Here is a 72,089-nt window from a genome sequence, read left to right as displayed (position 1 = left end):
AAAGACTAACCAAATGTAGTAGAAATGTGGACTGGTAAATACTGAAATGTCCACAGCTCTGGAAAAACATGTTTTCCAACCAGCATCCCTAAGTATCACCCCATCCCCAGGTATAGGGCATCTAGAGCACCAAAATTACCAGCAACTCTCATCTTTCCTGGCCTCCTCCTTACTTCACTTTTGATACAAAAGCACATACTTGGCCTCATCTAACTATTTAAAAAGCCATTTTCAGGTCCATGTCAGTGGCTCAGTTGAGATACTGCAAGATAGCATGCTTTTTCCTAAAGTCAGAACAAGTTATCAAATAAGTTCGGGGTAAGTCCTGAACCGCAGAGGGAAAGTGTGCTCATCCAGGCAGAGTTACCTAAATGAAAATGCTGGCCAGAAGCCCTCAAGACCCTGCACAGGCCTTCAGAAAAGCGGCAGGATTGCTGTGGGGCTCTTACACCTGGAACAGCTCTCCTAAGAGCTCCCCTCCAGTGAGGCAAGCATGATGAAAAGATTGCTATAATTCATTCCTTTTTTTGAGTAAAGCAAACACATTAAAATAAGTGCTATATAATTCACAACAAAACAAAATTGCTGGAACAGAGATGCATGTGGACGTGGTATGTGAGCAAGAAATTTGCCAAATAATGAATTTAATTTTATGTCCCAATAAAAGCTTTTGTTTTCTTTTCAAAAAGCAGGCTATTTCCCTAGAGATTTCCGAAAGACTATCTCAGCTAAGCTTCCTTAGTTTAGTAACAAGTTAATGTTGTGTTTCTTGGTTTATTGAGTTTTTTTGAAGGCGCAGCTGTCAATCATGTATTGCTAAATGAACTGCATGTTTAAAAGTAATTTACACCAAAAACCAGAAAGTCTTGATTACTTGGAGGAGGAATGGATACTACTGCTATATCTGTCACTATCAATGTTTGAATAACTAAGTTTAATGTCTTAAATTATTAGGTTAGATTCATTAGTTTTATAAGAAGTTCAAAGCATACAACGTATTCCCCAAAGTGGGTCTTACTTATGGATATTATTTCATTTTCCTTCTGTTTTCCTGCAGAAAAATTCTTCTAAGTTCATTATAGAAAGTTATACACCATTTAATAATTTTCTGTACCTGAAAGGTGATGTTAATGTGACAATTTTTGTAAATATTTCTAAAATGCCTAGAATTATACTATTATACTGTATAAATACATCATTATGAATGGTATATGGTAATAAAAAGGTTAATTTGAGATTGGGTTTGTCCACAAGTAACAGAGGATCTAACAGTGCTGGCTTCTTTGTCTGCAGCGATGTGGGAGAAGCAGCCCATGGCTGGTCTGGAGGCTCAACACCCTCGTCAAGACCAGGCCCCGTGAGCAGTCCTGCCCCGCCGTTCTCAGGGTGAGGCTCCTGTGCTGGGATCACAGGATGCCTGCTGTGCTCTCACTGTGTCCAGGGTCCAAGGAGGGGGGAAGAAGACAGACAGCAGGGGAGGGACAGAGGCCAAAGGCACAAGCCAGGGTTGTCAATCACCAAAAAGATCTTTTTGCTGTAAGCCCCACCCAGGGACTTCTGATGTCATCCAAACACCCAGAATTGGGTCATATGTCCCTCATTAGCTATTACGGTGTCTGTGGATTGGATACTTTTCAGTAGGCATTGACATACAAGGGTGCTATTGGCAAGGAAGTAGAGGAGAATGGACATTGAGTAAGCAATTAGCTGTTTCTGCCACGATGTTGTGATTTTACTGACTTTTATTGCTTGTGGTAGAACCTTACATTGCATGGACTGGTTCTAGATTTCTTCTATTTCATGTACACGGGAAGGATCCTTCCATACTCCCTTGAAGTCAGGCACAACCAGTGCCTGCCTGCAGCTAGTGAAGGGTGAGCAGAAGCTATGTGTGTAGCTCCCAGCTGAAGCACTCAGCTGCAGTGCTTGACTGAGCCCTGTTTGCCCCGCCACGGCAATCATGGAAGGAAGTGTCAAAATGGAGCAGTCTTAGAGTGATAAATACAAGCAGAGCTCTCCCACAACCCACACTAGACGGAGCACTTGGGCAGGAAGTAAACCCTGGTCTTTTAGCCCCCAGGACTTCGGGCTTGTTTGTTAGCATCAAACCTGGCCTATCCTGACTGGTACAAATTGGTAGTAATTAGTCCAGTGTCCTCAATTAAATGTATGTATATGTTTGTTTAATAAATAAGTGGGAATACATTACAATGTAGTATATATTTAAAAGTCGATAACATTTCTTTAAATCTAAAGAGTTGAAAAATAAGTGATCCACCCCTTTTTCACAGTTTGGATCCTGGGACAACAGTGGTTTAGATGCAGAGATAAGTGTAGGAGGAAGCTCTGAGGAGTTAAAGTGGCTCTCTGAGGAGGATATGGAAGAAGGTGAGGACCCTTACTAAGGGAGGTCTCTGTTGATGGGGAGCAGTCATCCACCATGGAGAAGCTGGGCCCTCCTACATCCTAATAAGCCCTAATAAACTGATTTTTACTGTTTGTTTGAAAAAATTTTAGACTTACAAAAATGTCACACCAATAGTCCAAAGGATCCTCCCTCAACTTCACTCAGAGCACTCTCTTCTGCTTTTCCTCCGGCTGATCTGGAAACGTCTCTGCTTTCCTGGCAAGCTCATCCTTCTTTATGTACAGTTGGAATGTTAGAGCTCCTCAAGGCGGCCCCCAGGCCCCCTTCTCTGCGCCATCTGCACTCTCTCCTCTGAAGAACTCCAGTGCACCCGGGGCTTCAGTTACTGCACAGCATGGTGGTGACTCACAGATGCATACCTTACGCCAGACCACTCCTCACGTTTCCACATTCTTGTCTGCATGTTGTCCTTGCTATATCTAGTAATACCCATTGTATACTTGGCATTGGCTTTTCTCTGGCTCAAATGAACCTCACAGTAAAGTCCCAAACAGAACTCGTTCTTTGCCCACCTACCCACACCTGGCCTTCCTGTCTCCTGGTGTTTTCTGTTTCACTGAATGTTACTAGTGTGCACCCAGGGCTGTAAGCCATAGATCTCTCAGTCCTGCTCAGCACCTCTCCAACTCATCTTTTGGATCCTATGACGAATGTCCCTTTTCTGGGGAAGCCCTTCCTGACCTCCCAAATAGACCTAAAACTGCCCGTGTCACCTTCACTGCACTTATGATACTTAGGATTTTATAATTATTTGTATAATCACTTAATATTTGTCTCCTCAATTAGGCCATCAGCTCGTTGAGAGAAGGACTGCTCTCTAATTTGGGGTGGGGTCCCCACCTCCTAGTTCATGAGCTCAGCACTCAGTAGGTATCTATTGAATGACTATATGATGGGCACCTTTCCAACATATGAGTTTGCTCCTGAAAGTTCTGGATTTCCTTCCTCTCCTTGGTGGGTCAGTTAAGAGAGGGAAGATAAGTTCACTTCCCTTTCGCTGTATCACCCTTAAGTATTCACAAGAGATTTCATAAGGTCAGACAAAATCAGCTTCTCAAGTTCAAGCCAGAACTTTTTTTCACATTACCAGTATTTCAGATATCGAGCTTCTCATTTGGTAAAAGACAAAGAGAACTCATCCTTCTCCAAGCCAACAGTGGACATAGCAGAGCATGAGCACCCTTGGCGAAAGTGCATCCCAGGAGGGGGCCCAGCACACGCAATGGCCGCGAGGTCAGAGCTCGCCTGATACTTGCAGGAAGAGCAAGGCCTCCAGAGCCAGGAGTGGAGTGGTGGGGAGGAGAGGCTTTTACAGCACAAGAAGCCATGCGGCTATTTGAGAGCAGCAGCAGAGGAGGTGCAGGGCTGAATGTATGTTTTAAAAGTCTCACCAAGCGACTGCATAGAGGAGACAATGCAGGGCAGACTGCAAGGGAAGAATTGGGAGAGTGCTACCACCTGTCATCTGCTACTCTCTGGCTCCCCTGATCAGATCTAGAAGGAGAGGGTTTATGGGGAAATTGGGTGGAGGAAGGAGGTCAGGGAAACAGTGCAGGGAGCAGTTCTCTGGTCAACACCAAGAGTCGTTCCCTTGCCAGGCATGGCAGGGCTTGGTCGTGGCCTGGGTTTTCAGCCATGAGAGAGGAAGGTAGTGGCCCTTGAACTGGGCTGATGGATTTGCTCCATCTCAGGCTAGAAGAGAATAATTGAGGTCAGCTATCAAAGCCTTCCTAGGAAACCTCCAAAAAGTAACCACAGCTCAGATATAAGACTGCTTAGTGGCCTAAGGGTCAACCACATGGGCCTGTGAGGAGAAAGGTGACCACAGGCCCCAAGCCATTGTCCTTTCCCATCTGTCCCAGGCTCAGACCCTGCCAGATTCTGCACATGATTCTTGGTTCAACCCCTTAGGTTCTCATGTTGTGGAAATTCCCCCAGGATTCTGAAGACCAGGTGAGTAGCCTCAATAGGAGCACAGCCCTGGGGTCCAGGAAGGGCTGGACATGATGCCCATCATGCCCCTTCCTGGCTGAGTCTGTGGGGTTGTGTGCACCTGAGCAGGTCAGTGTCCTCTGTAAGTGGGGTCAGTTACTCCACCAACCTTGATGAGCTATTGGAATTACCCAGCATGATACCTGGTATGTAATATACATGCAATAAGAATCTGCTATTCTCCTAACATTTCTGTTTCTTCTTAGGTCTTTTCATGCAAAGGGAGAGGAGGTTATGTCTGGAATTTTTACCAGGTACCCTTTTCCATGGAAACCTAAAATGTATTTTGGAATCATGTAGAGCTAGTCCCTTGTCCTAGTCTTCATTTTAAAATATCCTAGTTGCTTTTCTATATAGGTTTGTACAGATTTTCTAAAGTATCCTGAAGAATCTGAATGGTCCTGGGTTGAGTTTGGTGCTCCTGGCTGGGAAAGGGTGAGGCCCACTGCTGAGAAGTGACTGGCATCTAGCTGTGACCCCAAACAACAGTGGAAGGAAGCCGTGAGCAGGGCCTGGCCCTCTGTGACTCCATCCACCAAGGAGGGCTTGCTCACATCATCATGACAGGCTGCATATTTGGAAACCGGGAAACTCAGAATTTGGTTTTGGTCTGCTCCACTCTCAGGAAACCCAGATGACATGTGTCTGTGCACGGACATGCCCGTTTGGCTACACAGGGCAAGGTGAAGGCCAGCGAGGCCACTGGGAATAAGCAAATGAGGAGCAGTCCCCACTGCCCTCGGGTGCTCATCCTGCAGTGGGAAGTCAGCACCCCAGCAAAGCCTTCCCTGTCTTGCCAACCACTGTCTTCCCATTTCCTGGCCCTATGCAGGAAGTGCTTATTGGTGAGATTGTTGAAGATCAAACAGTCAATGTGGTTTCTACCACAACTAGCATGACGGATTTAGGGGCTGAGTCGGCTGGCTGTGACAATTTTTGTCCCCTGCATGTAGAAAGCAAAACTCTACTGATTGGTTGGGGGAACAGGGCATTAAACTCTGACAGGTTGCAAATGTCCTGGGGAAAATAACCTCCAATCCCTCTGCTCCTGCCTGGATCCCTGCTCTGGGTGCCTGGACTAATTAGCGACTGGCAGATGTCTAGAAATAGCTGCCTGGCCTGCCATGGTGACATCATGGTGGGGCATTGCTCCCCTATTCCACTGCTGAGAAAGTCTCTGTTTCATTAGGCTGCCAGAAGGATTACTTTTTAATTTTTTTAATCCCCTTTGTAAGGTTCTGGCTCCAATCAGTCTTGGAGAACACTTTTCACACTCCTTCCCACCCCCACTGCCTCAACGACTGTGCTCCAGTTAAAGTTACTGTTCCCAGAGGAATGAGGCTCACCTTCCCCAGGCGGCAGGTGCAGCCCGTGCCCCAGCCCCCACACATCAGCACCAGCAGCAACCCAGGCTACCATGGCTTTATACTCATATACTAGGGATGGAGATTTCAGTGTGGCTGCTGTGCTCTCAACTTTGTGCCTTTCAGGTGATTCTAAAGAGCTTCATCACCTCGCTGGTTCCTGGATTGTAGTTTGTATAGTATCCACAATTTGGATACTGTAAATGGTTAAGTCGGTTCAGACATTTGTAGTCTTGGGAATAATCCACTCAATAAATTGTGCAATAAAAAAACCTAAAAACCTGTGTTCATGAAACTATACAAAACAGTGAACCCTACAGTAACCTAGGGAATTTAATTAATAAGAATTCATTGGTATTGGTTCATCCATTTGTACAAATGTTTCACATTAATGCAATATGTTAGTAACAGGGAAACTGGGGTCAGGGGAGAATATGTGGAAACTCTCCATTGTGTCTGCTCCACTTTTTTAAGCCAAAAGCTGCTCCCCAAAAAGTCTGTTAATTAAAAAATGGTAACATAGGCAGGAGAGAAGTAGATGGTGGCATGTTTGAAATAAGATTAGCCCACAGTTGGGGTAATTTTTGAGGATGGGTGATGGATCTATGGGTGAGAGTTCATTATAAATTATGAAACTCATCATTTTAATACAGTTTTTTTTAAACACACTAATTCAATAATGTGTCTTTTCTCATTATAAAATAATTCACATACATTGTAGATGTTTGAAAAATATTAGAAAGTACCTATCACAAAGTCACCCAAAAATATCATCAGCATTTTCATGTGGCTATATATACAGATAACAAAATGGGGATCATACTGAGGAAGCAGCTGAGGGCCCTGACCTGCTCTTCAACTTTCTAGTGTGCTATGAACATCTTGCAATGTCTTAAAATTAACCCCCAAAGCATGGTTTTCAAATAGCCACATAACATTTCATGGTATGACTATACCATAAAGTTCAGAAATTGAATTCCCACCTGAATGGCCCTCGTCCCATCTGGCTGAGATCGTCAGAGGCGTGAGCCTGCCATGCACCCCAGTCCTGCAGCAGGGAAGCCTGACAGCAGGAAGGCCCTTTGGCCTTAGTCCCCAGCTAGGGGTGAATTTCTCACATTCAAGTTGTAAATGCACCTCTATGCTGTGTAACAGGGTAGAAAAGGCACATTTCCCCTTTGGGATATACATAACCTTGGGTGGATTTACTGTTTACAGAAAGGCAGGGGCTGGACTTGAGTATCCAGGGCCCTGACGTGTCATTGCTTTCCCTGGACCCAGAACCGAACCTGCGTGGGGTCCTGGGAGTATCCAGGAATCAAGATAATTTCTGCACCACTGAGTCACCCTGACCTTCCCTCCTGCCCAAGAAAGTACATCAGAGGGCAAGTGGGTGAAAATAATGTTACAGCAATAAAATTCACTTACAAACCAGCAAACCCTTGAACTCAACCTCACTCCCAACTGTGGCTGCAAATCACCCAGAGGATGATCTACTGGCTCCAGGTGGGCCCTATGAGCCCGAGGCTGGGCCTAGGGATGGGTCTTCTCAGATAACCATCCCCCTCATTGGGCAGAGAATCAAGGTTAAAGGTGGATTGCAATGGGATCGAGCAGCCGAGTAGATGGAATGCATCCTGGCCAGACTGTAGATAGTACATCTAATGAGACTTCTAGCTCAGATCTGGAAGAAGCAGATTCTCAGTGCACGAGCCAGTTCTTCCTGAAGCTAAGCAGATACAAGTGCCAGCCCACCAATACCTCTGCCAAATGTAATTTCTTCACAAAGCTGGAGGGGAAAGCGGGCCTAAAACTTTCAATTTGAGGAATGTGCGTTTTCTAAAAGCCAGGTTCCTTGCCAATATAGCCAGACCTTTATCTTGGACAGTTTAATCAGACAACACCAAGGAGTAAAAGCCGTGCTTCAGAGTAAACGGCACCATCAAGAAACCCACGGAGCACCTGTGTGTCTGGCTCAAGGGGAGTCTTTCAGCTCCACCCGCCTGGGAAGGATTGCTCCATCAGTCAGCCAAATTCCTGAAGATCACAGGGTCCACGGCTTTCAAGGGCATCTGTAGGGAGGTGCTTGCCCTCGTGAATGGGCCCCATGTCAAGAGTCTTGTGGACACGACTGAGGCCACGGAGTTGAGTAGTGGACGGACCAATCAGAGATTCTAGTCCTCAGTCCAGAGGGCTGGCTCCCAAGGAAGTGCAGTCAGCTGGGAAAGAGGAAAGGCTTCCATCAAGGGAAGCAGCCTTTTGTGGACCACAGGGAGCACGGAGAAACCCAGAAACACTACTCCCAGACTACAGGGGGCCACTCTGTGGACACAGATGGAGACAGATGCCGATAGAGCATCACACCGATAGCCGTCCCCCGACACTTTTAGGAAATGGATCTCCTCTTTAACACTGCAGCTGGGGCAGGTCTGTTTGACCCCCGACATGTTCAGATCTGCTTGCTCCTGAGGTCTGTGAGAACAACAACCTGTCTGACTGTGGGGCTGAGTGGACTCAAAATCTTTACCCTGTCTGAAAGAAAACCAGTAGAATGCTTCAAAGTGATGGAGACAGAGGCTGAGGGAGAAACGGTGCCTGCCAGCGTTGACTACTGAGGCTCCATGTGCAGCTTCCTCAGGCCTGCCTGGGGTTCATTCATTTGGCTCCAATAAGGCTGTGTGAGAGGGGGCATTCCTGCCCCTCATCAGGGGCTGCACATGTTAGAGACTCTAGAACATGGAATGTTCCTCTCTCAGCAAGGGATGGCTGGGAATGTGATTCCAGAGGGCACTGTGACCTCACCAGCCACAGAGGGAAGAACCCCAGATCCTGAGCATGGTCTTTGAGGAGAAGGTTCTGAGAGAGTAGGAAGTGGGCCGTGGGGGTCACCACTGTTCCCACGTCACAACAGTGAAAGCCTGCTAAGAAACACATCCCAGAAATGGGATATACTCTAGAAAACACAAAGAAGGTAAGATGGATAGAATCAAGGAATTAAGGTAAACAGGCCATGGGACGAAACCACTTAGAGTCAAGAAAATGGCATTTAGAAAGAACATAAGGACAAAAGACTAAACTTTGAAGGTTATCGATAGCTAAAATATACAAGCAAAATACGCTAAAGGAATTAGAATAGATAAAGAGCTATTAAAGACAACAAATTCAATAGATAATGAAAATGAAAACACTTATTATCCACAATAGCATGCTAGTTAAATTACGATAGATTATATGTGGTGAAATGTTAATATATCTCTGAGCATAGTGTTCCAGAAAAACCAGCAATGAACAATGCATACTATGTTCTCGGCATAATAGATGATAAAAGTAAACATAGTACAATTCCAACCTAAATATATATATACGCACACACATATATGTGTAGACAAATATCATCATGTATTTATAGAAGTGTGTGGCCATGCAAATGTGCATGCATAGATAAAAATATGAAAGAAAATATAGCAAAGTGCTAATAGTGGTTAAGTCAGATAATTACTAATTACTAATTTTTAAAAGGATCGGTCTTTTTTAAAGCCATTTACAATGATTCTGAATTACTTTTATTGCCTGAAAAGAATGTTTTCAAAACTTTTACAAAAAAATTAAAAGACGCCTTAAAAATATATCTATGAATAAAGTTTTGTGTTGTTTTAAAGTTATTCCACTAGAGACACTTAATTTTTACTTGAAGAGATGTTACAGAAGGAAAAATACTTCAAATGATATTCTTTATAGAATACGAGGATATAATGTGCATTTATTCATTAGAAGGTATTTATCCCTCATTAGTTCATGCAAGCTGTCACCCAGGCACTGGAGAGGTAACAAACCCGACAGATATTCGTCCTCCATGATCTCACATAGAAGTGGGAGCTGAGCACCACATACGCATGGACACGAAGGGAACAAGGACAGCTGGGTCTACTTGAGGGCGGAGGGCGAAGGATGAGGTTTATAAATTACCCATAGGGTACCCCATGGGGTACCATGCTTATTCCTTATTGTATACAAAATAATCAGTACACCAAACCCCCAGGACACACAATTTACCCATGTAAAAATCTTACACATGTACCCCTGGAGCCAAAAATAAAAGTTGGAAAGAAAAAAATTCTGTCTTCTAAGAGTTACACAGTAGTTGGGAGAATACACAATCAATGAAGTGTATGCCCAATGGTGAGAAGGGCAATGGAGAAAAATAGAGCAACAGGGATGGCTGGTTCTAGGAATTTGCTGTAATTTTAGATAATCAAATGGTAAAGAACAAGTCCCCGAGACGGTGACTTTTGGGAAAAGACCTGGAGTAGGTGATGGTGCCATCCCGTGGACAGCGAGTGAAGGCATCCAGGCAGGTGAGCCAGTGCGCCCCGCGGAGTAGGGGGGAGGGGAGTGGGGGCGTGACTGTGGCTGTGACTGTGAGCAAGCCGGGAGATCTGGAGGGCCAGACGCTGAGAAGAATACAGCAAAGGGCACCACTGGCCAAGGCTGCACACACGCAGATGCCCCTGCTTGCCTCTCCGAGACCCTCTTAGTACCATCGAAGTGTGCAGGTCAGGGCTCCAACCCAAACTTGAGCTAAGGGGGATGCAAGTCACCAGAGGCTTATCATTGTGTATTTCTGTAAAATATCGTAGTCACTCAAAAGTAAAACCAGCTTCAAATCACACAATCTGAAGGAACAAAATATGCTAAAAGAACTTGAACAAAGGCACTGAATGGGAAGACTGAAGCAGCTGTGAGGCTGACCGAGCACACATTGCCAGGAAGCAAGTAGGGGGCTCAGAGCCACAAGGTCTGGGATGTCGTGAAGCTCATGCTTTTCAGGGAACATCCAGGACACGGAGTTAAAGGCAGCAGGTCGTCCAACCCGATCATCACCATGAAAGTTTCCTGAAATGGATGTGTGGCAGCCTTACTGCAGCCAAGGCAGGACAGACCATTCTTTGACCAGAAGCTTCTGAGAGAGGCAGAGCTGAGTTGCCCCCGGTCTAGTCACAGGTGGCATGGCTGGCTGGGGAGGGCCAGGGCAGCTGTGGCTCTGGGCTTGGGAATCACCCTGGGGTCATGACCTTAGTTGTTTAGTTTAATGGACGGTTTTTATCCAAAGATGTGGTGCTGCCTCTGGCCGGCACATTTCATGGTTACATCTTCTCAGCAGACCCAGAGTGAAAGGGAGCTCTTCAGCAAGCACAGGACCCACTGAACTCCAAACTGCCACGCCCGGAGGCCTCCTCACTGCTGCTTCACCAGGGAAGGAGAACACGGGGGCCATTGCCCATTCCCAAGAATAACAGAGAGCTGGATGGGGGAAGTCTTCCCTGCCAACATCAGCATCCACCATGCAAGTGGAGATGCCTCCTGCCAGCTTGGCTGCTAGATTCAGCAGAGTACAACCAGATGGGCGGTGCCCTCATTGTAAATTTCCCCTGGCCTGAATGGAACATAGCTCTCTCCGGAAACTGGAGGGACTCAGGACCTAGAGAAATCTGTGGGATCATTTCCATTTTTGGTCTCCAACAGCAGGAGATTGCAGGTTTCAGCTTTTAAAATGTTCTTGTTAGCCTCTCTCCAGCCATTATTGATGGAGAGAGCTTGCTAGGTCTAAAAAATGAGAGTTCTTCGAATTACAGATTGAATCATGGATGAAACCTCTTAACAAGGGGACTATCCTCGCACATTTTTCCAGGATAAACTTTCAGCTCAGTTATACTGTCCCAGTTTCTAAGAACTATTTTAGGGACGGTCCCTGCTTCTGTGCACAGTTAACCGGTATTACCGTTCTTGTGGTCTGGGCCAGTTGAGCAACTGTGTTAACAGTGGAGCCGTTCTCTCTCTCTCTCTCTCTCTCTCTCTCTCTCTCCTTCTCTCTCTCTCTCTCTCTCTCTCTCTCTCTCTCTCTCTCTCTTTGGTTTGTTTTTTTGAGACAGTCTTGCTCTGTTGCCCAGGCTGGAGTGCAGTGGTGTGATCTCGACTTACTGCAACCTCTACTTGCCGGGTTCAAGCAATTCTCGTGCCTCAGCCTCCTGAGTAGCTGGCACCACCATGCCCAGCTCATTGTTTGTATTCTTAGTAGAGACGGAGTTTCACCATGCTGACCAGGCTGGTCTCAAACTCCTGACCTCGTGATCCACCCACCTCGGCCTCCCAAAGGGCTGGGATTACAGGCATGAGCCACGGTGCCCAGCCCTCTCTCTTTATATACAGAAACAGACGCTTTATGCCTGTGGGGGAAGAAAGGAGACAATGGCTGAGTGATGCGGAGAAGCGCAGCCTCAGTCCGCTGGCCGGGCCCTAAGCACCACACCACCACATAGCTCGGAGTTCGTGGTGAAACGTGATACTTGACACTGCTCTTGAGGTGCCTAAGGCTGGAACCTAGAGATTAGACGCAGCTTTACCAGGCAGTCACTAGAGCAAGGCAATAGAGCTGTGGTTCACGCTTCCCCCCATGAGACCCGCCAGGCCTGATTTGTCCTTTCCAGGGAGCGGTAGCAGCCGTCACAGTGCCCAGCACTTTGCCATTTACAAAGATTCTGCATTGATTATTCCCTTTGAGACTGAGACCAATGTGTGAGATTGTTAAGTGAAGACCACATCAGGATTGCTAAGTGACTTGCCAGAGGTGGTGAGAGGCAGAGTGGCAGGGCCTGAACTTCTGACCCCAAGTGGACTCTCTGGGGAGCCTCCCCTTCCCCAGCACCGCCCTGCTGTAAGTGAGCTCACACTGTAAACACAGTCCACCACTGCCATGTATAAACGCCTTCTCTAGGAATCCGAATTGATTGGGCTGAGCCTAGGTATCCTCCAAAACAAGGAGTTTCCCCATCAGACTTCCTCCTACCTGCAGAGGTGAGCTAGTCCCCTCTTCTCTGTGCTGTGTCTGTCTTCTAAGGGCCCAGCTATTGTTTCTTATTACTTTGTAATATAAGTGACTTATTTGCATGTTGAGCTTTTAGCCTGTGAATTCCTTAGGACAGCAACTACTTCTGGACCGGTGGAGAGAGCAGAGTTCTTAAGCATGTGGTCTTTGGAATAAGGCTGCCTGGGGTGGGATCCCAGTCTCACCACTTACTTGCACTTAAAAGAAAACTGCTTCACTCTCTGTGCCTTCCTTCACCCGCCTGTAAAATAGAGGTGAGAACCATATTGTCAACTCTACGATTATTGTGAAGATGAAAGCAGCTAATCATGTAAATCACTGCAACAAACATCCTAAATGTGCATGAATTGTAAAATTGATCAATTAAATGTACTATATGCAATGGAAAAATATTCTCCAGCTATTATAAGGAAAGAAACACATCTAAACCCATCATCATTTCATTCACTGTGATCATCATCATCATCATCATCATCATCATCATCATCATCCTGTTTGCATCCTGAGCTTCTACCACAGCTGGCCACACAGCAGGTGTTCCATAAAGGCATGTCAAGTGAATGAACAAATGCATGTACTTATCAAACAGACTTTTCCCTTTGAGACTGAGACCAACGTGTGAGGTCTCAGGTGGGGGAAAACAGAAATGTTACTTACCCTCATCTAGGGCAGTCACAGCTGACTGGACCATATCTAAAAACACTAGGGTCACTGCTTCCTCAAAAAAGAATGCACAGGAAATTCAATGAGTTGAATTTAGTGTTCCTAAGTTAATTTACCCAAATGAAAAGTATCGGACTCCAGGCCAAAGAGGCCCACTTATTCATTAATAAATATTACGCAAACTAAGAAACTTTGTTTCTGTCCAGGCAAAGTTGCCTGGCTGGAGCTGCTTGGAGCCCACCAGAAACCCCAAGGACGTGGATGTAGGATGTAAGAGCCTGTAAGGGAATCCAATATATCCTTCCTCTTTCTTTTTAGGATGTTTTAGAGCAAGCTAAAAGGGTAACCACCACAGAAAACTACCAGCACAGATTTTTACACAAGACTCTCTGGGGTGTATATGCAGGTTTGTGCAGTTCTTTATGTCTGGTCTGTTGTGCCATTAAAGGGAAAGGTAACAGTTTCAAGGAGCTTGTAAAGGGAAATGGGATGTTTACATTGATAAGCTGTCATTAAAAAAAATAATAAAGTCAAGTCTTTCCTGTCCAAAAAAGAAACTATCAAAAAGGAAGAGATCTTTTATAAAAATCAGAAAATGTCAGAATCTCAGATACTGGTTGCAAAGCCCTTTGGTGTGATTTAATTTTTGAAAGATTAAAGATGAATTTATATAAGTACTATAGTAACTAATACATGAGCTCAAACAGAAATGTGTCCGAATTTTTATTGCAGTCTTTTTTGTTATAGTGAAAAGTCTGAAATAGCAGAAATGCAAAGGAATAGGTAAGTTGGTGAATTAAATGTAGCATATTGACACAAGGGGGAAATATCACAGAGAAACTGTAAAATTATACATTTATATATATACATGTATGTATGTATCAAAAGGATAAATTCCAAAAACAATCTAAGAGTTAAAAAAAAAGGAAGTCCCAATATGACATAGTGACATTTACAGTGTGATAAAACTTTTACAAATTTCCAGTGACTTCCATATGGAAACCAAGTACCATAAACTTTCAATGATATGACTGACCATAGCAGTAGGCTAGTTTTTTAAAGTTCCAAACTCCTTAAAACTAAACAGAGCAAATATAAAGTGGAAAAAAATGAGTCTATGGATAACATCTTCAATAGCACTGGGTAATGGGGAGTCTTTTATGACCTGAGTAAAAGTAGTGAGCAGTAGGGCTGTGGGAGGTCAGCAGCTGTGGATCTAAGTTAGGAAATGAGGGAAAACCCAATGTACCCTTAAATTCTTAACATCAGAACAAAAGAAAATGCAAATAAGGATGCCAACAAAAACTCACATCCAGTAAGTACCATGCTGTTTTGATTACTGTAGCCTTGTAGTATAGTTTGAAGTCCGGTAGTGTGATGCCTCCTACTTTGTTCTTTCTGCTTAGAATTGACTTGGCTATGCGGGCTCTCTTTTGGTTCCATATGAAGTTTAAGGTGTTTTTTTCCAGTTCTGTGAAGAAGGTCATTGGTAGCTTGATGGGAATAGTGTTGAATTTGTAGATTACTTTGGGCAGTATGGCCATTTTCACAATGTTGATTCTTCCTAACCATGAACATGGAATGTTTCTCCATCTGTCTGTGTCCTCTCTTATTTCTTTGAGCAGTGGCTTGTAGTTCTCCTTGAAGAGGTCCTTTACGTTCCTTGTTAGTTGTATTCCTAGGTATTTTATTCTCTTTGTAGCAATTGTGAATGGCAGTTCATTCTTGATTTGGCTCTCTTTAAGTCTGTTACTGGTGTATAGGAATGCTTGTGATTTTTGCACGTTGATTTTGTATCCTGAGACTTTGCTGAAGTTGTTTATCAGTTTCAGGAGATTTTGGGCTGAGATGATGGGGTCTTCTAGATATACAATCATGTCATCTGCAAATAGAGACAATTTGATTTCCTCCTTTCCAATTTGAATACCCTTTATTTCTTTTTCTTGCCTGATTGCTCTGGCTAGAACTTCCAGTACTATATTGAATAGGAGTGGTGAGAGAGGGCATCCTTGTCTAGTGCCAGATTTCAAAGGGAATGCTTCCAGTTTTTGCCCATTCAGTATGATACTGGCTGTAGGCTTGTCATAAATAGCTTTTATTGTTTTGAGATATGTTCCTTTGATACCTAGTTTATTGAGAGTTTTTAGCATAAAGGGCTGTTGAATTTTGTCTAAGGACTTCTCTGCAACTGAGATAATTATGTGGTTTTTGTCTTTGGTTCTGTTTATGTGGTGGATTACGTTTATAGACTTGTGTATGTTGAACCAGTCTTGCATCCCTGAAAGATCATGATTGTGATGGATAAGCTTTTTGATGTGCTTTTGCAATCAGTTTGCCATTATTTTATTGAAGGTTTTCACATCTATGTTCATCATGGATATTGGCCTAAAGTTTTCTTTTTTTGTTGAGGCTCTGCCAGGTTTTCGTATCAGGATGATGTTGGTCTCATAAAATGATTTGAGAAGGAGTCCTTCTTTTTGTATTGTTTGGAATAGTTTCAGAAGGAATGGTACCAACTCCTCTTTGTATGTCTGGTAGAATTCAGCTTTGAACCCATCTGGACCTGGAATTTTTTGGTTGGTAGGCTATTAATTGCTGCCTCAACTTCAGCCCTTGTTATTGGTCTATTCAGGGTTTCAGCTTCTTCCTGGTTTAGGCTTGGGAGGGTGCAAGTGTCCATGAATTTATCCATTTCTTCCAGGTTTACTGGTTTATGTGCATAGAGTTGTTTCTAATAATCTCCGATTGTAGTTTGTATTTCTGTGGAATCAGTGGTGATATCCCCTTTATCATTTTTTATTGCATCTATTTGATTCTTCTCCCTTTTCTTTTTTATTAATTTGGCTAGTGGTCTGTCTATTTTGTTGATCTTTTCAAAAAACCAGCTCCTGGATTTATTGATTTTTTTGAAGGGATTCTTGTGTCTCTATCTCCTTCAGTTCTGCTCTGATCTTAGTTATTTCTTGACTTCTGCTAGGTTTTGAGTTGTTGTTTTTTTTTTTATCTTCCTCCTCTAGCTCTCTCAATTTTGATGATAGGGTGTCAATTTTAGATCTTTCCTTGCTTCTCATGTGAGCATTTATTGCTACAAATTTCCCTCTAGACACTGCTTTAAATGTGTCCCAGAGATTCTAGTACATTGTGTCTTCATTCTTGTTGCTTCCAAAGAACATCTTTATTTCTGCCTTCCTTTCATTGTTTATCTAGTCAACATTCAGGAGCCAGTTGTTGAGTTTCCATGAAGCTGTGTAGTTCTGAGTTAGTTTCTTAATTCTGAGTTCTAATTTGATTGCCCTGTGGTCTGAGACTGTTTGTTATGATTTCCGTTCTTTTGCATTTGCTAAGGAGTGATTTACTTCCAATTATGTGGTCAATTTTAGAGTAGATGCAATGGGGTGCTGAGAGGAATGTATATTCTGTGGATTTGGGGTGGAAATTTCTATAGATGTCTATTAGGTCCACTTGGTCCAGATCTGAGTTCAAGTCCTGAATATTCTTGTTAATTTTCTGTCTCATTGATCTGTCTAATATTGACAGTGGAGTGTTAAAGTCTCCCACTATTATTGTGTAGGAGTCTAAGTCTCTTTGTAGATCATTAAGAACTTGCTTTATGTACATGGGTGCTCCTGTATTGGGTGTGTATATATTTAGGATCATTAGCTCTTCTTGATGCATTGATCCTTTTACCATTATGTAGTGCCCTTCTTTGTCTCTTTTGACCTTTGTTGGTTTAAAGTCCATTTTATCAGAGACTAGGATTGCAACTCCTGCTTTTTTTTTTCTCCCCATTTGCTTGATAAATCTTCCTCTATTCCTTTATTTTTAGCCTACATCTGTCCTTGCATGTGAGACGGGTTTCCTGAATACAGCACACCAATGGGTCTTGACTTTTTATCCAATTTGCCAGTCTGTGTATTTTGATTGGGGCATTTAACCCATTTACATTTAAGGTTAATATTGTTATATGTGAATTTGATCCTGCCATTTTGATGCTAGCTGGATGTTTTGCCTGTTAGTTGATGCACTTTTTTTCATTGTATCAATGGTTTTTACCATTTGCCATGCTTTTGGAGTGGCTGGTACTGGTTGTTCCTTTCCTTGTTTAGTGCTTCTTTCAGGAGCTCTTGTAAGGCAGGTCTGGTGGTGATGAAATTTCTGAGCAATTGCTTGTCCATAAAGGATTTTCTTTCTCCTTCACTTATGAAGCTTTGTTTGGCTAGATAAGAAACACTAGGTTGAAAGTTCTCTTCTTTAAGGATGTTGAATATTGGCCCCCACTCTCTTCTGGCATGTAGAGTTTCTGCTGAGAGATCTGCTATGAGTCTGATGGGCTTCTCTTTGTGGGTAACCTGACATTCCTCTCTGGCTACCCTTAGCATTTTTTTCTTCATTTCAACCCTGGTGAATCTGATGATTACATGCCTTGAGGTTACTCTTCTTGAGGAATATCTTTGTGGTGTTCTCTGTATTTCCTGGACTTGATTGGTGGCCTGACTTGCTAGATTGGGGAAGTTCTTCTGGATAATATCCTGAAGAGTGTTTTTCAGCTTGGATTCATTCTCTCTGTCACATTCAGGTACAGCTATCAAACATAGATTAGGTCTTTTCACATAATCCCATGTTTCTTGGAGGCTTTGTTTATTTCTTTTCACTCTTTTTTCTCTCTTCTTGCCTTCTCATTTTATTTCATTGAGTTGATCTTCAATCTCTGATATCCTTTCTTCTGCTTGGTTGATTTGGCTATTGAAACTTGTGTATGCTTCGTGAAGTTCTCGTGTTGTGTTTTTCAGCTCCATCAAGTTGTTTATATTCTTCTCTAAGCTGTTTATTTTAGTTAGCATCTCATCTAACCTTTTTTCTAGGTTCTTAGTTTCTTTGCATTGGGTTAGCACATGTTCTTTTAGCTCTGAGAAGTTTGTTATTACCCACCTTCTGAAGCCTGTTTCTGTCAATTCACCAGATTCATTCTCCATCCGTCTTTGATCCCTAGCTGGTGAGGAGCTGTGATCCTTTGGAGGTGTAGAGGCATTCTGGTTTTTGGTGTTTTCATCCTTTTTGGGCTGGTTTCTTCCCATCTTAGTGGCTTTATCTACCTGTGGTCTTTATAGTTGGTGACTTTCAGATGCAGTCTCTGAGCAGATGTCCTGTTTACTGATGATGAGTTAATTTTTTCTATTTCTTAGTTTTCCTTCTAATAGGCCCCTCTGCTGCAGGACTGCTGGAGGTCCACTCCAGACTCTGCTTGCCTGGGGATCACCCACGGGGGCTGTAGAACAGTAAGGGTTGCTGCCAGTTTCTTCTTCTGTTATCTTTTTCCCAGAAGGATGCCTGCCAGATGTCAGCCTGAGCTCTGCTTTATGAGATATCTCTTTGGGTATACAGGAGCTGGGGAGCTGCTTGAGGAGACAGTCTGTCCATTATAGGAGCTCAAGTGTTGTGCTGGGAGTTCCATTGTTCTTTGCAGAGCTTCTGGGGAGGTATTTTTAAGTCTGCTACAGCTGAACTCATAACCACTTCTTTTCCCAGGTGCTCTGTCCTAGGAAGGTCAGCTTTATTTATAAGTTCCTGTCTTGCTGCTGCCTTTTTTCATAGATGCCCTGCCTTGCACAGAGTAGTCTAGTCACAGTCTGCCAGCAGAGGTGTTGCTGAGCTGCCGCAGGTTCTGCCCTACCGCTGTGTGGACTGCCTCAGTAGTGGTGGACTGCCTCAGTAGTGGTGGTCACCCTTCCCTACACTGAGCTGGACTGTCCTGGGTTCACTTGTGCTTGCTGCAAAACTCTCAATCCAGAGGGTTTCAGATTGCTTGTTTTATGGGGGTGGTATCCACCGAGCCAGATTGCCTGGCTCCCTGTCTCTGCCTCCTCCCTTTCAGTTGAATGGGTGGCTCTGTCTCCCAGGTGTTCCAGGCACCAGTTGAAACGGCTTCCCAGATATGTGTGGGTTTCTTCTGTGCACCAAGCCAGCTCTGGCTGAAACCACCATGCTGAAATCTCATGGCACTTTTCGGCCCAGGAATCTCCTGGTCTGTGGGCAGTAAAAATTTGTTTGGAAATGCAGTGGGCACTCACCCTCTGTGTTGTTCTTGCTGGGAACTGCACTCTGGAGCTGTTCCTATTCAGCCATCTTGGATCCTGTGATCGTAGCCAAAACAACTTTAAAAGCAAGTGACCTAATTCACAATTTGTCATAAAGTTATAATAAATGAGACAATGTACTATTGATATAAAAATACACAAATAGATCAGTGTAACATAATAGAGATACCAGGTATTGACCTACTTACATATGGACAATTGATTTGCAACCAAGATGCACAGACTATGCAATGAATAAAGATAGCTGTTTCTGAAAATGGGATTGAAGCAATTGGGTTGTCAAATGCAAAACAATAATAATATAATAGCTTTGACCCATTCCATGCACAATGTGCAAAAGGCAACTCAAAATGGATCACAGACCTAATGCTAAAGCCTGAAACTATGAAACTTCTAGAAGAAAATACAAGAGGAAAATCTCTGTGACCTTTGGTTAGACAAAGGGTTCTTACCATGATCCATAAGGGAAGAATTTTATAAATTTGACATTATCAAAATTAAGAACTTCTGCTTTTCAAAAGGCACTGTTAAAAGACTGAAAACTTAAAAGACAGACTGAGAGAAAATATTTGCAAATCAGTTTTTTAAAGAAGTTTAAAACTCTCAACACTTAATAATTAAGAAAACAAACAGCTCAGTGAACAAAGAGCAAAATATTTGAACACACACTTCACCGAAGGAGAGATGAGGGGATAGGATGATGATATTAGAAAGTAGAAGTTTATTGATTGCCTCTTGGCATTAGCTGGGAGTGAAAAGATGTCACTTGCTGACAAGCCAAGTAGAAGAAGCTTGAATATATTGAAGACCACAAAAATTATCAATAAAATAATACTGGTATCTAAAATTAAAAGCTTAGGAAGAGAGAGGAGGAATGGTGTCTGTAATAATTTCCATATTGGTCAAAGTAGGAAGCCGACAGAGAATACCTGGAGGAAAAGATAACTAAGTCTTTATATATATCATTAGTACAGAAGTAGTCACTAGAACACACACACACAAGCACAAACAAATCCTCTTAGGTACCAAGTCAGTGCTGAATAAAAGTGAGTAAAACGTGACCTGGTCAAACTGAGAACATGTTACTCCTATCAATAAATAGAAATAGGCTTAGTTCATGTATTAAAGAAAAGATTTATCAAACTGACTAATGAAGCAAAATCCAATTCTATACTGTATTAAAGTGAGCAAATAAGAAAAGGTAAAAGTTAAAAGATGAGAAAATTCATATGACGCAAATCTTGATATCAATGTAGAATTCTAGCCAAAAAGCAATAAGCAAAACAAAAACACTTTTGAATGCTAAAGGCTATAATTTGTAATGAAGATATAACTTATTAATATTTGTGTATCTGATAACACAAGTTTGCCAACCGGAAATTATGGAATACTAAAGTAGAATTCTCCACCCACATACTGAAGACTCTAGAATATAGTTCAGCTGAGCTCAGAGAAAAAAAATCATAGTATTAAGTATCTATATCAAAAAAATAAACAAGAAACAAAACTAATGTTAAAAAAACAGAATAAGAATAAAAAGCAGACATTGAGTTAGAAAACTAAAAAAACAGTAACACTAATAAATGATCAAAAAGCTATTTCTTTGGAAAAAATTCCACAAAGTACAGAAAACACTATCAAAAGAAAAAAGCACAAATATATAAACAGAATGAGACAAAGGGGGAAACATTGAAATAGAGGACTTTTTAATATTTTAAGATAATACTTTGTTAACTTATTGTAAATAAATTTGATAACCTAAATGAAATAAATAATATTTAGGAAAATATAATGTATCAAGTTTGAATCTTTAGAGATAGAAAATCGGAAGAGATCAATTACAATAGAAGGTATGGAGAAAATGGCAAGACTTCTCACCAAATAATACACCCAGCCCTGATGGTTTCACAGGGGAAAGGATTACAACTTCCAAATTCTTTTTACCAAACAAACCCAACAATGATATCGGTATCTAACTATGCAGCCATAAAAAATGATGAGTTTGTGTCCTTTGTAGGGACTTGGATGAATCTGGAAACCATCATTCTCAGCAAACTGACACAAGAACAGAAAACCAAACACCGCTTGTTCTCACTCATAGGAAGGTGTTGAACAAGGGGAACACATGGACTCAGAGAGAGGTGCATGACACGCTGGGGACAGTTGAGGGAAGTAGGGGAGGGACAGCGGGGAGTGGGGAGGGAGGGGCGGGATAACATGGGGAGAAATGCTGGATATAGTATACACCTAAAGTAAAATTGAAAAAAAAAAAAAAAAGAAATGAGAATGGAATTTAGTCTAATTTTAGAAATTTTTATTGTAAAAATTCAAACATATATAAACTGAACAGTTTTTCATTAAAAAAAAACTATAAACCGGGCCGGGCGCGGTGGCTCACGCCTATAATCCCAGCACTTTGGGAGGCCGAGGCGGGTGGATCACGAGGTCAAGAGATCGAGACCATCCTGGTCAGCATGGTGAAACCCCGTCTCTACTAAAAATACAAAAAATTAGCTGCGCATGGTGGCACGTGCCTGTAATCCCAGCTACTCAGGAGGCTGAGACAGGAGAATTGCCTGAACCCAGTAGGCGGAGGTTGCGGTGAGCCGAGATCGCGCCATTGCACTCCAGCCTGGGTAACAAGAGCGAAACTCCGTCTCAAAAAAAAAAAAAAAAACTATAAACCAAATTCACTTATAAATACTGATATACAAATATTAAAGTGTGAGCAAACAGTATATGCATGAAACAATGCATCATGACCAGGTGGGATTCGTTCCAGAAAGCAAAGAGATTTTCCAACACCTAATCACATTAATGTCTGACTCATGATATCCGTATCTCCAAGAGGAAAAGTCATGTCGTTCCCACAGGTGCTGTGCCAGGTATCAAGCTGTCGTCCCTGAGCTTCTAGCCAGCACTCATCACTTTGCTCCGCAATGCTGTGGCTGGTACCCTGCAAACCGCATCGCTGCTCCGCCCGCTGCGCCTGCTGGGCCCTGCAGTAGAGGACCAAAAGGGAGGGGGTGGAGCTCGGGGTGTCACTCTGCCTGTTTACTCCCTCTTCAGCCAGTACCATTCCATCCTCACCTCTTCACCTCAAATATGCTAGTGTGTTTGTTCCAGGAGCAGAATTTGAGTCCAGTGTGCCTTTTTTTTTTTTTTTTTTTTTTTTAAGTCTAGTCAAATGAAGCAATGGGAGTGGAGAAGGAACAAAGAAATCTGTAACTGGCTGTAATCAATGAGTTGTAAACACCACTGCACTCGGACCAGCCTCCAGTGTGCTATTTACACTTGCTCCTCCAGCCAGCCGCTGCCTCCATCAGACTTCTGGGTCCGGCTCCCGTAGCCTCTCCAGCCTCTGGCCGCAGCCTGAGCGCAGGGGGTGGGGAGCTCCGCAGAGGGCTGAGTTCCATGTGGTCCCTCCTCTCCCCTTTGTTCCCCACCGCTGACCTCTCAGATGTCTTAGCAGTCCCTTCTTGTCATTTAGTGAACAGTTATTTATGTTAAATTATTTTCATTTAAAAATGGGCATGGTTTCTGTCTCCACTTAACAAAATCTGACACTCATCTCTGATATTAAAAATATTCAATTAAGAAAGAATTGTCAGGTACTTCCCTGACATGATTTCGTAGATACCACCCTAAAGCCAGCATCTTACCAAATGGGGAGCAGAGTTTCCCCATAAGGGCACTGTGTTGGGGGTTGTAGCCAGGGCAACAGACAAGAGAAAGAACAAGCTCTTCACTTCAAATTCTGACCTGAAACAGTGGAGGAGATACTGTTACAGGGAATAGAACCAGGAGCATGATGGGAAATACAGTGTAGACCTTTTGGGTAAGAAATGAGGAGAAACATACATATAAATGTATCTTCTTATATTTGCGAAAGGAAATACTCGAAAAACAAACCAAAAACGATTTTTTTAATTGGTTACATAAAGAGGGAAGGAGAAACAAGGTAGTGAGGATAGGAATGCAAGGTAGACTTCTCAGAATACACCTACAGAGTTTTGACTTTGGAAACAAAATGTTTTACATACTAAAAAACAAAGATGAAACTCACTGCTAAATTCATATGAATTCAGTTTCCAAAACAATTCCCAAAGCAATCTGAAATGAGTGAGACTAATTATCTACCTGGTTGGTAATATAGCAGTACAAAGAAAAGACTTACTTCTGGAGACTTGAAAACATTGTTGACAGCGAAGAGTCAACAATGTGCCAGTTACCAAGCGAAGATCCTGCAGAATCCGCATCAGAAAGTGGCTCCCCAGGCTGCATGAGTCCTTCCACTCAGTTCCAAGTTTAAGTTCTCAAGAGGTGCATCTCACTGGCAGGCCATCCAACCCACCTGGAATCCCAGGCACAGTGACAACTGGAAAATAGAGTTTTTCAGTTTTCTCTGTTCTGCACCCAGGACTGCATATTGGCTGCAGATTAGAAATGAACTGAGCACTTCAATCCATAGTATCTGTCACCTGGTAAGCTCAGGCCTTTTGAACATCTTCCATTTGTTAGAACACAGGAATTTTCAAGGAAACTCATCCTGAAAATCTATAATAGGATGATACCATGTAACTAACGTGTTTTATGTCTTTAACCAGGGCCAATGTTTAGAGGCTGTGAGAAAAAACACCATGTCTAAATTAGCCACTGTGCCCTAGATAGCACCAGGGCAAGTGCGACCACACACACAATCCTACCGTGGCTGTAGTTCCAAACACACAGGGAGGGCTCTCAATTGGAAAAAAAAGGCATATACATTTTGCCTTCTAAATAATCCCAGTGGGGTGTACATTTATTATTACTAATAACATCCTCCAAATGCCATTCATTATAAATTCCCCAAAGGAATACTCCTTAAAACTTGTCTGGATAAAAAAGGAAAATAAAAGTTCAGCTTCTGGAAATAAAAACTTCCAATATTCCTAGACCCAGCTATAGTTTGGCTCCAAATCACCACAATAATTTCAGGGGTCTTAGTACCAATCTCAGCTATGATGCCCACTCAATAATCATTGTTGGCTAATGAATTTCTTTTTTTCTTTTCTTTTCTCTCTTTTTTTTTTTTTTTTTTTTTTGGCTTTGTTGCCCAGACTGGAGTGCAGTGGCATGATCTCGGCTCACTACAACCTCTGCCTCCCAGGTTCAAGCGATTATCCTGCCTCAGCCTCCCAAGTAGCTAGGATTACAGGTGCCCATCACCACTGCCAGCTACTTTTGCATTTTTAATAGAGACGGGGTTTCACCATGTTGACCAGACTTGTCTCGAACTCCCAACCTCAAGTGATCCACCAGCCTCAGCCTCCCAAAGTGCTGGAATTACAGGCAAGAGCCACTGCGCCCAGCCAGCTGATGAATTTCTTAGTTCAACTTCCTGGTCCAGCAAATGCTCTCATTGCATAATGCGTGCAGTGTTCTACAATTCCAGTCTTGCTCTACTTGTGGCTATGTACAGACAAGGTTTTTAAGCTCTCTGTGCCAAGATCTCCTCTTGTAAAACAAAGGTAGCAAGTGTTCCTCCCATTTTTTATGAGGATCAAATGAGTTACTAAAAATCAAGTGCTTTCAAGAGTGTCCAGCACATACGAAGTGCTTCACAATTGCTATTACTCTTTTCATTATGTTTATTAGTATCAGTACCCTCCAATGCCAGGAGAGAGCAAGATAGCAATGATTCTAGTTACATTCAGTATTCATAATCACAAACACTGGCAGATTACCTGCAGTCTGAGATAATATTTCTCTTTGGAAAAAAATGTAGCCTACATAGCAAAGATTATGTAGCAAATATGATAACATGATGAATCCTTTATTAATGTTTACAGGGGAAAAAGAAAGAAAATCGTTTTCTGAACAGTAGAATTTTGAACTAAGAACAGCTAGGTCTGAACATCCCTCATGGCTCAGAAGTGACAGACCACCCTGGTGGCATCCTCCTTGAACAGGTCACAGGCTGAGCATCCAAACCATACAGTCAGCAGTTTAGTGGCAAGGGAGCCTCTGCCTTCAACACAGAAATAAAATTCATGAAAATGAGGAGTGAGGGTCAGAACCTGGTGCCTAACTCTCTAGGTCCTGATGCCTCCAAATGCAGGAATTGCACAGATGAGAAGAGAGGGAAGAAAGACACAGAGTGGATCTCACTATCACTGGGCAGGAAGCAGGCTGGGGAGGACAGAGTGGAAAAAGTCTGGTCGTTTCTGCAAAATTGTATTTACGTTTGTCCACTGTGCTAGCTATAGTTCTTTTCCTGTGGCTATTTCTTAAAAGATGGAACTAAAAGGCCAATACTTAGAAAAAAACTTTAAAGGATTTAAAAATCACGGCAAAAGTTCAGATGACATAGCACATTCAGACTGATGGTGAGGAAACCTTTCCCGATAGAGACCTCAGTCTCATAGAACTTCACATCTCAGAATAATGAATGAGGAGCAAAACTCTAAGTAAAGCAAATCATTTTTGCAATTACATAGACTTTGCCAGAACAACTGTGAAGAAACTGAATCAATAATATTTGACTCTAAAAGCTTTTTTCCCTCCACCAACTACCACAAATAATTCTATAGAGGACAAGAATTTCCAGCCAAAATAACTACATATTCTTTACCACCCGGCATGCTGCCTCCTCCAGCATGTGTGGTACATTAGTAAAAGTTTCTCTGCAGAATAAAATTTCCCTCTGGGAGCTGGGTGCATAAGCTGGTGGTGGACCTAGTTTGGTCCCTTGTCAAGGAAAGCATCAGGAAACAGGCTGAGTGAGGAACCATGGGGAAGCCATGTTTGCAGGAAGCAGACAGTCTGTGAGGTAGGATATTTGAAATAAGAAAAGGAAACCATATTGTGGGTGGCTTCTATTCTTGCTGGGCTAAGAAGAAGTAAAGAAGTAGTGGCCAAAAAGTAAAAAGTGCACTATCAAAAAGAGACAAGAAAAAGAAAGACACCAACAACCGAGTAGAAAAGTGAGCAAAACAACATGGACAGTTCAGAGAAACAAAAGTGCAAATGCTTTCAAATACGGGAATGGATTTCAATCTCACTCTTAAAAGAAAGGCAGTGCTATTCTTCACTGAGCAAGTTGGCAAAATTCAAAAGCTGTGATGGCAAACTGTATGAGTGAGGAGCCCGGAGATCAACACTCTCCTGGATATGGCAAGTGGGAGTGCAGGTGTACAAGCTCAGTGGAGGGCAGGCTGGCAACAGCGCTCAGGACAGGAAGTGTTTGATTTGGGGACACCACTTCTACAAAGTAAGAAACTGAGTTTTTTTTTAATAAGTCTGAAAACAATTTAAATGTTCGCAATAGGGGACTGAATAAATTATGATGTCATCATACAGTAGAATTTATAAATGTTTGTAAAGAAGCAGGTCTATACTGATTTGGAAGGCTCTCCAAGGTACAGAATCAAGTTCAAAAGGAAAGGAAGGACCACAAAAGTACCTTGCTGTGCTACCACTTGTACACGAAAGCTCTGAACAAATACAGAGGTGCTGCAGGCCAGGAGGACACCTCTGGAAGCTGGCAGCAAGGGCTGCCTGGAGGGAGAGGAAAATAGTGAAGCAAGAAATACACAAACCCATTAAGAAGTGTGATGTGTGTCTGGTGTCTATGTAGATGTGTACACGTAAATAGAAATGTTGAGCGTTCCCACAGGCTTGAGCTGTGTTCTCTTCGTATTTTAAGATTATGGGTGACTATTATCTTCTTGTAGTGTTTCTTGAGTTCATAAATATTTCACAGTGAAATTAGAAGCTTTTTTAAAAAAATTATTTTTTTTCCTCCTAAAATTCTCTGTTATGTCCACCAAACAAAATACGGAGGCCGGGCACAGTGGCTCATGCCTGTAATCGCAGCACTTTGGGAGGCTGAGGTGGGCGGATAACCTGAGGTCAGGAGTTCAAGACCAACTTGGCCAAGATGGTAAAACCCCATCTCTATTTAAAAAAAAAAAAAAAAATAGCTAGGCGTGGTGGTGAGCACCTGTAATCCCAGCTACTTGGGAGGCTGAGGCAGGGGAAATCACTTGAACCCAGGAGGCAGAGGTTGCAGTGAGCCAAGATCACACCACTGCACTCCAGCCTGGACAACATAGCGATACTCCATCTCAAAAAAAAAAAAAAAACTTAATTAATTTAGTCAAAACAAGCCTTTTGATTGTGGCATTCTCAAGAGCACAGTGAGTTTGGAGCTGGAATTCTCAGCTCTGCCTTCGGAGGAAAGTCAGGCTCACCACAGGCCTGGGAGCCCAGCACCCAGCAGCCCCACCCTCCCTGTATTCTGCCAGGACCCATGGAGGGTGCAGAGGCAGAGGCAGGGCGGGAGATTTGGGGACAGAGTTCCACTATTGTCTCTGTCAGGTGAAGCCCTCCCAAACGGTGCTCTCGGAATTGAAGACTTGGAGCTATTTTGGTTGCATTCTTGGCCCTGAGAGACAGGTTTCCTGTTAATACTGTTTTGACTGAAATTGTTTGGGCCTCTCCAGCAGGAGACCAGATTTAGATCAAACACACAGGATCCTCCTGCTGCAACCAGAAGGGCCTGGGACACCCAGGGAAGTCCGAATCCCCGCTGTTAGAGGGTGGGAAAGGGGACTGGGGTGCTTTCTCTGCTGCCCCAGGAGGCCCTGCTGGAGTAACGCCCGCCCGCCCGGAGCCACACAAAGCCCAGGAGGCTAGGCCGGCAGCATGGAGGTCAAAGCATCCCAGGCCACCCGCCGAAGGCAGGTCCCCCGTCTGAGGCCCAGGGTCCCGGTGAGGAGGCTCACACAGTCATACTAGAGCACCAGCCCTCACACAGGGCTGTTTAGGGCCTACCACTGGTGAGCCGCCTTTTGGAGTTGATGCCGGGAATATGGAACCAAGGCCAGACCTCGGAGGCAGGGTCTGTCCTGGCCTCTCAGTCTTAACCTGGCAGATGCCCTCACACAAGCAGAAAGAGATGCTGAGGGAGAGCTTGAACATCCCAGGGCCCATGGGCACTTCATTCTCAAAGGGAAGGAAGAAAAGGGCAGGCCTGCCTGTCCAATCCGGGGGTACAGAGAGGGATCCCAGCGTATGCAGCACGGCGGAGAAGGCTGCCTGGAGACGGCTCTCGGGGGCACCATGCCCAGGCTGGAGGGGCCTCCGAGGCAGGCAGGAGGGTACCATCGGGTAACCTGAGTTCCCGGGGTAGTTGAGTGACCAGGGTCTAAGCGGAACCTACCCTTTATTCCATATTTGCATTCCATGTTCCCTTTGTGAGGCTGGGGAAGTGGCTGCAGCATCTGAATTAGAGCCTTGACCTTTTCACAGGAGCCAGTAATGGCTGCAGTGAACGCTTCAGCAGAGCCTGCCTGTCACCTGTTGACACGTGGCTTTTGGAAGAGCAGGACTTACTTGTTTCCAAAGCTTTTTCCTCCGAAGCTTTGTTTGGCCATGGACCTGGGAACTGGCATCTGCCCTCTCCTTCCTAATGTAACCTTAAGTCATCGAAGTGACTGTGGGAAAGTGGCCTGGAAAGAGGCTGTGACTCTGTTGCCAGAGGCTGGAAGCTGGTAAACAACCCCGTGAGGCCTGAGACGCAGCTCCTTTCCCTGAAACTGGAGGAATGCGGACCAAGTGTCTTCTCCCACTGTAGATGACACACTGTGGAGACATGTCTCCAAGTGTGGTAAGAGTCCCCCCACTTCAATACAGACTTAATGAAAGAAAACCATGTGTTCACAAGACAGCCTTTTCCTAACAATCCTGAGTCACTGCACCATCATTCCGAAAGTCAGAGGAGCATCCATGCTCCGCTTAAGCAGAAGACAAAAGTAAATGTGAAGAGGTAGAAAGAATTTAGAATTCAGAAAAATGGTCTTACGACATATATGTAAATGAAAATGCCTTTTTACCTGACATAACCCTTCAAGTCAGCAGTCCTCACTCGAAGCCGGGAACACGAGGCACTCACCCGAAAGCTTTGACAGTCTGCTGATGCCTGGGCCTCACCCAGACCAATTAAACCCGGATCTGGGGAGAAAGGGGGTACTCGGTATCTGTGTCTACCTCCCAGGTTATCGGAATATCCAGTTAGGATTAAGAAGCACTGGTAGATCTGAACTTTCGCTTAGGTTTACCTTGTAATAAATGGCCTTCCTGTCTGTACCTCAGGACTGAAATGAATAGGTCCATTTCAGTGGCCCACCGGGGACTAACCCAAGGCTGTCAGAGTCCCAGTTATAAATGCACATCTTTTCTGGAACCCTGCAACACAAGTAAAGGACTTGCATTTCCTCCGCCAAACTGCACTCTGCGCCCAGAATATACAGCCAGTCAGCCAGAAAGAATGAGGCACCCATGGCTGGCAGAGCAGGCGCGATGCTGGCCGGCTGCAGGCTCCACTCCATCAGCCCTGGCCACCTCCCGGCCTTCAGGCTTGGGCCCTGGTGTGTGAGCATGAGTGCCCTTCTGGAGGGCTGGAGGGCCTGGAGACACACATTCTGGGTCCAGCCCATGGCCCAGTCAAGGTCAGCCAAGGGATCCAGTTAAGTGGGTCAAGGCTCTGGATTTTGTCCCTAGTAACCCATTTAGTTTTTTTAGAGAAAAACTGTCTTTACATACACTTTGATGGTTCCACCATGAAGAGACATCCTTCCCGGGACCACTTCACTGAGTCGGAGATGCTGCCCCAGCACCGCGGCATCCTAATATGCAAAACTGGAAGCAGGTGCCTCCTGAGTATTACGGTAAGGATCAGAGAAAATGAAGTGATGGATCCTAAGATAATATTGGAGTGCAGGGGATAATTACATGATCGTTTTCCAGGAAACATATCAATAATTCTTTAAACTGATGATCAGTCAAATTGGTGTCTCAGGTACACAGATCAAAACTTAGCAAACTGTACCCTTTAAACATGTGCAGTTTTTTGTATGCCAATTATAACTTCATACAGCTGTTCAAAGAAAAAAATCTGCGTTCCAGCACTCTTGGGACATAGCTGGTCACAGCAGCGATGTTCCCCTTACTGGAATCTGTGTGTTTGCTGCCTGGATAGTCCTGGAATTTTCCCCCAGCACTATCCGTGCAGCAAACACACTTATGAGGGTGTTGACGACCACCCAGTTCCAAGGTGTAGGGGTGGGGGTGGCGGTGGGTTGTCTAAAGCCCACAAGTCCTTTGCCATAGTCATTGGTTCAGGGTTAGCCCTGTGCCCTGAGTCCATCAAGCAGACTGGGTCTCATCACTACTTGGGGATCCCAGGCAGCTTTTCTCCTCCCTCTGAGGCCACAGCATGGGGGGCAAAGCCCTGAACATTTGCCACCAGGGGAGAAGCAGCTTAAGAATTAAACCCATAGTTGGTTGAATATAAAATGGCATAGTAGCTATGGAAAATGGTCCAGTAGTTCCTCAAAATATTATATGTAGAATTCTATAAGACCCAGCAATTCCACTTCCGGATATCTACCCAAAAGAAATGAAAGCAGGGACTCGAAGAGATGTTTGTACATCCATATTTACAGCAGCCTTCTTCACAATCTCCCAGAGATAGAAGCAACCTAAACATCCATTGATGGGTGAATAGATTTTTTCCCATGTGGTCTGTCTATACCATGGAAAATTATTCAGCCTGAAAAAGGAAGGAAATTCTGACATATCCTACAACATGGATGAACCTTGAGGACATGAGGCCAAGTGACATAAGACAGACACGGAAGGAAAAATACCATATTATTCCACTTCTATGAGGTTCCTAGAGTAGTCAGTTAAGAGAGACAGAAAGTAGAATGGTGGTTGTCAGGACTGGGGGAAGGGGAAGGGCAGTTATTTGTGTAATTGGCACAGAATTTGAGTTTTATAGGGTGAGAAGAGTTCCGGAGATGGATGATAGTAATGTACAACAATAGGAATGTCCTTACCACCATTAAACTGTACCCTTAAAATGATTAAGGTGGTGATTTTATGTGATATGTATTTTACCACGACTTTTTTTAATTAAACGTTTTTAAAGAATTAAGCCCACATACAGAGGACAGCCAAGCTTGGAGAACAGCCAAGAAACAGACCTGGAGTCCCGTGATCAGCTGGCTCTGAGGCTGACATCCCACATTTCCACATTGCTTCAGCCAGTTTACTTTAGGCTTTCTGCTACCTACGGCTTAAGTCATCTTCACTGCTACCTATACCTGAAAGAAGACATTACCATGAGCTTCCAGAATACCAACCCGGTGGAACTTCCAGTCCAGTGCCTGCCTCTCATTCAGGTTAGGCAATTCGGTCCTGTGGGTGGTCAAATTCCAACCCTGACTTTCAGCATTTCTTAGCCCCCAGACCCTCCTGCACTTCACCGGTCCAGTCCCGGGGCCACCCCACAGGATTATGTCATCAGACATAATCTCCAAAGTGCAGCCTCTGTTTCTTCATCACGCTCTGACATTCTGCCTTAGTTCACAACGTGCTAAGTGCCTCAGCCATCCTCTGCAGTTCCTGACTCCCCCATCAGTTCCCGTTCTTTTTTCTAGAGTGGCTCTCCAGATCCTATAGCCTCCTCTGTCCTCCAGGATCGCCCTCCGCCCAGCACGCTCTCCGTCCCAAATTTCCAGGTCATCTCTCACTCTGTTTCTCTCACTCTCGCTCTCTCGCATTTCCAGCCTCTTGCCCACAACCTTTACACTTAGTCATGTCCCGCATCCCATGTTTAGGGAAACACGTTTCTCTACCTGCCGTTCCCTGCCAGCTGCCACCCTGTCACTCTCCTTCCCTTCACAGTCAAGCAGCTCACAATATACACCTGTGCTCCCCTCCCCACCTCCCAACATTTCCAGCCAACCCCGGTCAGGTGTCCAGCCCCAGCCACTCCAGTGGAAACATTCTGTTAAAATGGTCCTCACCCCAAATGGCTAAGTCCATGGACCTTTTCCAGGCAGCCTCCTGCCAGAATTCCCTGTCACATGTGGTGTGGTTCCCTTGGCCGCCCTGCACCCTTGGCTCCGGGGCACCCTCTAGGCCAGGCGTCCCCAAACTTTTTACACAGGGGGCCAGTTCACTGTCCCTCAGACCGCTGGAGGGCCGCCACATACTGTGCTCCTCTCACTGACCACCAATGAAAGAGGTGCCTCTGCCTGAAGTATGGCGGGGGGCCGGATAAATGGCCTCAGGGGGTCGCATGCGGCCTGCGGGCCATAGTTTGGGGACGCCTGTTCTAGGCTGTCCTCTCGCCTGACATTCTTTCTCTTTCTCTGACTCTCCCTGGGAAGTTGGGGTGCTCTACAGCACTGCCTGTGGGTCTCCTCGCTTTCCGTCCTCTGTACCCATCCTAGGGACTTCATCCACTCCCACATGTTAAATTCCAAGAAAGGTCTGATTTTTGCCTGGCTCCAGGAGTAAACCTCTAATCCCTGCCCTGGGAGTGTCCTGCCTGAGAAGAGCATCTCTTTTCCTGGGGCCTTGGGCCCTGCCACATACTTTATGCTGACAACATGATTTAGTCCATGTGGAAGAGGAGGGGGGTTGGTCTCCGGCCATGTGGTGTGAAGTTGACCTCTGCAGGGGCTGGAGACTGAGCAGCTAAGGTCAGTGGTCTGGGTACCCCATGCCTAGGTGACCAACTTCCAGTGAAACCCCTGGAAACCAAGGCTGAGACTGCTTGGCTGCCGGTCCTTCATGTTGTTGTCACTCATCACTATGGGGAGAAGTAAGGTGCGTCTGTGCAGACCCACTGGGAGAGGGCAACTGGAAGCTGACAGCCGGCCTCCCCTGAACTCCGCTCTCATGGCCTTTGCCTTTGCCGGGTTTCATCTCCTCCTTTCACTGTAATAAACCATGACCATGGGCATCACAGCTTTTCTGAGTTCTGTGAGTCCTTCTAGTGAATTGCTGAGGCTGAGGGTGGCCTCTGGGACCCCCAACACAGCACACCATGTCATCAAGTCCTGCACTAATGACTCATAAATCCATCTTTTCTTCTGCACATGTCTCCCAAGCACCCCATCTACAGACATAACTACCAGGATATCTCAGTGACACTACAGATTTGAATTGTCCAAATTGGTCTTCTGTATTCTGCTCCCAATTCATTTCTCCTTGTGCTTTGCTGCAAACCCAGCTGGTCATGTCTAAGACCTGGTAGGCATCTCACCCTCCAACTCTCCTGTGCCTTCCTTCCCAGACCTGTGGTGCTGCCCGTGGGCTTCTCTAGGTCCTTCCTGCCTTCTGGGCTCACTACTCCCCTCAATTCAGCACCCCACCCCTTGTCAGCTGGACCACGAGATCAATACTCTCTGGGTAGGTCCCCCTATATCCAGGCCATGCCCCTCCAAGGGATGTGTCTACTGGACATCAGAAACTGTTTTATAAAGCAAAACTAGGATTCTAGTTCAAGAGAGTTAAATTGAAATCTATAGGAAGATATAAGAGGTATAAAAACAGTAAGAACCTTATAACAGTGAAAGAAAGGCCACTAGTAAAAAGGACATTTCAACAATTTTTAGAAAGTCAAAAGTGAATGAGAACAAATTAACAGATAAATCAAAGTGGAGAAAAACTCACCTTGTTGTACAATCCTCAGCAAAGCCTTGCACTTTGGAGCGCTCCACAAGAGCTGACTAGAATGTTAATTAAGAGACACTGAGCTCAGGACCACTGCAGATTCAGCCATTCCTCATTGTGCGCTTTAGGGAGTCTACACCCAGACACTGGCTTCTTGCCTTCACATCCTGAAGTGACATTTGCTCAAGACAATCCCCTAACACAAACTGGGAGCCTCCAGCCAGTGGTCCTCTCAGGAGAAAACCTCACCTGCAGAGACAGCAGTGTGAAGACCTGGACAACAGTGTGAGATCCCACCTGCAGAGACGGCTGTGTGAAGACCTGGACAACAGTGTGAGATCCCACCTGCAGAGACGGCTGTGTGAAGACCTGGACAACAGTGTGAGATCCCACCTGCAGAGACGGCTGTGTGAAGACCTGGACAACAGTGTGAGATCCCACCTGCAGAGACGGCTGTGTGAAGACCTGGACAACAGTGTGAGATCCCACCTGCAGAGACAGCAGTGTGAAGACTTGCACCAAGCAGTCAGTCCCTAACACCTAATTATGTACTATTTGGTTTGTGATCATGAGAATGTGGTAATTTACAGTATTTTTGGCTTTTAAAAAAAGGCTGTACAACTGTGGTAGGAACTTTCCAATTTATAATCCTTCAGTGGCTCCCGTTGGCCTGCAAGATAAAAATCCACCTTCTTTTTTGGCATCAAGAAGCTCCTTCTACAGATGATGTTCTCATCAAACCCCAGGGTATTTTATGGTCCACACGTAGGGGTCAGCTGGCAAAGTTACGCTTCTTGGCCCTGACTCGGCATTCTCTCTGCTCAAAATGTACTTCCCCATCCTTGCCATTAGGTGAACACTAACACAGCTCAAAAATTTGTCCAAGCAAAGATTACTTACAACCTTCCCTCTCCTAAAACCATGTAAAGTCAGTCCCTTCTACGTAAGCTTTTACCAATGTTCCCATGATATTTTCTTACACCTGTAAATTTTTTTTTTTTTTTTTTAGTCAAAGTCTCACTCTGTTGCCCAGGCTGGAGTGCAGTGGCACGATCTCGGCTCTTCGCAATCTCCGCCCCCCAGGTTCCAGCTATTCTCCTGCCTTAGCCACCCGAGTAGCTGGGATTACAGGCACCTGCCCCACTCCTCACTAATTTTTATATTTTTGGTAGAGATGGGGTTTCACTGTGTTGGCCAGGCTGGTCTCTCTGGCCAGGCTGGTCTTGAACTCCTGACCTCATGATCCGCCTGCCTCGGCCTCCCAAAGTGCTGGGATTACAGACATGAGCCACTGCACTGGCCAACACTTGTATATTTACCTGCCTGTCTGCACTTTGTGCTCTGTGAGAAACTCTGTGCTCTGTGTGCCCCAGGCTTAGAATATGGGAGAGCCTCAGTATTGGATGAGCGAGTGGCATCTAGATGGGTTTGTCATTCCCTGTGGGACTGACATTGGCTCGATCAGGTGTCTTATGTGAGCAACATCCAATCTATCAGTAAAGTGGGAACAAAAATGCCAGCTACAACGGAGGATTTTTGTGAAGATCATAATGATGGATAAAATGTATCAAATACAGACAACGCCAAGCTCTACCCACAGCGCTTTATACGTGTTTAAATTCATGTTCATAATAACACAGCATGATTGGTACAATTATCTCCCTTTTATACTTGATGAAAATAAGGCTCAGAAATCAAGGGAAGTGACCATTCCAGCATCAGGAAGGAGCATCTGGTGCACAGCAGGCCCTTGGCAGGCGCTAGCTCCCTTTCTTGTCCGCACCTCTCAGCTCTAGGAAATTACAATGAGATAACTGGGGGACACACGGGAGGCATAACCTGTGTTGAGGAGACTATATAACAGAGAAGTTAAATTTCTTAATGCTGGTTTATAACTTCTAGGAAACATACATCTCCCAAACCAAAGCAAGAATCCCCTACAAGTTTCCTCTGGATCTGTCCACCTAGGCTTGAATTAGAGGATTCATGCTCACTGCATGTCTCAGAAACACCCTTAGTTACAACCTCTGGGAAAAGGTTGGTCAGGTTCTATTACATGCCAGTGAGTCTCTTTGAGTCCAGCATTGTTAGTCTGATTGTAATAATAATAACAGTTATAGGAGGAATAGCATAGCATCCACAACATTAGGAGGAGGAATATTAGGAGAGGACTTACTAACCACCAGGTCATGGCTAAGCACTTGAATTAATGTATTTCATCCATTTGAGATCATTACTAGCAGCAATGGCAGCACCCGTAGTAACAGCGTTGTCAGTGGTGGCAATATCTAATGTTAACTGAGTACTTACTCTCTGCCAAGCTCTAGATTACACGCTTTAAGATTATTAGCACGTTTGATCCCTATAAAAGAACTACTAGTATCTACATATTGCAGGTGGATTCCATTTCTTACCAAGAGGGAGTAACAAGGTCTTGATTTGCCCTCTTGTCTGAACCCATAAAAATAATAAATAAAATATATGAAACGATAGTTTTTAAGACACTGGCCAACAAGCAACTGAAGACAGTGATCCCCGAGAGATGAGCACAAATGAGGTGAGCCATCTGATTGCCCCAGCTTACTGGAGGCCTCTCCAGCCATGGGGCAGGGAGAGGGGTAGCAGGAAAATGCAGGATTCCTAAGTTGAGGCAACAAAACTGAGGATACAAAGGTAACTAGACTTTGCAAGAAAGAGTACCATATAGGAAACAGCTTCACAGAGAGAATGGACAGGGATCCGCAGAGGGTCTCCCCTGAATATTCAGCATATGAATGCAGAGAAACTAACCCAAGTCTGGCAAGAGAATTAGAGCAAATGGAATCTGGTGCTCACACAGTACCAGGACTAGTGCATGCTCCTGTCAGAATGATAGGACATTGGGACACTGGGTAGAGTACACAGAGGGTGATGCCTCAGCAGTAGTAGGGAATAATTAGTCCAAGATGAAACACTGCTTCTCTACCTAACAAATCTTAAAAGCAAGACCCAAAGGGATCAGACTGTTTCCAAGTAGCTTAACTACATCCCAAACAAAGATTAGAAATTCAAAGACATGCAGGACCTAGCAGGGTGAAATTCACAATGTCTGATACTCCATCGAAAATGACCAACAGGCAAAGAAACAGAAAACGTAAAAAGAAGAAAAATCAACCAATCAACAATGAACCGGAACTGACAAAGATGTTAAAATAAGCACACAAGGACACTACAACAGTTGCTATAACTGCATTTTGCATTTGCAAATATTAGCTACATGGAACCTGTAAAACAGGCAACTTGTACTTCTAGAGATAAAAGCTGCGTATGTGTGAGATTATAAAATGAAAACTATACTGGATGGGATTAACAACAGATTAGATATTGCAGATGAAAATATTAGGGACCTTGAAGAAAGAGAAACTATCCAAAATAAGACACCAAGAAAAAGAAAATAATCAAAACATTAAAATGAATAGAGGGTGTGGAACAGAAAAAAAATTTGAAGAAATGATGACTGAAAATTTCCAAATTTGATCAGAGATATAAACCCATAGATCAAAAAAAACTCAACAAACCCCAAGCCCAAAAAATCTCAAAGAAAACTACGAGGCACCTCAGTATTAAGTTGCTCAAAACCAGTGATAAAGAGACAATCTTAAAAGCAACCAGAGTAAAAAGACATATTACATACAGAGACAGAGATGGGAATGGCAGATTTCTTGCCTGAAATGATGCACGAATAAAGCAACATTTTTAAAGTACTGAATGGAAAAAAGGCATCAGAAAAGGAGATTAACAGTAAGTAGAGCCAAAACCAAAAGAAGACCTAACTGATGTAGGATCCCATTGATTTCAGGGTAGCTAGAAATTTAATATCAGACTGATAGTTTCAAAAATGGACTTTAATGACTATCATAAACAAATGTAAATTCCAGTTGGATTAAAGATGTAAATGTCAGCATAGCGTTCTATATCCAGCAAAAAATATGTTTCTAAATAAAGACTGTTTTCAGAAATAAAGAGCTAAAGGAATTCATCACCAACAAACCTGCACTATAAGAAACATTAAGGGAAGTTCCTCAGCAAAGGAAATTGAGACCGCATGGAAATCTGGATCTACACAAAGGAATAAAGAGTATCAGGAGTTGTTAACTGCATGAGTAACAGAGTAAGATTCTGTTCTTATTTAAAAATTAAAGATGGAATTGTGGCATTTACAACATAAGTAGAAGTAAAATGTATGACAACAGCACAAAAAGCCAGGAGGGGGGAAATGGGAATAACTATCATGAGAGTCTAATACTGTCTATAAAGTGCTATAAAAACACTCAGAGATTGACTATGATAAGGTAAGGATGTATATTATGAAGGCTAAAGCAACCATTCAAATGATAAAATGCAGTCACAGCAAACAGACCCCAGTCTTCAGATCATCTCATGGCTGTGAGTACAGCCACACTCCAAGCAGTGTGAACCGGGTGGAAGGAAGCGAACCTGGAGAGCGATGAACCCCAGGCCTGGGGCTCAGGTTTCCCCTCTGGGGAGACTCACCTTCAAAGCCGCAGGCCTCTCATTACAGTTCCACGTGCTTCTCAGCCTCTCGCATTCTTGCCTCTTGAAATACCCCATTTGTGTTTTTTTCAAAGAATAAGGATCTGAAGAGACTTCTCTAATTCTTCCCTTGCTTTCCAAAACAAGAAAGAATTTCACACCTTCTTAGGAACTGAGGACACAGGCTTAGAATAGTAAACTGTGGAGACTTGAAATAACTGCCTTGCACATCCAGGTAGAGAGGCCTTGAGGGTGGAGTTGACTATTCTCAAAATGCCAGAGTATTAGAATCCCCACACACCCCTGTTGTCTGTCAGTGCCCTGGTCTAGAAAGAAATGAGCGGCCAGCTGTCAGGCTGAGCAGGCCAGTGTTTTGTTTTGCTGAATGGGTGTGCAAGACGAAGGGCAGTGTTGGGAAAGACACAGAGAGCCGGCCAAAACGGAGAAGAAAGATTCTGTAAAAAGGAAAAAAAACAGGAAATTTTTGAGTCAGCTGCTATGGGGAGAAGAATTGAGGATAAGAGGAGGCTGTTGAAGAGATGTAGTGATTAAATATTGGTTGCAACCACTTCCTCCTCCGTCTCCCCCAAGAACCTCTTAATATCTGCATTACCTCTTCTAGTCAGATGTGGGTTAATATCCGCATTACCTCTTGTAGTCAGATGCGGGTTAATATCTGCATTACCTCTTCTAGTCAGATGCGGGTTAATATCTGCATTACCTCTTCTAGTCAGATGCAGCTTAATATCTGCATTACCTCTTCTAGTCAGGGGTGGGTTAATATCTGCATTACCTCTTCTAGTCAGGTGTGGGTTTTGGTGAAAAAAGAACAGGTAAGACTATCCTCAAGGGAAGCACAGGGTGCCCGGTCACACTTACATAAAGAAAGGTGGTTGACCTTCACTCATGATTTCATTGGCTTGTTCATCTCATCAGTAAATATTTAATAACCATGTTCTGTGCACCAGGCACTGTTCTAAGTGCTTAGATTTCACCAGTGAACAGCACAAATGTCCCTACATTGTTGCCAGAGAATGCAATAAATTATAAAGAGAATAAATGAGTATATTATAGTATGTTAGAACATGATGAGTAGAAAGGAAAAAATAAAAACTAGAGGAGACAGAGATTTTAAATAGAGTAGTCGGAGTACGCCCCCTTGGTAAAGGAGGTGAGGGAGTGAACTTTAGTTTGGATATTTGCCCCTCCAAACCTCATGTTGAAATTTGATTCTGATGCTGGAGGCAAGGCCTAGTGGAGGTGTTCGGGTCCTGGGAAAGAATTGCTTGTGAATGGCTTGGCACTGGCTTAGAGGTCATGGGTCAGTTCTGGCATGAGAGCTGGCTATTAGGAAGAGCTGGGTACTCCCCTCTCTCTCTTGCTTCCTCTCTCACCTTGTGACTTCTACATAGCCATCTCCCCTTCACCTCCCACCATCAGTGGAAGCAACCTGAGTCCCCTACATGAAGCCAATCAGATGCTGGTGCACATTTCCCGTACAGCCTGCAGAAGCATGAGCCAAATAAGCCTCTTTTTTAAATAAATTACCCAGGCTCAGATACTTCTCCATGTCAATACAAATGAACAAAGACAGAATGGAGGGCAATCGATGCAGGGGGAAAGGCAATGCTCAAGTCTGGAGGTAGACTTTCCCAAAACTGTGGAGTTTCATAAGGACATAATGGATGGAGAAGAGAAACTTATGGTGGCTATGAAAGCCCTGATGCCACAGATGTCCAATTTATCTCCTTTGTTGGTCATGAATTTGTTGTAAAACGACAACATGCATTAATATCGGGCATGATAAAAGCCATGTTGAGTGGCTCCGGTCAACATGGCTGGAGAATGAAACCAGTGAGTCGATTTTAGAGAGATGCCTTAACAGTGCTATCGAAGTATTCTTGTATTTTACCTACAAGTTTCACATACTAACAACTCCACCGAGATTCCTGAATTCCACTAGAACAGCTGATGGCTATGATTTTCTGAACTGTTAAATAAAACAAATCAAAATAAACCGCTAACATTATTTAATACCTATAGTTCGGTTAATAATTTTTTCATATATAACACATTGCTTGTATGCAATTGAACCATAAAGTTCATTGCAAAGCCAGGTATGGCGGCTCACACCTGTAATCCCAGCACTTTGGGATGCTGAGGCAGGCAGATCATCTGAGGTCGAGAGTTTGAGACCAGCCTGGCCAACATGGTAAAACTCCATCTCTGCTAATAATATAAAAATTAGCTGGGCATGGTGGCACATGCCGGTAATCCCAGCAACTTGGGAGGCTGAGTTAGGAGAATCACTTGAACCCGGGAAGTAGAAGTTGCAGTGAGCAAAGATCATGCCAAAGCACTCCAGCTTGAGTGACAGAATGAGACTCTATCTCAAAAAAAAAAAAAAAAGCCTAAAGTTCATTGCAAAGATTATGTTGTTTTTCTGCAAAGCAATTAGAATTGAAATTTGTTTACCACATCAATGAACTAATGATAGTTTTACAAGCTGAGAAATAAACTGATATGCCAGTTCATAGGTGGTTTTGCCTCATCTGTCATATGTGACTTTTTAAATTAGAGCAATGATAATATAGCAAGGGCTAAAATTTAGGCATATATAAACACATTCTACAGATAAATCACGGGGCTAAATATTGTTATTTTTTTATGTATTTTTAAAACTATTCTGATCTTATAGCCACCATAAGCATTATTAGAGTTAGACAAATAATTGCATTATAAGCATGTTTACAACTTAGCCAAAATATTGATTTTTATAACTTTTTAAGAATAAGAGTTGAAATTTCATATGTGTTTTTTGACAAACTGCAATATTAATTGTATATTTTTGTTTATTGCTATAATTTAAGAATTTTATTTTAAAAGCAGTTTTGGAAGATTATTAAATTTAGCTTTTGAAGCAGTAACTGTTTGAACTGTAGCCAGATGGTCAACAAGGAAACTACATAAAGTTCTTGTACATTACACACTTTGAGCAATGAAAGTACTGTATTTGCACTGTCTGTAAAGCTTCCTTTGCAGTTTACACACACACACACAAACACACACACACACACACGCACACACAGAAAGGCAGGAGACAATGGGGTGGGAATTTCTTCTGGGAATGACAAAAATATTCTGAAATGAGTGTAGAGGTTGGGGTGCCTTTCGAATATAAAAAAAAAAAAACACTGAATTATACTTTAAGAGGGTGAAATTTACAGTGTGTAAGTTACATTTCAATTTTTTTAAATGTCCAAGGCAGGAGCGTGCCTTGCACGTTGGAGAAATAGCAAGGAGGCCAGTATGGCTGCAGTGGAGTTGAACAAAGAAAAGTTGAGTTCAGGGATGGGATGGGGCGTCAGACCACAGAGGCCTTGTTGGTTTTTGTAAGATCTGTGGGTTTTACTCCAATTACATGGGGAACCACTGCAGGGTTTTGATGTGTGTAGTAACATCGAATCTTCTACGTTTCAAGGACCAGGCTGCCTGCTGTGTTGGCAGTAGTGACACAGGGACAAGAGTAAAGGCAAGGAGGACCGTGAGGAGGCCACTGCAGTGATCCAGGGAAAGGTGATGCAGTCCTGGGTAAGCTCAGGGAGAGCTGCAGAAATGGTGACAAAGATCGTATCCTGGGCGTCATTTGAGGATCTGCCCACAAAATTTGTTTCTGAGTGGATAATGGACAGGAGTGAAAGAAGGGAGTCAAGGTGGGTAGCTCCAAGGCCTTGTGGCCTGACCATGGGAAAGACAAAGATGTTATTAACTGAAGTGGAAAAGACTATGAGCCCAGGAGGTTGGAGCAAGGGGAAACTCAAAGTACAATTTTGTCAACGTTTGCAAAGTCACCCTAGTGGAGTTGTGGAAGACAGATGTGCAAATGTGGAGTTTAAAAGAGAGTTCTGGGCTGAAGATGTAAATCTGATTCTATCAGAAACTGATGAGATTGTCAAGGCAGTGGATATGAATATTAATAAATAAGAGAACCAAGGTCTGAGGTTGGGGGACTCTAAATGACAAAAAAAAAAAAAAAGCACAGACAAAAGGAAACGATCGTAACGAATACTGAGATACTGAGACGTGGTCAGGGAAGGAGGACAAAGTCCATGAGGATGTGACTTCCTGAGAACCACAAAAAGAAAGTATGTCAGAGAGAAGGCGTCAGATGCTTCTCACAGGTCTCCTAAGAAGATAACAAAGAATTTGCTGCTGGTGAACTTGATGAGAGAAGTCGCTGTGGTCTCATAGGGGCAAAAACATGATTAGTGAAGATTTAATAAAGAATGATTAAAAAAAAAATCTTTAGGACCTAGAAATAGAAAAAGTTTTCTTAGAACACAAAGAGCATCAACCATAGAGAAAAACAACTAAGTAATTGAACTTTACCAAAATGAAAGCCTTCTACTCTTCAAAACACACCATCAGAAAAATGAAATTCTGGTATAGATAGGACTTTTTAAAAATGAAAAGAGGTAAGCTACTCACTGGGAGAACATATTCTCCAGTCATACATCTGACAAAGAACTTGAATCCATGGAACTCTTCCAACTCAACAAGAAGACAAACAACCCTTTTAAAATGGACAAAATATTTGGATAGATATTTCACAAAAGAAGATATGTACATGGTAAGGAAGCCTATGAAACAGCACTCAGTATTTTCGGTCATTAGGGAAGTACAAATTAAAACCACGTTGAGATACCACACAGCAGTTGAAATGGCTAAAGTTCAGGACTGACAATACAAGGTGGGTGGGGATATGCAGCCACCGGCACTCTCATACGTTGCTGGTAGGGATATAAAATAGCACAACCATTTTGGGAAACGATTTGGCAGTTTCTGAAAAACTTAAACTTAAACCTACCATATGACCCAAAAATTCCACTTCCTCATATTTACTCAAGAAAAACAAAAACATATGTCCATACAAACCCTTATTCCAAACTCAGTACCTTACTCCTTCCCAATCAAAGCCCTCATCTTCATGGAGCAGACCTACACAGGCTGAAAACCAAATTTTCTCTGGAGCTCTCTTTCTCCTCTGCTTGTCTGCATTTTGACTGAAAGAAACAAGAGTCCCCATGTGCAGCCAGGGAGACCCTCTGGCTTTCACACTTTGCCTTGCACGGGTGAGTTCTCATCCTCAGACTGTCATTGTTTTTCTCCAAGGTGTTGATGGCCTCCAGGAATGGTCACCTGATTCCAATGTCCTTATAATGACTATCTCCAGCCCCCAGACTCCCAAGATGACCACCTGAGATGTCACACCTGCCATATGCTTTCTCCCACGAGCACCCAACCTCAGTCTACCACTGTTGAAAATCTCAACAATGTGCCACAATTTGGCACTGGAACTCTCAGGGTACACTTAGAATAGTGATGTGGTCTTCATTCCCAGGAAGTCAATGGATAGTCCATCTTCAAAACCAAATTTTAGGTTGTGCCTTGTAGAACCGTTTCTGATACCAATTATCATAGGTTGGGATTACAAAAAAAAAAAGAGTCTCTAAACCTCTGAGATTCATATGAAGAAAGTTTATTAGGAATTACTCTTGATAGTCATATCTATAAGGGGTGCGAAAAGCAAAAGTGGACAAAGGAAGAAGTTGAACTGCAAGTTGGTTTCAACAGAAAGCTCAGCTTTGAGAATTTTTCGATCTGGAGTGGCTCCTTAGTGTTCTTCCATCTTGAGGCCAAAGGTCGGGGCCCGTAGACTCCTCTTATCAACCAGTTATTGGATGGGGGCTGCCCACAGGAAGTGGATAGCTTGGGCAAGCCAGAGAGCAACCTCCAGAGAAGAATTTGGCTGAGAACTGTCAGCTTCCGGCACAGAGTGCCTCTGTCCTGAGGGGGTCCTGGGGGCCATAACAGCACCGGCCACACTCACTGCCCACTCTCAAACATACCATGAGCAAAAAGTTCTCTCCCATTTCACCAGTGAAAGTGGATAAACACCAGTATTTCCTTTTCTCACCCCAGGGCTCTCTCTGCTGAGGGTAAGAGAGAGGCTGAAGAGTTTATCCTGCTCTGGACTCACAGAAAGAAATGAAGACCAGATGGCAGGAGGCCCTGATCCTAACCCAGCAGAAATATGGGTTCCATCCTGTCTGCCTGCCTCAACACTGGCCTGAACAGAACACAAAAGATTCCACAACCTCATTCAGAGGGAATCAGAGTTACATACAATTTAATACAATTCAACATATGCATAGCTAATATTTATGAAGTGTACATGTCAGAGCTTATTCTAAACTCCATGTGTCTCTGTGTGTGAATTTACATACATAGACATATATACACACATATGCACATAAATGAATATATACATATACATGTGTAGTCATATACATTCATTTAACCCTTAGAGCAGCCCTCCAAGGAAGGCACCACACTTACACCGTTACAGGTGAGGAGGCAGAACACGGAGAGGTGAAGTGAACTTGCCCAACATTTCTAGAGGTTAGAGGGGCAACAACTTTAAGTTCTGGTTCATTTATCCATCCCATATGTCTTTTCTGGGACTGTAGTCTTTCAGTAATCCAAAAAGTGTGATCATTTTTCACTATGTGTAACAGTGTGTAACAGATTTTTCCATATGTGTACCAGAGATTCTTGTTACGGCCTCCTTCACTATGCAGAAGATTAGGGCAGTGTTTCAGCTGCAGTGAGCAGGTCTAAGGATCATAATCCCAACATCATGATCACCATCAACCATGTTTGCCTCAAATAAAGCCCTGGGACTGCAGGGTGTGGGCTCCAGGGCGGCCCCCCACAGTGGGACTGGGTGGAACTCTGTGCGTGGGTCGCAGCCGGTGAGGGGACATGGAAAGAGCAGCACAAACAGAAAGGAAGCTGGCTGTTTCCACACTTTCCTAGGCCCTGTCCTTGCCCTTGCACTCACAGCCCAGTGTCACCTACCACCAGCACCCTGACAACTCCCAGACACATGCATCCAGCTCCCGAACGCAGACCCAGCACTGCCCTGCCTGGTAAATGTCTCCACCTGCATGCACAAAGGAGGCATGAACATCTCCGAAACCATCTCACTGTCTTTCTTTCTTCCCCAAACCCACTTCTTTGTGTCCCAAGTTCTGGTTGTTAGGGCCATCATCTACCCACCCACCACAAGAAAAAACAGGATCACCCTGTCATTCTCTGACACTGCCCCCTTCTACCGGCTGACGAGCCCAGTAACCTTCCTGCAGGAGCACAGCACACAGGGCAGTTGGTAGAAGTCCTGCTGCCTGTCCTCAAGGCTAGTTCTCCCCATCTCTATCAGGAATTTCCTCTATAAATTACAAACCCTGGAATATAGTGATTTCTCCAATCTCCTGTACCAGTGAGAGACACTGTCAATGAATGACAAGGACTCCAGATCCATAAATTAAATAAAAATGATAAATTTGAGCAAAAATGGCATCTAGTGGATTACTGATTGGCATTAGCAGTTGTTTCCAGATGAGTGACGAGAGGAATCAACTGAGGAATCTATTTCAAAAGTCCGGTCTCCTGGCACATGCCCCTGGGAAGGCAGCCAACTGACAGACAGGATTTCCAGGTAAATACGAACTTCAGATAAACTGTTTATTCTAAATATGTTCCATGTCATATTTGAGACATACTTTTACTTAATAAAATGTTTGTTGCTTACCTGAAATTTAGATCTAGTTCAGCATCCTATGTTTTTACTTGTCAAATCTGGCAACTCTAACAGGCCTATAGAATCAAATATCTTTTGAGCCCTTGGAATGGGCTTTATCTGAAATTTCACAGAAGTCTGTCTGACTGGTCATCATTGGAGACTGGGGGGGGGGCCCTGGTGAGGGGACAGCAGTTCACTTCCAGACGTTCTGCCGAGCTGCACAAACTTCCGCAGAATCAGGAGACTCAGCCCCTCACACCCAGTGGGACCAGGCAGTATCTTGGCTGGAGCTTCTCAGAGAGCCTAAATGCCAACCAAGGCTGGCTCATGATGCACTCGTAGCTTTGGGAAGCACCATAATGTGTCAGAGTTAAAAATCAACAAAACTGAAGTCCAGAGAACTCTGCTCATCTGCTGCTTTCTCTACTTACCAGCTGTACAATCTTGGAAAGGTACTTAAGCTCTGTGATCCTCATGCATTTGTTTCTTTCATTAAAGAAATATTTATTGGGTGCCCTTTATGTGCAAGCTCCTCTACCAGGCCCTGGGGATTTAACAATGAACAAGGCAGGCATGGTTCTGTGCTCACAGAGGGCACACATGTGTAACAGACAAGTAACTAAAAATGCAAAGGCTGTGAATGAAATAAACAGGGTGCTGCTTAGAGTCTGAAGTGGGCAGGGGCATCTGGGCTGCATGGTCCCCCAGAAGCTTTCTCTGAAAAGGTGAAAATTCAGCTGAGACCTGCAGGTTGAAAAGAAGCAGCCATCAGCAAGCCTGGATGTCGTAACCATGTCCTTTTATTTTCTGTATTCTCATGTTTTGACATCTGGGGTCTTGCTGACCCCGAAGGGGCTGCACCTCCCTGGGTTAGGCAGCTCCTAAAGATCTCAAACAGCTCAACGGTACACACCTTTCACATGCAAAGCAGCCAATCCAGAGTCCATACCCCAACCCCTCCTTCATGGGGGTCTCCTACAGCATTGCTGAATTCACTTTGTTTTTAGCAGGGTCTTGCAGATTCCTTGGGATTTTCTATAGAGCTAATCATGTCATCTGCAAATGCAGACAGTTTTATTTCTTCTTTCAAATTCGTATGTCTTTTATATCCTTTTCTTGCATTATTGTACCGGCTAGAGCTTCTAGTACAATGCTGAATTAAAGTGGTGCCTTTTCCGTCTTAGAAGGAAAGCACCATTAAGTAAAATGCTAACGGCACACTTTTTAAATAAATGCTGTTTATCAAATTGAGGATGTTCTCCTTCTATTTCTATTTTTTTCTGGCAGTTTTTAATCATAAATAAACATTAGATTTTGCCAAATTCTTTTTTCCACATCAACTTTAGGTTGTTACTATGGTGAATTACACTGATGACTTTTTGAATATTGAATCATCATTATAACCCTAGAACAAAAATTTTACTTGAAATAGTGTCTATTTCTTTTTATAAATTGCCCAATTCTATTCTCTAATGTTTTGTACTATGTCTGGTTTTGCTATGAGACCAGTCTGGTTTTGGTATTACTCGCTTCACAAAGATGAACTGGAAAGTGTTCCTTTACATTTTTTGGAAAAGATTTTTGTATAGAATTGGTGTCAATTCATCCTTAAACATTTGGTAGAAGTATCCAATGAAATTATATGAGCTTAGAAATTTCCATCTTAGGAGATATTTAATTACAAATTCAATTTTCTTTAAGTTACAGCACTAATCAAAATAACTATTTCACATCGGTTGAGTTGCAGAAGTTTTTGTTTTCTGTTCGTTCATTTCATCTAAGTGTCAATTTTGCATGTGTAGTTGTTCATAGTATCCCACATCATATTAATGTCTACAGGTCTGTATTGATAAAACAGGTTTCACTCCTGATATTTGTAATTTGTGTAGTTATCCTTTTTTTTCTTTGCCAGTCTTTCTAGAGGTTTATCAATTTTATTGATGCCTTCAAATAATCGGTTTTTCATTGATTTGTTTCTACTGTTTTTCTACTGTTGATCTCATTGATGTCTGTTCTTTATTTTTTCAAACTTCTTGAGGTGGGAGCTTAGATTATTGATTTTCAGCTTTCTCCTTTTCTAGTGCATGTGTTGAGAGATACAAACATTGCTCTCAGCGCTGACTTAGATGTGCACACACACATTTTTAATGTTGTATTTTCATTTTCCCTCAGTTAAGTATACTTTTTAATTCCTTTAATATTTCCTCTTTGTCTCATGGGATTTTCGCAAGCATGCCGTTGAGTTTCCATGTGTTCAGAAATTTTCTGATCATTTTTCTGTATTGATTTCTAGTTGGATTCCATTATATTAGTGAATGTACTCCGTATGATTTCAATTCTTCTAAATTTGTTAAAGTTTGTTTTCTGGTTAAGGATATGTTCTATGTTGCTACCTACTTTGTGGGCCTGAAAAGAATGTGTATTTTGCTGTTGTTAGATAGAATATTCTGTAAATGTTAACCATACACTGTTGGTTGAGGGAGTGATTGAGTTCTTTTATACCCTGGCTGATTTTCTGTCTAGTTATTCTAGCAACTGTTGAGTGAGGAACACTGAAGTCTCCAACCAGAATTGCAGATTTGTCTGTTTCACCTTTCAGTTCCATCAGTTTTTGCTTCACACAGTTTGCAGCTCTCTTAGATGCCTGTCTTCTTGGTGGGTTGACCCATCATCATTAATAATATTCCTCTCTGCCTGTGGTAATTTTCTGAAATTTACTTTATGTGTTATTAACGTAACCATCCCTAGTTTCTTTTGATTAATGTTTATGTAGATATCCTTTTCCATTTTTTTGTTTTCAAACTTCCTATATCATAATGTTTGAAGTGAGTTTCCTATAGACAGCATACAGTTGAGTCCTGCTTTTTAATCCACTCTGTCAATCTATGCTTTTTATTTGCTACAGTAAGACCATTTATATTTAATATCATTTATGGTATGTTAGGGCTTAAAGCTGCCACTTTATTTTTTTTGCAGATCACAGAACTTTGTTAAGATGGAATCACTGCAAATTACATAGAAGTTACTAGCCTAAGCCAAAATCTATGAGGTTCATGTGAATTTACAGTTACACAAATAAGAAACAAGTGGCATATTCAAAACCATAAGGAAATATCCTGATGCCCAGGTGATGAAGGCTGGGGTGAATAAGTCCACAGATTTATTTCAAGTTGTTAAAAAGTTTGTGGGCCAAGCAATTGTCCCTTGCATGCAAGAAGTCAAAGAGCTCCTCTTGCAATCCTCTTCTGTGTGTGATTGAAGGGATACACGCTTGTCACAGAGTTCTAGCTGCTCCTGGACCTTTACACATTTTGCCAACTGCTCGCATTGCCCTCTCACTGTTGTTAGGGGATTCACTCATTCCTCCTCTTCCTCTTTCTCCTCCTTAGGATCTCAGGACCTGCTCAGCATCTTTCGCTCATCCTCCAGTCCCATGACTGGCCACAGTTCCAGAGTCAACATGAGCAGCAACAGCGGCCCCTAATCTACTTCAAAATCAAAAAGGACTGGAATTTTTTGTTTTGTTTTTTATTTGTCTTCTTTTACTTGCTTTGCTTCAGATTACTTGAACTTACAGAATTCTATTTTACTTTATACTGTTTTTGAATGTATAGCTCTTTGAGTAGCTTTTGTGTATGTGGCTGCTGTAGTATTACATCATATATACATAATATCACAGTCTAATGGTGTCATTATTTCATCAATTCAAGTGAAGTACAGGCACCTATCTCTTTATAAGTCAATTTACCCCCTCGTTGTCTTGACTTGTTTATGGTGACCCTGCATAGGATGGATCCCTTCCAAAATTTGATTTAGATGTCAAGACTAGTGATACCATATTCACCCCAAGAGAAAATGAAATGGCTCATGACTCATATAATGAGGTTTTCTGAGGAGAGCACCATGGCTTACAAGCAGTGCCAAAACTGGCTTGAGAGGGCAGAGAAAAGCTTGGGGTGTTTATGGTGGTTGGGGGTAGGGCCAGAGTGAAGGTTCCTGCATGTTGTTCAAACCTCCCCTGGCTGAAGGAGGGAGGACCCAGGCTTTCTTACCAGTTTGCCCAGATGTGAAGCAGAAACAGAAGGATGAGTGATGAAGCTTCGAAGCTGTCAAACATCAAAAAAACTGGATCAAGCTCTATTACATCATTATTTCTTCTACATACATGTAAAGTTTGTCACTCCATCTTTTATGTTAAATAAATACTTTATAATATACCATTTTAATTCCCTTGTTTCCTTAAGATTGTTTTTGAGTTATTTTTCTTAGTGGTTGTCATGGGGATTATACTTCATTCTAACTTATAACAATCTAGTTCAAGTTAATAACAACTTAATTTTAATGGTATATAAAAACTTTTGCTTCTGGCCAGGCGTGGTGGCTCACACCTGTAATACCAGCACTTTGGGAGGCCAAGGCAGGCAGATCACCTGAGGACCAAAGTGCAAGACTAGCCTGGTCAAAATGGTGAAACCCCGTCTCTATCAAAAATACAAAAATTAGCTGGGTGTGATAGTGGGCACCTGTAATCCCAGCTACTCGGGAGGTTGAGGCAGGAGAATTACTTGAACCCGGGATGCAGAGGTTGCAGTGAGCCACTGCAGATCACAACACTGCACTCCAGCCTGGGTGACAAGAGTGAAACTCCATCTCAAAAAAAAAACTTTGCTTCTGTATAGCTCCATTCTCTTCATTTCTTTCTTTGTGCAATTATCATCATAGATATTACACCTTTGTGTGCACCCATTAACACAGTTTTATCATTATTACTTTATGGCAGTGACTTTTAAATCAGCAAGGAGAAAAAAAGAAAAAAACATCATACCATATTTTATATTTACCTATGAGATGCTTTGTATTTCTTCATGTGGATTTCACGTATTTTATCCTAAAGGACTCCCTTTAGCATTATGTGTGGGGCAAGTCTGCTAAAGACAAACTTCATCACTTAGGTTTATCTGAGAATGTCTTAATTTCCCCTCCATTTTTAGATGATTTTGCTGTATATAAAATTTGTCGTTGACACACTTTTTTTTCCCACATCAGAGTTTGATTTAGTACTGTTGCAAACACACAAAATCTCAAAAAAATCCAATGCAAACAGAATAGATTTCTTGGGCTCTAATATATTTTAGTCACCTGACAACCCACCCTTTAAAAAAACGTATTTAAGGTAAGCAAATTATTTTGGGAAGATGAATATAAGAGGCAGTAGGAGGAATTTAAAGAAAATTACCACTACATATTGCAGAAATGTACTGGAAGGCAAATATGGTCCAAAGAAAAACCTCCATTAAAAAAACTGTTGAATGATGACCATAGAATAAGCACCCTGTTCCCAGGTCAATAATTTGAACCAAAAAAAAAAAAAATGTTAAAGACCTTGCTCAATCCTAAGGTTAGTGAAAGAATATAGGAGAGTCGTGTGTTAATGTGACACCTGAAGTCAAAGAGCACTACTATTCAAGGGGCATAACGTCTTGATCTTAGGATCAAAACGCCTTAAGCTGGAGAGTCTGCACTACAGTAGAAAAATGGAAAGTGCTTTATGCGCATGGATTCAGAACATACCAACAACCTACATGTGCAGCACTGTCCAAGCCATAATGATCTTTCTCATCTCCCATTGAAGGTAGATGTAAGAATTTCTGGCCAGGCGCAGTGGCTCATGCCTATAATCCCAGCACTTTGGGAGGCCAAGGCAGGTGGATCACGAGGTCAGGAAATGGAGATCATCCTGGTCAACAGGGTGAAATCCCATCTCTACTAAAAATATAAAATTTAGCTGGGCATGGTGGCACATACCTGTAATCCCAGCTACTAGAGAGGCCGAGTCAGGAGAATCACTTGAACTGGGGAGTCAGAGGTTGCAGTGAGCCAAGATCATGCCATGACTCACTGCAACCTCCGCCTCCTGGATTCAGGCAATTCTCCTGCCTCAGCCTCCTGAGTAGCTGGGATTACAGGCATGCTCCACCATGCCCAGCTAATTTTTTGTATTTTTAGTAGAGACGGGGTTTCACCATTTTGACCAGGATGGTCTCGATCTCTTGACCTCGTGATCCACCCGCCTCGGCCTCCCAAAGTGCTGGGATTACAGGTGTGAGCCACCATGCCTGGCCCATTTCTTGGTGTATTTTTACTATTCCTTTCCCTCACCTCCTTCTGGGACTTTCATTACACAAATCTGTATGCTTGATGGTGTCCCACAGATCTCTTAGGTTCTGTTTCTTTTTCTTTATTCTTTTTTCTTTCCATGCCTTATACTGTATATTTTCAAGCAACCTACCTTTAAGATCACTGATTCTTTTACTAGCCCAAATCTCCCACTGAGCCTGTCTAGTGAACTTTTTTCAATTCAGTTGTTATTTTCAGCTCTAGAATTTCTATTGATTCATTTGTATAATTCTATCTCTTGTTGATATTCTCTGTTTGATGAAACATTTTTCTCATACTTTCCTTTAGTTCTCTAGATATGGTTTCCTTGGTTCTTTATATTTAAAACAGCTATTATTTAGTAAGAACAATGTACAGACTTCCTCAAGTATCCTTTCTATTGACTGCTTTGTGGCCCTATATATATAGACCATATTTTCTTGTTTCTTTGAATGTCGAATGGACATTTCAAATGATGTAATATGGCTGCTCTGAAATTCAGGTTCTCTCTGCTCCCCAGGATTTCTTTTTATTGCTATTTGTTCTTTCTGCTGCTGTTTGTTTTAGTGAATTAACACTGTATTTTCCTGAATTAACACTGTAGAGTCTGCCTTTTTGTCGTAAGTGACCACGGAAGTCTCTGCTCAGTTATCTCAGTGGGCAGCTCACAGTTATACATAGATTGCTTTTAACTGTCTGAAACCAGTAAGTCTCCCAGTCATTGCCAAGGGACTCTGAGTATGTTTTGGGAAATGCCTTCTACACTCAGCCAAGTAGTTGACAGCTCTGTCTTAGGCTCTCCTTTTTGCTCTTCAGAACCTCACTATTAGCCAGAAGTGAGAGCTTAGAGCTTCTCAGCTCCCTCCTGAACACATGCACAGCCCTAGGCATTTGCACGATCCTGTGCGTTCAAGTGGCCTTCCAGTTTCCCAGGAATGTGTCACAGTTTTCCAGAGCCTCCTGTCATTTGCCCCAACTATTAACATCACCTCAGGCAGCAGTGATGTTAAACCATCACCATTGATTATTTTTGACAAATGTCACTGAGGAAAAGGTTATTTGCACTGGGCAAGGTCTGAGTCCGACCAAATAAAGACAACTCTTATGAGTGGGGAATAACCAGCAGGTCAAACAATGGCAGTTCTCTGGGAATGGGTCTTTGGAGAAGGTGCAGCCCCATTCTATCCCCTCCACTGGCTACTGGGCTGCTGTTTTTCACTTGTGTTGTGTGCTGTTGGCTTTCAAGGCTACTGCCAAGCTGTACAGGGAAGACAGAAATTGGGCTCATTAAAACGCTACAAAGCTTGCTGTTCTTACCACAACTCAGTGTTTTTCCTGAGTAAATGCTTTCCAGATTGTGACAAGCTTTGCTAGTTTCCAGCAATCTGAAAAAGTTAATTTTTGCAATTCTTAGCGGTGTTCTTATTAATTTTATGGATGAGAGGGGTTTGAGATCCTTACTCCACCATCCCCATTGACATCCTATTCACATGTCATTAGAATTATATTAGAGTTGTAATTTTTGTTTTAGTTGTCAAACAGACTAGAAAACTTAAAAGGAGAAGAAAAAATATTGGGCTTAACCATATTTTTGTTCATCATGTTCTTGCTTCCTTCCTGATGTTCTCAAATTTCTCTTACCATTTCCTGTTTACAGAACTTCCTATAGCCAGTCTTTTGGGGGAGGACTGAGGCAACAAATTCTCTTAGTTTTCCTTCATCTTGAATGTTTTGATTTTCCCTTCATTCTTGAAGGATATGTTCACTGAATATAAGATTCTAGGTTGACAATTCCCTTTTTTCAGCACTTGTTTCTGGTTGTTGCAGGTTTGATCTTAATAAATCTACTGTCATTTGAATTGTTTTTCCCTGTGAGTAAGAAGCTGTTTTTCTCTCTTGTTGCTTTCAAGACTTTTCTGTCTTTAGTTTTCAGAAGTTTAGCTGAGGTGTGCCTTGGTGTAGATCTCTTTGGGTTTATCCTATTTGGAATTCACTCAACTTGAGCTTTGTAGGTTTCTGGACTTCACTAAATTTTAGAAGCTTTCAACCATTATTTCTTGGAGTACTTTTTCAGAATCTTCTTCCTCCTCTTCAGGTGGTAATTATTCCATTTTTAATATTCTACCAGATTATGTTACACCAGTCTATGAATATGCTGTCAGATAAGTATAGTTTATTATTTAGAATTTTTATCTGTAGTTGTAAGTGAAAATGGTCTTGTTATAGGTTTGGAATTATGGTTGCAGTAGCCTTATAAAACCAATTGTGAAACTTTAATTTTTTCTATGATTTGAAACAGCTTAAAACAGAAATGGCATTCTATAATTAGCTCCTCTCAAAATCTATTTAATTTTTTTTTTAATTAAAGCTATCAAAGTACTTTTCTCACCTTTTCTGTCACCTTTGATCTGTTTAGTATTCTCCTCCTTCTTAGGTTAATTTTGGTGATTATTTTAGTCTGTTAAGACTGCTTTGTCAAAATTTCATTAAGTGGATACCTTATAAACAATAGGAATTTGTTTCTCCCAGCTCTGGAAGCTGGGAAGTCCAAAATTAAGGAATCAGCAGATTTTGAGTCTGGTGAGGGCCTGCCTTCTGGTTCATAGACAGCACCTTTTTGCTGTGTCCTCACATGATGAAAGGGGTAAGGAATCTCTCTTGGGCCTCTTCTGTAACCCCATTCATGAGGGCTACACTCCCAAGACTAGTTATCCCCTAAAGGTCTCACCTCCAAATACCATCACTTTGGGGTTAGGACTTCAATGTATAAATTTGGGAAGGGACACAAACATTCAGATCATAGCAGTGGTTTACATTTTTCCTAGAAAATCATCTATTTCTTATATATTTTATATTCATATTTGATGTCATTGAGTTACATATTATACTACTCACAATTTTTAACATCTCTGTTATATCTGTGGTTAGTTTTGCTTTCTCTCCTTTTCCTTAATTAATCTTGTTACGTATTTGTAAATTTAATTGGTCTTTTGAAAGAATCAGCTTTTGTATATTTAATTTATCTTTTATAAAAACTGTTTTTGGCTTTATTTATCACTGCTACTATTTTAATGTCATTAATTCTAACTTTCATTTTTATCAATTGCCTCCTTCTACATGGTTCATTTATTTATTTCTTCTCTTGGGTTTATGATGTGTAACACTAACTCCTTTCAGCTCTTCAGAGTCTTAGGTCCATGTGTGATTCAGTTTTGTGTGCTTCAGACCACCCAGGACATTGCTTAGCAAAGCAGGTGCAGCAAGAATGAGTGGATGAAATTACTGACATTGGGTCTCCTGGTGCTGAAAGTCTATTCATCTATAGCCACATGGCTGGGGTACCAAAAAAAATTATGACACGTGTATCTTTGCCTTCACAGAAGTTAATTTCCTGGGAGCTGAAGTTGGAGGAGAAAAAGCCTGAAAGCCAAAGAATGCAAGGTCACGTTAAAGTGTCATCAAAGGAGTGAAGGCTGCAGATCATTTCAGTTCTGCCGGGTCCATCCCAGTTTCTTCTTTGCATTCTTTGCTTCTTGCTTTGCATTCTCGTAGCGAGTGTGAGAACATCCAGGCAGAAGGCTATTTTACTCAAAATCCGGGTGCTACAAACAAGAATATTGCACGCACTTGTCTAGTGGAAAGAGCTTGTGACTTAAGCTCCCTCAACTCAGGCATTGTATAGGATGCTAGAGACACCACAGGTACATTTTGGAGTTTGAAATTAATCAAAAGAGCAATGAAAACATCTCGACCTTTTTGAAGCACTTTGCAAAATATACAAGTGTAAATGTTCTGCTAATGGCCTCCAAACTCCTAAAAGCTAGACAGTGATTTTGTTCTCCCAATTTCCTGAAACCATTGTACCCACTGGATTGTACAACCTCAGTTGGTGGCCATGTGTGCTATAAGAATCATCCATTGTAGACATTTGAGTTTCCTGGAGAAGATTTATCTGGTTTGAGCAAAAAAGCTCTTCTATCTTTCTGTCATAACAGTCATTTCCCTAGTAAACTCTATAGGCCTCTTTGTAAATTTGGAGGCTGAGCAAAGAGGAGAGAGGTATTTTCCCTCTTTTGAGAGTAGAGACGTATGAGTACCTTACAGGCACAAAGAGCTCTCAAGACTCACTGTCATGCTACTTGGTTTCCAATTCTTTTCTTTCAATAAAATTGAAGGAAAACCTAGTGAAATTGTCAGCTGATAAATCACTGAAAATAATTTGATGATAGATTACTCTTTGATTTTTGGCAAATAGCTACGAAAGAGTTCAAAGTACTGAGGGACATCTCTATAACAAAACTCCATTCTTACCTACTTCTATAAGATTATAAAGGTTCTCAGGCTTAGATTTATAGAAACTGAAAATAAGTAATATTCATCTCTGTATGCATGAACCAGTTTATAAAAATGTCCCATATATCTCCTTTAACACTAAATAAATAAATTTACCATAAAATATTTTCTTTTATGTACTTTCTCCAAATTTATAATATATTCATGGCATTTTCATCAATTATATACTACTAATAATCATAAAAATTCAACTAACAATAAATATTCTTAACAGTTGTAAGAGCCTTGTAGTCATATGAACTACTTTGAAAAATCCATTTTCATTTATATACATATTTTTGCCATATACATGTTATTGCTACAGAGAAGTTTGATAAAGAAATCCAGCATTTTGGGAGGCCAAGGCAGGAACCTAAGGTCAGGAGTTTGAGACCAGCCTGGCCAACATGGGGAAACCCCATCTCTACTAAAAAATTACAAAAATTAGCCAGGCGTGGTGGTGCATGCCTGTAATCCCAGCTACTCAGGAGGTGGAGGCAGGCAAATCACTTAACCCCAGAAAGCAGAGGTTGGAGTGAGCCAAGATCGTAACATTACACTACAGCCTGGACAACAGAGCAAAACTCCATCTGAAAAAAAAAAAAAAAAAAAATCAGTAAAAGACTTTCAATCATTAAAAAATATATTAGGATAAAATTCAAAGAGGGAGGTGGAAAATGGAAATACAATGTAAGGAGAAAAAGGGACAGTGTTAAGTTTCCAGGTATTAAAGAGTTAAGTTTGCCATATCAGACCATATCAGGCCTGCAGATGTGTTTGGCTTGAAATCAACATGCTCTTCAGAACCTGGCAGGAGCACACTGGGCCAGACACACACACACACACACACGCATATATATATATGTATCTTTTTTAGAGAAACAGTGTCCCTCTGTCACCTAGGTTGGAGTGCAATGGCGTGATCTTGGCTCACTGCAGCCTCTGCCTCCCGGATTCAAGTGATTCTCCTGCCTCAGCCTCCCAAGTAGTTGGGACTACAGGTGCATGCCACCATGGCAGGCTAATTTTTGTATTTTTAGTAGAGACGGGGTTTCACCATGTTGGACAAGCTGGTCTTGAACTCCTGACCTTGTCAAGTGATCCACCTGCCTCGGCCTCCCAATGTGCTGAGATTACAGGCTTGAGCCACCAGGCCAGCCTCAAATATATTTTTAAATAGGTGATAATGAGTATCAAATTGCGAGGTACTTAAATTCTATTAAATACATTTTTAAAAGAGTGTTATAATATGTTTACTTTAAATGACTAATACATATACAAATTATATCCCTTGCAATTATAAGGTAAAATAATTAAAGTTTCGTCTTTAAAATGTGCATCATTTTCAAAATTCCTGGGGAATATGCAACAGTGTTAAGTCTGAAGGCCACAGCTTGGAGGGCACCTCAGGCCTCTGCTCTCCACCTCCCCAGCTGCCTCTCTAGATCACACCTTTAGCCGGTTTTACTTGGACGACGGCAGAACCCGTCAAGGCATCTCCTTGGCTGGAAAGACCTGAGCGTGCTGCCTGGGAACCTCCTACAAACAAATCTGGTCACATGGCCCCTTCTTCAAAATCTCTGTTGATGTCATCCCACCTGTGGCTTATTGCTGACAGGACTCTGAGCTTAGTCAACCTTAAATCAAGCCATTAACTTAAGCTGTAGCCATTAGTTTAAGATGAAACCATCAGAGGGTATTGACTTGGATTTTACTCTATCTTGCTCAATAAAGAGCTCCACATTTAGATGGTAGAACACAGGAAGCAAACCAACTGCCCTTGGGCCATATCAGGCCTGCAGATGTGTTTGGCTTGAAATCAACATGCTCTTCAGAACCTGGCAGGAGCACACTGGGCCAGAGCTCCCACAGGGCCATTCAACTCGGGTGCAGTTATCACTGTCCTTGTGGAGAGACTGCCCTGCCTGCTTCCCTAAGTGTGTGTTACTGTCAGGCACCTACAGGCAATTGTATTTGAGACCTGAAACAGAGTTTTGTCTGTGCTGTGTATTAACTACACGATGGTATCACTGTGTCATAACAACTTAAAGCATCTAATGTTAAGGGCACAATAAAATAATATTAATGAGCAAATTTAAAACAAAAACACTCACATCCCATTTCTCCTGGATCATCGTCACCTCTGCTTCCTGTTTGTCTCCCCATCCCATCCCCTGGCTCCGACTCCCTATGCCATCTCTAAGGCTTTGTTTGAACAGAGCCCCAGGAAGTGTGGACAAAAGCAAAATCTCTGGAGGATTTATGCCACAAGCAGGTCATCCTCAGAAGGATCCAGACTACAGAAGACAGAAGAGCAATTTGGAGGATCTTGCAGCTGGACTCCCTAACATGAATGGCCGGGGCAGGGCCCCTTTGCAGAGTGCAGGGCAGATGAGGCCTCTTTGGTACTGAGAGATCTGACTTGCATCTGGCTACAGGTGTCTAGGGTCTGGGAGCTCGGTCATAGAATACGGGTGCCAGACAGGGCCTATTGGAAGCTGATGACCCAGAGGCCCCCTTGACTGTTACAGGTCAACTCTGGGTGGGATTATTTCAAGGATCAGTTATACCATGCCCAAAGCAATGCAACCAATGCACTTCTGATCAAGCTGTCATGTGCTTTGGGAATCTCAGCCAGCAGGCCACTCCTGCTTCCCACCCCACTTGATTGAAATTACAAAGGCAAAGGATGATCTTGCCCATCCATGTTCACAGCACCATTATCCACAGTAGCCAAAATATGGACGCAACCAAGAGTCAACACAGATGCTTATCACAGAGAAGCAAAATGTGCCATATCCCTACAATGGAATATGATTCAGCCTCAAAAAGGAAGTTCTGACACACGCTACAACATGGATGAACGTTGAGACCATGACACTTAGTGAAATAAGCCCATCACAGAAGGACAGAGACAGGACCAGGCACGGTGGCTCATGCCTGTAATCTCATCACTTTGGGAGGCCAAGGCAGTTGGATCTCCTGAGGTCAGGAGTTTGAGACCAGCCTGGCCAACATGCCGAAACCCCGTCTTTATGAAAAATACAAAAGTTAGCCAGGTATGGTGATGCACGCCTGTAGTCACAGCTACTCAGGAGGCTGAAGCAGGAGAATCACTTGAACCCAGGAGGCAGAGGTTGCAGTGAACCAAGATCATGGTATTGCACTCCAGCCTGGGCAACAGACCAAGATTCTGTCTCAAAAAATAAATAAATAAATAAAAGGAAGAAGTAGAACAGAGACAGCATGATTCCACTTACAAGGTCCTGAAAGTACTCAAAGCCATAGAGACAGAAAGTAGAATAGCACTCTTACTGTTTTGCAAGCCAAAAATGAAAAGGACTCTGTGGATGGATGGTGATGATGTTTGCGTAACATTATGAATGTATTTAATACCTCTGAACTCACACATAAAAATACTTAGGATTGTAAATTTTATCTGATATATATTTTACCACAATTTTAAAAATTGGGAAAAAAACAAAGATTATCAGATTGAGGGAAACAAAGTTCAACTTCATTTAGTAGCAAAGAAAATTCAGTCTAACAAGGTAAAATTACAACTGAGAAAAGTGTGTATTTGTGTGTGATTTAGAGGAGAGAAATAGACCCAAAGAGCGGAATTTAGAGGGACTCTGAGATCAGCTCAACACAGAGTGTTCTGACATTCACTCGTCAAGCAGATCCAAACCGAGCACCTCTGTGTGCCAGGCACTGGAGATGCAGTGGTTGCAGAACAGAAGGCCCTGCCAGCGGTCGGGGGAGGCGGCCAGACTGCCTCGCCGAGGGCCACTGCCCGTTACTGCAGGAAGAACCTGGGTGCCTGTCTCAGGAAAGTGCTGTGCAGTGAGCTCCAGATTTACCGGCAGGCGAGCTAGGTCCAATCGGAGGCTGCTGTGAACCCAAGGGGTAGAGGATGACAGTGTTTGGGTTTCTTAGGTACTCACGGCTCTGCTCTCAAAAGAGGGAAAACATCTTTCACCCTGCCCTTTGCTCAGCCACCTAAATTTACGCAGAGGACTGGAGTGTTTATGACAGAAATGATCGTCTGTCAGAAAGTAACAAGCCATACTGTATCAGGTTCCCCGACCCTGCATGGAGAAGGGCACACCAGCTCTGGACACTCCTGCCAGAAACGTGCAGCCTCACCATGAGAAAACTGCAGACCCGCCCAGACTGAGACATTCTGCCTAGTAACTGGCAGCATCCTTCCAAGTCTCGAGGGCATGAAAGAAAAGGGAGAAAAGGGGGACTGTTACAGACTGGAGAAGGCCGAGGAGACACGAGGGGTGTGTGCAAGGTGGGATCCTGGAAGAGAAGGAGGATCGCAGTGTGAAAAGCACTGGAATCCGATAAAGGCTGCTGTTCACTCAATGATACTGCACTGTTCTCTCCTGGTTTCCATCATCGTGCTGGGGGTCTCTAAGATGTACACACTGTATTGGTGAAAACTCTCTGTACTTTCTTTGCAATTTTCCTGAAAGTCTAAAATTATTTCTAAATAAAAAGCTTTTTAAAAGCTCCCACCCCTGGCCTGGCTTGCGCCTGTAATCCCAGCTCTTCGGGAGGCTGAGGCAGGAGGATTGTTTGAGCCCAGGAGTTTGCAGCCAGCATGGACAACCTGGTGATACCCCATCTCTCCAAAAAAATATAAAAATTATTCCAGTGTAGTGGCGCACACCTGTAGTCCCAGCTACCCAGGAGGCTGAGGTAGGAAGATTGCTCGAGCCCAGGAAGCAGTGGTTACAGGGAGCTGAGACTGTGCCACTGCACTCCAGTCTGAGCAACAGAGCAAGGCCCTGTCTCAAAATAAAGAAAAAAAGAAAAGAAAATTTAAATTCCCACCCTAAGCCCAGCCCCAGGGGCGCCAACCACCAGGCCAGACATCTGCACTGAGGTCCACAGTGCTCTTCTGCAGAGCGCTAAATGGTATCCGCACAACCCTTGTCACTTAGAAGGTGTGTGCGTGGCTGTGTATCAGCCGATGCCCCCTGGGTCTCTCTGCTCCTCTGTCTGCTTCCCACTTCAGCTGAAACCCACCCCATGCCTCCCCCTTCAGTGCTGCCTGCACACATCCCCCCAGCAACCCTCCTCTGCATGGACATGGGTGGGAACCGTGTGTCTTGTGACATAGGCTCCTGAAGATACTAAGGAAATGTGAATCCACGTAGATTTTAAAAGGGCTGAGGAGAGAGGCATCAGTATTGCCAGAGTGACCTTTCCCAAAGGCCAACCTGACCGAGCCCTCTGTTGGTTCCAGTGCCTTTACTCTGCCCACCTCTTGGTATAGCACACAAATGCCTGGTATGATGTCCACACCCTCGTCCAGCCTGGCCTTGAACCTGGTGTCTCTGGGCCAGTAATTCCCCTGGCCGGATAACAGGCATTGTGCCAGCTGTGGACCCCATCCCCTGAGACCTCGGGCTCCTCCCTTGCTCGCTTGCCTCCTGGCTGAGCCTCCTCCAGTGCTCTTGTCACCTTTGCCCCCAAGCGCTGCCTCTAGTGATCCGGTTAAACCACTGAGATTCCTGCCCGAAGGAAGAGGCCCCTGTTTCCCTAGTTCTTTCCTTCTCTCTCAGCCACAGCTGAGAGTGACCGAAGAGAAGTCCTGCTTAATCACTTCCAGGCTGGGGGATAAAGGGTGACCTACTTTGGATCCCACGGTGTTTGTAAATCCACAGAGCAGCCAACAGCATCATCAACAGAGAGGCTGCACATCCTGCCCGCAATGGCTGCACATAACTTAATTTTACACACAAAACTTCAATTCAAAACTGTTGAGTCAGGAGCCATTTCAGTCATTCTCAACTCTTAAGAGCTTGTTTCTTTCCACCTCCTGTCCCACTAGCCTCCCACTCCAGCTAAGTGTTTTCTTCCCAGAACTCATTAAATCTTTCTTCCACTTTCATTTATTTCCTCATTTTTCCCCACAGCCCTGCTTGCTGGTTTTAATATTTTTGTTTTCTTTTCACCACCCACTACAACAGCCTCTCCACGATGGCAAGCAGTGTTCTTTGCAGAATTCCTAGCTCTTATCCCCACTCTCAGTTCTCCTTTGTTTCCCCCTGGCTCTTTCGCCCTGATGGCACCATTTGTTGACTTTGGATGTGTTTTGCCTTTTAATCTTCTGAAGTTTGGAAAAGGGATTGCACATTTCTCTCCACATGTTTTGAGAGAAGGCAACATTTGGTGGCAGCTCAGGCACTGCTGCGTGGCATTTTTGCAATTGTTTATCTGTGTTTGCCTGCTCCTTGGATTGCTTAGTAGCAATCCAAGTTGCCCCCTGCCCACATACTTTACAAAGGGCTGTACAGCTGCCCTGCCACCTATCCCTGGTCCACGCTGGGCTCACGGGAAGGCAGCTCACAGTCTCATCCCTTTCCCCTTCGCATGTACACATCCCTTCCAAGTCACTCCTACATTCTGTGAGCCCCATGCAAGATCCAGTTGCATCTGGCTTGACCCTGTTTGATAACAACCATTTCCCCCCATGGACCAATCAGTCCTTCTGTGTAGATGTGGCACTTTCAAGCTTCCATGACAACTTGACCATGTAGATTTTTTTTTTTTTTTTTTTTTTTGAGACGGAGTTTCACTCTTGTTACCCAGGCTGGAGTGCAATGGCACGATCTCGGCTCACTGCAACCTCCGCCTCCTGGGTTCAGGCAATTCTCCTGCCTCAGCCTTCTGAGTAGCTGGGATCACAGGCACGTGCCACCATGCCCAGCTAATTTTTTGTATTTTTAGTAGAGACGGGGTTTCACCATGTTGACCAGGATGGTCTCGATCTCTTGACCTCGTGATCCACCCGCCTCGGCCTCCCAAAGTGCTGGGATTACAGGCGTGAGCCACCGCGCCCAGCGAACATGTAGATTTTTATCTTCAAAACTGGTCTTAGGAACCTTCTGCCATATGCTATATCCCCAGATACAGAGTAATGGGGTCTGTGGTTGCACCTGCTGCAGGCTGTGTGTTGAAGAGATACTGCAATTCCTGCCCTACAGAGCATCATGATTCACCTGTGCTCTCCTGTATGAACAGACACAGATTGAGCACACTGCCAGGAATCAGAAGAAAGACCTGGTGCTAGTCCCAAATCCTTGTACTTACCAGGTTAGCCCCATATCTTAGTAATTACCAGGTTAGTCCCACATCCAAGTACTCACCAGGCTAGTCCCACATCCTAGTACTCACCAGGCTAGTCCCACATTCTAGTACTTACCAAGCTAGTCCCACATCATAGTACTTACCTGGCTAGTCCCATATCCTAGTACTTACCCGGCTAGTCCACATCTTAGTACTTACCCAGCTAGTCCTACATCCTAGTTCTTACCAGGCTAGTCCTACATCCTAGTTCTTACCGGGCTAGTCCCACATCCTAGTACTTACCCGGCTAGTCCCACATCTTAGTACTTACCGGCTAGTCCCACATCCTCGTACTTACCTGGCTAGTCCCGTGTCCTAGTACTTACCTGGCTAGTCCCATATTTTAGTGCTTACCCGGCTATTCCCAAATCCTAGTAGTTACCAGACTAGTCTCGTATCCTAGTTCTTACCGGGCTAGTCCTGTATCCTAGTATTTACCTGACTAGTCCCATATCCTTGAACTTACTTAGTGCTCAGAACATCACTTTCTTAATTTTTTCAAACAGGGTGACAGTACCTTCCATGCTTAATTCACAAGACTGTAAAGAGAATCATATGAGATCATGTATGTCAGAAAAATATTGCTGAAAATACTCTTCACTCAGTTATGTTGTGAACCTGAAAACGCTCTTAAAAATAATAAAATCTATTTTTTTTCAAGTGGCCCTTGGAGAAGTTAGCCACTTTTCTGTCCCAGTCTCTGAACTGATTCTGTGCAGAAAGCCTGGGAATGACTGGAATGGCTTGTGGTGCGGCCCTCAGTGTGTCCCTCCGCCAGGCAGGAAGGGACTCCCCAGACCCCACAAGGGCATTAGAGGCTGCTGCCCTTCTGCCTGCTGATGACCTAAAAATTGAGGACATTTGGGACATAGACTGCACTGAAGAAATGCTGGTTAATGAGAAACACAAATGTAAACACCATAAATTAGAGTGCCCTCTCTACGTGGATGAGTGGAGTCAGGAGTCCAGGCCAGAGCCAGATGAGGTCTGACAGGGGAAGGGAACTTCTCACAGCAGGGACAGTGACCACATTGTGGGGGGGCATCCCAGCACAGGCAGGGCCACCACCCACTGTGGACATAACTGAGTGAGGTCAGTCTCAAAAAAATGTGGATGTCTATACAATAGGGTCAGCAGACTTTATTCACTGGAGAAATAATTTCTTCATAATCAGGATAATTTTATCCATCACCTCTTAAGAGTAAGACATGAATGGTTTCCTTGTGCCACTAGAGGAAATTCTGCTCAGAAACTAAGTACTTGTTAGGGAAACTGTTTGATTAAGTATTCTGGGTGAATATAATACTGATCTCAAGCAACTATAGCTGAAGTCATCCCAAGTACAATGGTCATTGTACACACAAGAATCAGGGGCATATTTTATTTCTAGGTAAAAACTATTTTTAAGGTACTTCATAAATCACCGGCAAGGTCAACCACACTAAACATTCCAGAACACACAGGGGAAATCTTCGTGGGCGTGCCCAGACCTCTGGGCTGCAGCGATGTATTGTTCTGAGGCTTCCTGCACAGAGCTGTCCCCGTCGTCAGCAAGTCTGCTGGGCCCACAGCAGTGCCTGCGGGAGGCTCACTGTGACCCGGCTGCACAGGTGCAGCAGACACTGCTAGTCTCCCCACAGTGCAGTGATCACCGCATGGCACACCTGCTGCAGGCCCACTGTCTTCATGCAGCAAATAAGACCACAGCAGCCCACAGAGCCGTGGAGAACGTTAAGTGGAATAATAAAGATGGAGTGCTTTGCACCCGGCTTGTCATTCAGCCAGCGTTCAGCATTCACAGATAGGGATGGCCACTGTTTATCCTGGGGCATGCTGATCAGCTTACCCAGGTGCATTTAATGGTAGGCTCAATCCCGAGCCTACTGCTTAATACACATGAATGCATGCATGAATAATGAATCGCAGATGAGTGACGAGTTCCCGATTTTTATAGATGAGGACAGCAAGAATCAGAAAAACTATATTGTGCAACCTTCCTGTGACAGAGGTGGCCAAAGCAATATAATGGAAATTGTGACTAGAATTCACAATTTCCTAACCAGGAAAGCAGGTGAAATGGCAGACCAGTAAGTGGCAGGAGGCCTTCATGATTTTCTGTCCTCCCACTTTGTAGGTGTGAGAATACAGATGTGATGGCTGGAGGTCCAGCAGCCACCAGACTCTAAGCTGACCTTGAGGACAGATGTTGCAAGCTAAGGCTGGCAAAATATAAAGAGAGGTGATGTCAGTGTCCATCATAACTGTGGGGCCACTCTGTCGTCCCTAGGCACACATCACGCTTGTCACTAATAGAGGAGGGACAATGTCTATCTGATTCTAGCCATTGTTATGTTTGGTCTCCGTTACTAGAAGCTGGACACATTTCTAACTGAAAAGCAAATATTCTAGGCTGGGTGCGGTGGCTCACGCCTATAATCCCAGCATTTTGGCAGGCTGAGGTGAGCGGATCACTTGAGGCCAGAAGTTTGAGACCAGCTTGGCCAACATGATAAAGTCCCTTCTCTACTAAAAATACAAAAACTGGCCGGGCATAGTGGTACATGCTTATAACCCCAGTTACTTGGGAGACTGAGGCAGGAGAATCATTCAAACCCAGGAGGCAGAGACAGCCTGGGCAACAGAGTAAGACTCTGTCTAAAAAAAAAAAAAAAAAATCCTTGTTCTCTAATGTATTAATTAGGATGTGTAACCTTAGAAAGCCAGGAGCTTTCTTTGTCTTCATCCCCAGCTTCTGAGCCTTGCCTGGCTTAGAGACACTTCTCACTCATCAGGAATTAAAGAACCATGTTGTGGTTACCAAGCCACAGTTTTTGTTCATTATGTATCTTCAGCCTTCATGCTACATTCTGGCTGTTTCACCCAAATTGACAAGGTAGACATCTGTGAAGTAGACATCTATGAACTGACCTTTCCATTCCTGGGTTCCTGTGGTTGATTCTTCTCTCAGTTACAATACCACAAGGCTTAGTGTAATTGCAGAGCCCTTGCATGTAAGAATGGATCTGCTATCTTCACGTATAAAGTCAAATTGGGGATAAGAAAATTATTTCTCTGAAAACCGAGACATCGCCCTACAGTCTTCTGCAACTTGCTGCTGGGAACGGGTCTGACACCCTCCTGAAAGCAGTTTGTTCCTTTCTGAGTAGCATGTGCTCTCAGGTTGAATGTTTCCATACCTATTTTTAATCTGTCAATTAAATTACCTATTTTTAATCACTGATAAATTAGTGTATATAGCTTTGTTTTTTAGGAAATTTGCCTTATACATCGTTATGTAAGTCCATCTCTAGACCAAGCATGCTTTTCTCCCAGCTCAGGAAAATTTTCAAATGTTCCGTCTTTGATTATTGCTTCTTTGCAGCTATTCTTCATTCCTCCTCACGATAGGCCATATTATTTGAAGTCTGCTTCTCCTCTTACTCGCTTCCTTGACAATTTTATTTTTTTTTCATTGCTTTTATCCCTTTGTCCTTTTTCGGTGGATTCTAGGAGAGCAATTCGAGTTTGCCCGCCCCGCTAGAGTGTGTTTCTGGGGCTTCAGTTCTTTCCTTTATGGCGACTGTGGAGTGCTGGGCTCTGCTGTTGCAGGTAGGCGTCTTTGAAGCCTTTCCTCATGTGTGGGGTGCTTTTCACTGGGGCTTGTGCCTCCACCCTTGCCTTTGCATTATCTGAGCTCCTCTAATAATCTCTATCCTTATCGTTCGCTGAGAACTTCAAATATGGGTCTTTAAATTCTTTTTTATTTCTTCCTAAAATTTTTTTTTTCAAACATTGTCTTTTCAGCTACAGTCAGTGTACTCAGTTCAGAAGATGTTCATTGGTTCAATTGGTCCACGCTCTGTAAAAACCTTATTATGAAGATACACAGCACACTTTCACCCTCTTGCCACCCTGGGTCCCCCAGCTGAATGTCCCTTGAAGAGCTAAAGCCAGAAAGTACAGTGGGTTCATCCCCAGTCCTGATGTCAGTGCTTTGGAGACAGACACTCCCTGGGTGCGTGTGGTCCGCTGGGCTGAGCAAGGCAGGTTCTCTGACCCACTTAGGGTCAAGGTATGCCCTTGTGAATACGGGGAGGAGCTTAGTTTTGTTCCACCAAATAAGCCACACAGAAGAAAAAGCCATGCCAGTCCTCCTTCCCCCTGCCAGCAGTATTGTACCTTTGGGGACCACACCGTCAGGAGTCAGTGGGACATGTCTGCCCCCTTACCTCCCCAACATTGCAAGCTCAAGCCAGCAGGGAGGAGGAGAGGCAAGGCCCAGGCTCGGGACAGACAAACAGTAGTCCCTTCCGCAAGGGAGGGTAAGGTGCTCTCCGGGCTCTGCCGGGTTCAGTGACAGCCACTGGGCCACCAGGCCCCTTCTCACCTACATACCTCTGGCCAACTGAGCCACTAACAATGAAAATGTCCTCAATTGTGCCCTGAGACTGTCTCATTGTTGTTGAAGATAATGGAAATCCCTCCCAAGGCTCACAATTGCTGACACTATTCCTGTGCAGTTTTTTGCTGCTTTTTGGCTATTTTCTGTACTTTGATGTGTATTTTAGGAACAAGTTGGAAGAGAGATTACTCAGGGCTACAATAGCCTCAGGACACCGCTAGGCTCCTTCTCCTTAAATCCCCATAACACAGAGGCCAGAAGCTGGCACTAACAGATTCTCAGTAAACAACAGGCAAATGAATCATGAGTTTTGGCTGAGATATTTGGGACCAAAAACTGATCTAGAGGCAGGCTGGGATGGATCTAGGGCAGGGGTTAGGATACAACAAGTCACAAGAGAGGAGGGGCCGTCAAAAGCCTCTGAAGGCACAGACTCCACCTGAACCGAGGCAAGAGGTAACTCCAGCGTGCAAACCAGGCAGCCCAGAAAGAGCAGGGCTGGACGACAGGGCCTCAGCTGTTGGGGGCAGGAGCCCCGCCCCTGTGGAGCGGATGCGGAGCCACAGTGCATCCAGGAGTTCAGGGATAGTGCAGGTAAAGGTGGAGCTGAGTGTCCCCAGCTGCTGCCTGGGCCTCGGGGCACAGGAGAAACCCAGACCCTGTGGCCATGTCTTCAGGGCCCCTGGGCAACATCTCCACCTGTGAGCCTCTGGCCTCCGCATGCTGCCCTCGGCGTGCAGGGACTCCAGACCCCCACTCTTAGTCTGACAGCAAGCCTGTTGCTGCGACGGCTGGTTCTATTTCCACACATGAAACTTTGCCCTAAACACCTCTCCCTCCCACCTCTCGGCATTTGCAGTGGGGCGGGGAACTGGAGGGCCTCCCCGCGCCCCGTGTCTTCACAAGGCAGGGCTTCTTGGGGCCCAGGCCCCTCGGTCAGCCGCCCCCCGCCGCGCCTGCTGAGCGAGCGCCAGCACCAGGAGCCCGGGCACGCATGGGAATCGTCGTGGCCACGCGTGCCACCATGGCCGAGGACTCCACTGTCCTCCTATCGCAGGGTGGGGTGATGGAGGACCAGAGCTGGGCTAGAGTAAGTGCCCGGGTCACTAGGGGAAACAAGTAAGGAAAGAGGAGGAAGGACTAGAAAGCGGGCGCACCCGGCTCAGAAGTGCCTACGCCGCGCAAGCCCCCGCAAACCTCCCAGCCTCGCCCTGCCCGCCACCCTCCTTCTTCCCTGGAAAGTGAGTCCTTGGCAGAAAAAACTGCCACCGTTCCATGCCTGGAAGGCACTAGCAAATATGCCAAGGACTGCAGGCAGCCAGCTCTCAGGGGCCTGGCCTTGGGCCACGCCCGGTGCGACGGTCACCTTGTCCATCAGAGCTGGGGTCTCCCAAACCTGCCCACCTGCCTGCTGCTGCAGTCAGGACCGAGGGCGTCCACATGGGCTTCCAGGAAAGAATCATTCTCTCCTGGGGCATTCCCACTGCAGCTAATTGTTCTCCAGCACATTCCACACATGCCTTACAGGGAGCTTAAATAGCCAGTCTAGAGCAGCAGAGACTGTGGGAGCTCTGAAAGCCCCCGGCTCCACGCCGGGCCTCTGCATGGGAGAAGCTGAAGCCTCTGCGGAAGACAGGAATATGGGCAGGGGGCAGTGCAGGTGGCAGCGTGGGGGGCAGTGCAGGGGATGAACCTGGTCCCAGCCTCCAGTGTGGTGCCTCCCGCCCCTCCGAACTGCCCCTGCACGCCGGCCATAGGCTCTCTATGAGCTCGACACTAACACCGTCTGTCATACACCTTGCTGAAGATGCCCTGACAGATGGCACCGGTATGGACAGAAAGAAAACACCTTTCATCTTTTCAAAAACTGTGGGCAGGGCGAGGTGGCTCACGCCTGTAATCCCAGCACTTTGGGAGGCCCAGGCGGTGATCACCTGAGATCAGGAGTTCAAGATCAGCCTGGTTAACATGATGAAACCCTGTCTTTACTAAAAAATACGAAAATTGGCCGGGCATGATGGCACATGCCTGTAATCCCAGCTACTCAGAAGGCTGAGGCAGGAGAATGGCTTGAGCCCGGGAGGCAGAGGTTACAGTGAGCTGAGATCGAGCCACTGCACTCCAGCCTGGGCGACAGAGGGAGACTCCATCTGGAAAACAAAACAAAAAACTTGTGGAACTCTCCCACCTATCAAAATAATTTTTGTTGTGGAGTTTAATGGGGGGGTGGATAAGGAAAAAGCAAAAATTATGAATAGAATGCAGAAAAAAATGTTTATTAGGAGAGACAAAAATGATTAGATCGCATTCCTCATGTTAACATCTCTAACAATATTTAAGTCAACGTTAGGTAAGTGGCCGAGCTGAGCGTACACTGGGGCGTAATCCCGGAAACACAGGCAGGGATGGGTCTAGGGCAGGGGTTGGGCTGTAACAGGGAGGAGGGTCCATCAAAACCCTTTGAAGGCACAGACACCACCTGAACCGAGGCAAGAGGCAACTCCAGTGTGCAAACCAGGCTGCTCAGGAAGAACAGGGTGGCAGGGCCTCAGCCGTGGGGGCAGGAGCTCCGCCCCTGTGGAGCGGATGCGGAGCCACGGTGCATCCAGGGGTTCAGGAATAGTGCAGGTAAAGGCGAAGCTGAGTGTGAGGGGTGCTCCCAAGCCCTGACCTGCTGGCTGCCCTCCAGCCTCTCTGCGCCCGCCACTGTGCTCTATATCATGGAGCTCTCCTTTCCCGTAACACAAAGGTCAGTCTGCATCCCTGCCTGCTCCAGGTATTTTAATGACAACTTCCAAACGTCGGTTTCTCGTCGTCCGGCCCCCCTGCCTCTGGTCCTGCCCATTCTCTCCTCTCCTACGGGCCCCTGCAGTCCCAGCCCCTGCGCGGACCCGCTGGGGCACATGTGCTGTGCTTCTGTCCGCCACCAGGGGCCGCCCTTCTCCTTCCGTCCGCTCCTGGCAAAATCCCACCCAGTTCAAGGGCCGCTTCAGTTCCGTCGTCCCCAGGAGCCAGAGTCTCAGCCAGGACTGTCCTCCAAAGGTCCACACTCCCCCTCGGAGGCATTCATGCCCTCACTGAGCATCCCTTTGAGACCCGAGCCCTTCGGGGGCAGCGGGGGTCTCCTCCTCTCCGTGCCCCTCAGCACCTCACACCATTCCCAACAGCAGGATGCTCAGCAGTTTGGAGGGTGACTGAAAGTACGGGTGATATGTGGCTCTGCGACTGTGTGGTCTGCGCCCCCCAACACACACCCTAATGTGCCACAGTTGAAGGAACATGCTTGAGCGCTTTTATGACAATGAGAGAAAAGACGAGAAGGAGGAGAAGGGAACAGGGGCTTTGGAGAAGTCGGGAGTGTTGAAGTTATGCTCACGGTGGCTCCCTGGAGTCCAGGAAATCTTGAAGGGACAGTTTAGTGGAAGACTCGATGACAAGCTCCTTCTCGTAAGAGTAACACAGTGGACCAAAATCGTGTGAAACAAACCTCTCCCACGTGGCTGTGAGCTTTATAGATGTCGTTAGGCAGAACAATCTGTTACTCAAAATTCCTCTCTACTTATTCAAAGACAATTTCTTAGGAGGCCCACGAAGGGTAAAAGCTGAGTGTCCTGGGGGGCCTGAGGGAGGAAGGAGCATTCCTGCTGGGACACAAAGCACAAAAGAGGCTGGGCTGGGCTGGGTATAAGGAGAAGGGGCAGGAGAGAGGGGGCAGGCATCCCACCCTCCATAGAAGGTCACAGAAACTCAGGGGCCTGCTGTGTGTGGACTTTGGGAAACCAGTGTTGAGGGGGCTTCAGCAGGCAGAGAGGCAGACAGCAGCAGGGACTCTCCGACCCGGCTCGAGCCTCATCACAGCCCGAAGAGCTCAGGTTTGGGCCAAGACTTCAATGATCTCCACTGGTAGTAAGAGTCTCTACTTTCATTCATGGACAC

At 44.0% G+C, this 72,089-nt stretch overlaps 1 long non-coding RNA gene and 1 pseudogene across 9 annotated transcripts; both read right to left on the bottom strand.

Annotated features, from left to right (window-relative positions):
- Window positions 1-21,112: 21,112 nt before the first annotated feature.
- On the bottom strand, window positions 21,113-39,285 carry LOC141580561 (uncharacterized). Of its 9 annotated transcripts, none has more exons than XR_012512784.1 (3): window positions 29,529-39,285; window positions 23,088-29,421; window positions 21,113-22,424 (listed from the first exon to the last, which is right to left on the bottom strand). It is a non-coding gene; the product is annotated as an uncharacterized LOC141580561 (long non-coding RNA). The 9 variants fall into 9 exon arrangements; XR_012512785.1 differs by having other exon boundaries at window positions 21,113-23,187; window positions 23,603-29,421; XR_012512780.1 differs by having other exon boundaries at window positions 21,114-29,421; window positions 29,529-29,655; window positions 30,013-39,285.
- Window positions 39,286-49,277: 9,992 nt separating this feature from the next.
- On the bottom strand, window positions 49,278-49,552 carry LOC101051612 (cytochrome b-c1 complex subunit 6, mitochondrial pseudogene; annotated as a pseudogene).
- Between the last annotated feature and the right edge of the window lie 22,537 nt (window positions 49,553-72,089).

This window comes from Saimiri boliviensis, chromosome 12 (genome assembly GCF_048565385.1).
Source record: "Saimiri boliviensis isolate mSaiBol1 chromosome 12, mSaiBol1.pri, whole genome shotgun sequence".
NCBI lineage: Eukaryota > Metazoa > Chordata > Mammalia > Primates > Cebidae > Saimiri > Saimiri boliviensis.
The sequence above is the reverse complement of the archived record's forward strand: the minus strand, read 5'-3'. Positions and strand labels throughout refer to the sequence as shown.